The 71,733-nt window shown below is 39.7% G+C and overlaps 2 protein-coding genes and 1 long non-coding RNA gene across 7 annotated transcripts; 1 reads left to right on the top strand and 2 right to left on the bottom strand.

Annotated features, from left to right (window-relative positions):
* Nucleotides 1-12,355: 12,355 nt before the first annotated feature.
* sarm1.S (sterile alpha and TIR motif containing 1 S homeolog) lies at nt 12,356-42,029 on the bottom strand. Of its 2 annotated transcripts, XM_018248775.2 has the most exons (10): nt 41,695-42,029; nt 39,962-40,391; nt 29,328-29,946; nt 26,049-26,261; nt 21,675-21,766; nt 20,571-20,806; nt 20,344-20,446; nt 18,576-18,765; nt 17,691-17,812; nt 12,356-13,589 (listed from the first exon to the last, which is right to left on the bottom strand). In XM_018248775.2, the coding sequence occupies exons 2-10, from the start codon at nt 40,360-40,362 to the stop codon at nt 13,460-13,462; spliced, it is 2,106 nt and encodes a 701-aa protein (XP_018104264.1). In that variant the 5' UTR covers nt 40,363-40,391; nt 41,695-42,029; the 3' UTR covers nt 12,356-13,459. The 2 variants fall into 2 exon arrangements, with proteins under 2 accessions (XP_018104264.1, XP_018104263.1); XM_018248774.2 differs by lacking the exon at nt 41,695-42,029 and having other exon boundaries at nt 39,962-40,610.
* Nucleotides 42,030-46,413: 4,384 nt separating this feature from the next.
* On the bottom strand, nt 46,414-52,417 carry LOC108709165. The gene is made up of 2 exons (XR_001934586.2): nt 52,282-52,417; nt 46,414-46,690 (listed from the first exon to the last, which is right to left on the bottom strand). It is a non-coding gene; the product is annotated as an uncharacterized LOC108709165 (long non-coding RNA).
* Nucleotides 52,418-52,471: 54 nt separating this feature from the next.
* Nucleotides 52,472-69,694, top strand: poldip2.S (polymerase (DNA-directed), delta interacting protein 2 S homeolog). 4 transcript variants are annotated; one of them, XM_041582926.1, is made up of 11 exons: nt 52,472-52,653; nt 56,754-56,829; nt 58,939-59,036; nt 59,375-59,471; nt 61,392-61,467; nt 63,455-63,562; nt 63,642-63,778; nt 65,150-65,176; nt 65,808-65,933; nt 66,056-66,135; nt 69,016-69,694. In XM_041582926.1, exons 1-11 carry the CDS (start codon nt 52,493-52,495, stop codon nt 69,128-69,130), a joined length of 1,101 nt encoding a protein of 366 aa, XP_041438860.1. In that variant the 5' UTR covers nt 52,472-52,492; the 3' UTR covers nt 69,131-69,694. The 4 variants fall into 4 exon arrangements, with proteins under 4 accessions (XP_041438860.1, XP_041438859.1, XP_018103405.1 ...); XM_041582925.1 differs by having other exon boundaries at nt 56,748-56,829; XM_018247916.2 differs by having other exon boundaries at nt 52,472-52,701.
* Nucleotides 69,695-71,733: the final 2,039 nt, after the last annotated feature.

Below are 71,733 nucleotides of genomic sequence, written 5' to 3'. Positions count from 1 at the left end.
AAGGAAAGAAATACGGTTTCTTTTGACTTACCATTACTTTGAGGGTTTATTGGTGTATTTATATAGACCTTTCAAATAAAGCTTACTTACTTTTAACCTTTCCTTTTCCTTTAAGAATGAGTCACCAGTCACTGGCCACATTGCACAAGGTTAAATTGTCCAAAACAAATGTCATAATCCCTTGTTTTTCCCATGTACATTTTGTTTTTGGGGGCCACATCAATCTGTCAGCAGAAAGGAGCACTCGGCTCACTGGATACCAGAGTCAAGGGCCCACCATACTGCCCTGGCTCCCATTGCTCCGCTGGATACATGGACATATATATATAATTACTAATTGTTATTTTTTTTAATGATAGAAAACACGCAAATCGAATTGCTAATGGGAAATAAATGGTGGCTTTCCAGCTTGTATTGATTGTTCTTGCTCAGAATCTTACAGAGATAACGATCTTTCCGTAATTTGGATCTTCATGCCTTAAGTCTACTAGAAAATCATTTAAACATTAAATAAACCCAATAGGCTGGTTTTGCTTCCAATAAGGATTAATTATATCTTAGTTGGGATCAAGTACAAGCTACTGTTTTATTATTACAGAGAAAAAGGAAATCATTTTTAAAAATTTGGATTATTTGGATAAAATGGAGTCTATGGGAGACAGCCATTCCGTAATTTGGAGCTTTCTGGATATTGGGTTTCCGGATAAGGGATCCTATACCAAATTTCGATTTATCTGTTGCTCAAACAAGTGTGGCATCTGAAATAAGGGCACTATATAAGCTCAGCATTATTCTGGAGTTTCTTTCTAGGCAGAGAGTTTGTATAATGTTGTGGGGTGTCTTTAGGGGGCCCACCAGCTGTTCCCATAACTATACTTGCACCTCCTTTCACAACCCCATTGATAAAACAGACACAGGGAGGCACATTTATCAAGGGTCGAATTTCGAATGTTTTTTAAAACTCCCATGAACTCGAAATCTGACCAATGCAAATTTATCATAAAAATCGAAGTTTTTAAAAACCCGATTCAATTTTTTTTTCTCCAAAAAAAACTCAAATGTCAGGAAGGCTGCAAACAACTCCAAATTGATGCCTGGATGTCTTCCATGACTGAAACAGCAATTCGGCAGGTTTTAGGTAGAGAAAAGTCAAATTTGAGTTCTAAAATCTAATTGGAATAACTCTTTAGTCGAATTTCACAGTTTTGACCATAAAAAAACTCGAAAATTCTAATTTTCAATTCAACCCTTGATAAATCTGCCCCTTAGTCATAGATTTCCTCTTAATGGGGTGATTCATGTTATCATATTCATAAATCTATTTTCTTTTAACCCTTCTGTTCTAGACAACACTTATCACGGTGCATTATGTCCAATGCACTTACTGGACCCTGACTCTGGGAGGCCTCCATTCTGTCCCTTGAATTTTATATTTGTGATCTTGGTTATGTCTCATGATCTCCCTCAGGCAGCCATTAGAGTGAGCAGTATTCTGATTTATATACTGTTTTTGGGTCTTAGCAATAACTATAAATATAATAAATCCCTGCACAAAGATGTGGATCCTTTCTTTCCAAGCAGTGTGACCCAGGCAACCCAAGGCAAGTTGCTTTTCAACTTGTTTATTAATGACCTGGAGGTGGCCATTGAAAGTACTGTTTCTATTTGTGCAGATGAGACTAAATTGTGCAGAACTATAGGTTCCATGCAGGATGCTGACACTTTGCACAGTGATTTGTCTAAACTGGAAAACTGGGCAGCAAACTGGAAAATGAGGTTCAATGTTGATAAATGCAGGTTATGGACTTTGGCAAAAATAATATAAATGCAAGTTATACACTAAATGGCAATGTGTTGGGAGTTTCCTTAAATGAGAAGGATCTTGGGGTCTTTGTAGATAACACGTTGTCTAATTCTGGGCAGTGTCATTCTGTGGCTACTAAAGCAAATAAAGTTCTTGTATAAAAAAGGGCATTAACTCAAGGGATGAAACATAATTGTGTCTCTTTATAGGTCCCTGGTGAGGCCTCATCTGGAGTATGGGGGCAGTTTTGGACTCCAGTCCTTAAGAGGGATATAAATGAGCTGGAGAGAGTGCAGAGACTAAGTGCAACTAAACTGGTTAGAGGGAGGGAAGAGTTAAATTATGAGGGGAGACTGTTTATATAATATAAAAATATCTGGAATGGTCCAATTCCTAAGACGGACGAATGGCTAGTGTCAGAGGGTTGATAGTTGTCACCCCCACCCTCTATGACGCCATAACGCTATAAGGCCTAAGGCAGGATGGACTATTATGGCGAATGGTCTACTGTGGACAATGGTCAATCATATAGTTTATACTAGGCCATACAAATAAAAGATCATCACTCTGTTTCTTAAATTCCAGAGTATCAGCATAACGCCAGTCTGTCTGGTGTGGCCCCCTCCTGCAGACGTGCTGCTCGAATAACTGGAAATACCACAATGGCCTTGGTTAGCCATAGCTGATTGCGAGGCTGTGGACTGTTGGAGCTAGGCACAGTATGTTACAACATTCCTTTGATAACATGTAAGACTAAGTAAATCATTTAGACATTAATTGTACAAGGAGGAGACAGACTATGTATGGTATTTCCGTGAAACCCTTGTCACACTTATTGTAAAAGCCTTCTGAAAGCTATATAATGCCTGGACCAAGAGGTGTGTCTTTGGTAAGTCCTTGGGTGACATTCTGTGTGTTACTCCAACAGCTTACCCAGACACAACTGTTATGTGGTATTATGTAAGAATAAATTGCCTGACTATTTCTAAAGGTTTTCCTTTACTGAGTTTTGTCTTACACAAGGTCAAAAAATGGTACTACAAAAAATACCATCAAGACTGACAAGGTTGGGGTTGTTTTCTATGGAAAAAAGGCAGCTTGCATTTACTCATTTGTATGAATTGAAGGAATTCTGGGTAGGAAACCCAGTTTCGATCTGTTGTTGGGATCTGATTGGCAATAGTCCTGGCTGCTTAAAAACCCATTGGGTGAGCTCGAGCCAATAAAACAAGTCCTTACCAAGATTCCTTCTGCTTTGCTTGAGTTGAAATGATTTGTATAAGAGGTGCCCATAGAGAAAGACAGATGCTACAGAGCAATAGACTGTTCATCCTAGTACTTTGTATGCAATTGCAATTCACTTCAAGTATCTATTAGTACAAAATAATCACAGCAAACAACACCAAAAAGACATTATATTATATTAAACATACCACAAGGTAATTTCTTCCCTCGGTCAGCAACCTCATGCCGGCCTCTCCCTGCTGCTTATCCGCCCATTGGGATCTTCATCAGAGGAGCTGTGTATTGGGTCACATCCACATAGTTATTTCAATCCATTTTGCAGGGCTCCTTCCTTTATTACAATTGTTTTAAAGGGATACTGTCATGGGGAAAAATTTTTTTTTTCAAAATAAATCAGTTAATAGTGCTGCTCCAGCAGAATTCTGCACTGAAATCCATTTCTCAAAAGAGCAAACAGATTTTTTTATATTCAATTTTGAAATCTGACATGGGGCTAGACATATTGTCAATTTCCCAGCTGCTCCTGGTCATGTGACTTGTGCCTGCACTTTAGGAGAGAAATTCTTTCTAGCAGGCTGCTGTTTTTCCATCTCAATGTAACTGAATGTGTCTCAGTGAGACATGGGTTTTTACTATTGAGTGCTGTTCTTAGATCTACCAGGCAGCTGTTATCTTGTGTTAGTGAGCTGTTATCTGGTTACCTTCCCATTGTTCTGTTGTTTGGCTGCTGGGGGGGAAAAGGGAGGGGGTGATATCACTCCAACTTGCAGTACAGCAGTAAAGAGTGATTGAAGTTTATCAGAGCACAAGTCACATGACTTGGGGCAGCTGGGAAACTGACAATATGTCTAGCCCCATGTCAGATTTCAAAATTGAATATAAAAAATTCTGTTTGCTCTTTTGAGAAATGGATTTCAGTGCAGAATTCTGCTGGAACAGCACTATTAACTGATTCATTTTGAAAAAAACATTTTTTCTCATGACAGAATCCCTTTAACTATATCTCAATCTACATTGCAGGGTTCCTTATTTAATTACAATTGATTTAACTATATCCCTGGGTTACTTAATCAAATAATTATTCTTTCACCCTATGGCAGGGCCAAAATATCAAAAGCCACTTTGTTATTAAATGAATTGAGATATTAAAGGCAATTTAGAGCGTATACACATCATATCTAATTTATTTGACCCTTCTTATTTTTATATTTTATATCTTTTTAACCATCCAAAATACTGTATTATAAAAGGGATGCAAGATATTCCTTTTGGCCATTCTCCCATTGTTGATGGTACACGTCGGCTCTGCTAGAGCCCCCCCACCTGAAGTCAAGGTCCCAACTTCACAATGATTATTGTGTATGATGATTTTGCTGTAGACAAGGTTACAGGTGTCTTATGGTGGAAATAAAAAGGGCTCCTGGGGAATTATTAGCTGGAGTCGACTAGAGCCTAATGGGAGATCATGTGTCAGGCCAATGTGACCCTGGTACATTCTGCCTTCCCTTACTAGATTTATTGTTATTGTAAGACCTGAAAGTGTATATGAATCAGAAGATTGCTATCAAGGCAGACAAGTAACCTTGAGTGAAATGTGTTCTGTTTGCTTTGATATCCATTTCAGCCTTATCTTGCAACCTTTGATCCTCTGGTCATTGCTTACGTTGTTTTTTTGGACTCCTGCAATCTCTGGGAGCTAACAATCCAACTAAACGAATTAAAGAGATATCATACCATCCATGTACTTCAATTTGTTTTATTTTTTGATGCAGGAAGTTTTTTGCTTGGCTGCTACAGCTGGCCATACCCACCAATATCTTTTCCAGGTTTGCCGAAATAGTAGAAAGAGAAATCAGGACGAAACAACAATCAAATCACATGGGAAGCCTGCATGGGAATGTCACATATGGAGTTTATCTACAGACAAAAGCAGTCTGTGCCTACAGGCTTTCAATCCGTCTCAATGAAATATGTCTTGTTTTCTTGGACAAGCATAATATCCAAGGCTATTGTCATACAAAAGTCTACAATTAGTATAGAAATTGGTATATATATAGTTTATAAGAGTGTATGGAGGCTGTGTGTGTATGTGTGTATGTATGGACACTGAGTTTCATTTGGAGGGATTGAACTTGATGAACTTCAGTCTTTTTTCAACCCAACTTAACTATGTAAATATGTCACTGACAAATATCGGTCAGGGTGGGTATTTCGGGAACACGAACAGACCTATTGCCATAGTGACCAAATAAGCCCCAAACCCCTGTACCTGTTGTCTCTTACATGTTCCTGCAAATTCTAATGTGTACATAACCTTAAAGGCAAAAAAATAAAATCCCATTTCTTTAATGAAAAAGAAACCTATCTCCAATATACTTTAATTAAAAAATGTGTGCCGTTTTTATAAGAAACCCGACTGTATGCAGTGAAATTCTCCCTTCATTTACTGCTGTGGATAGGAATTGTCAGACGGTCCCTAACTGCTCTGCAGGGAAACAATCATACTTATGTACAGCAGGGGGAGCCCCCGCCTTACTTCCCAGCCATGCAGAACTCAAGCAGCTTTGTTTATGACGATCCCTAAGCAGCCCAGATCACACTGAGCATGTGCACAGTCTTAGTCTTGCAAAGATGTATAACAAAGTTACAAGATGGTGACCCCCTGTGGCCAACTTTGAAAGCATAAATCATTTGTTTGATTAGGCTTGTGGTGCAGTAAGTTCATGTTTATGTTTAGTATACAAAATACAGTATTTCTAGCCTTAGTCTATTTTAGACTTTACATGCCCTTTAAGCCCTAAACTTAAGGTTTACAGGATATTCTTAATTATAAATTCAAAGGTATGTCAGTTAAATGGAAATGTAGCTTATAAATAAGTTTTTTTGAAGATTTTCATTCATCCATGATATACAGCAACTAGTGATATAACTTCATGTCAATTCACACTTCCAGTCATGTACATTGAAAAATGAACACGTGCCTCAATGAGATCACGGTACCATTGTGGCTGGATCACACATTCACACCTCTGTGAGTTTCAGCTGATGTCTAACTGAATGAGTTCAAAGGAACAATTGTGATTGGATGTCTGGGACAGTACTGCCCTTAGGGAATTTCTTACCACTGAAGAAGTTGTTTGGATGAGTGATGACTTTTTTCTAGGCTTGACATTATAAAGCCAAAAGGAGCTGGACACTAATCGCTGACATCCAAACTGTTTCTGGAAGTACAATAATTATTCATAGGGTTAATTAACCCTCGATATTCGACCCTTGATGAATTTGCCCCTAAATGTTCTTTCAAAGGTGAACAAGCCCTTTAATTCTCCAGGATCCAAAATGCTGTAATCAGTGAAATAAGAGTGGAGACAAATGAGTTTCCATTACAGGGAAAGGTACTAAAACTATGTAAGTCAGATAAGATGTTGTAAGAATAGACTCAAGGTGGATAGTCTGATCTTTTCATTTGAAATTCGATTATTATTTTATTACTTTTCCTTATGAGGCCAGTGGCTGTTTGCCGACATTTAATCACACCAATAAGCACATTTGTAATTGGCATCAAAGTCAATTAGAGAGATAATAAGGAACTTGGCTCAGAGTTTGTTTTCTTGGGGGGTAACGTTTCCCCCATCCAAATAGAAATATATTCCTTTTTACAGATTACCATTTCCATTAGCAAGTTGCCCACCAGACGGCACTATTTCTTTCCTATTTCAATCCTTTTGGATGAGATGTAGGAGATAAATCCCCTCACTGACGCCTAACACTTATAACACAAGGAATTGATGCAGTTTTGCTGATATTACACTGTGATTAAACAATAAAAGAAGGGACATTGCGTTACTTAGATACTAAGAATTCACAGAAATGGATTTATTGCTTCCAGCAATTACTGCCTGGACAAAGAGCAAGGAGGTGGGGATACACAGAGTAGGCAGAATTCTCACTACAAAGAGATCTTGCTTTAGGCCCTAGAGCTGACATTTACTTACAGACAGTTAGGGTGCTTAAAGTTCTGACTTGTTATAGCTATGAAGAGGTTAACAGTGACAAGTATGAATATATCCAATCACAAACAAAAGCAAGCAAAGCACAGGAGCCAATGAAATCATGATCTAGTTTTATTACTTTCATTTCTCATTCTCATTCAAAATGACACAAATGCACAGAAATGTTAAATTTCTTAAAGTCAGTATATATATATATTCATACTTGCTTCAAACAGATGAATGAGAATCAATTCTGTTCAATTGACCTTTAACCACCGCTTCTGCCCAATGAAGCTTAATATTCACCAAGAAAATTGTGGTCAGTGATAGGTCAGACGCAAGTCATTGCTGCAAAAATGAAGGTGCTTTATTTGTAACATAACGTTTTGAGGTGAGCTCTTTATCAAGCTCTGAATATATATATATATATATATATATATATATATATATATATATATATATATAAATATATATATATATATACTGTTCAAATGACCAGCAACTCCACGGGTTTCAATGAAAAAGTTTTGTATTTAAATAAGTGCAGTTACAGCCAACGTGACGTTTCGGTCCACTCAGGGACCTTTCTCAAGGCAACTCCACCCTACACCCATAGGGGTATAAGTAGCCAATAGTGATAGATCAATTAAGGAAATTTTAAATTTTTTTTACCGTGCACCCGGGTATTTGATACGACACAGTGTGCCACCCAGACGAATATGGATATATATATATATATATATATATATATATATATATATATTCTGAGCATTTTTTTGCTGAATAAACACAATTTTTTCCGCTTGGATAAGACCTGTGAGTGCATGCCTTATTTGGGACAGTTATTGTTTGTATTTCGCACCCAGGCACACTTAACCTTTATACTGTGCCGGCTTCAAGCAAGTTTTCCAGTATATATATATATATATCTCTATATACATAGGATAATAAAGTTTTGTTGAGAAATAGCACAGTTGTTGTTCGAAATGTCTAAATTTTTCAATAAATCTTGATTTTTTCACAAGCATTCCCATTGAGTGCAGTACTATATTGTTTTATTTACCTTATTTACCAGCACCCGGGCAAGTTGCTAAACAAGTTTAGGGTGTACTCCTCCATGTTTTTCTACACACACACACACACACACACACATATATATATATATATATACATAACTAATACAAGAAGGTCCGCACTCTCAGGACTTATGAAAATCATAATATTTATTATAAATGACTTACGTTTCGGCTAGGTCCCTAGGGCCCACGATCGGATCAGCCCGATATTGCCCACCTCAAGGTGGGCATATCGGGGAGAGATCCGCTCATTTGACGACACCTCCAAACGAGCGGATCTCTCATTGTATGGCCACCTTAAGGCTGCTTGGCTACTGAGTCACAGCCCGCTGGACAAATACGAAGTCATATCATATTTCACCTGTATTGACTAAATCCTTGATTTGGATTTTGAGGCATCTGCTAATACCTTAAACCAGGGATCCCCAACCTTTTTTTTACCCTTTCAAATATAAGAAGAGTTGGGGAGCAACACAAGCATGAAAAAAAGTCATTGGGCATGGCAAATAAGGGCTGTGATTGGCTATTTGGTAGCCCCTATGTGGACTGGCAGCCTATAGGAGTCTCTGTTTGGCACAAACTGTGTGTTCACAATGTGGTGCTCATTATTGGGCTCATTTGCAAAGTAACAAAGGACAAAACATTTCTTTTTCATATAACATTCATAAAAAAAATTAGCAAATGTAAATCTTACTTATATATATATATAATACACAAAAGCCATGAATATCCTGTAAATGATATCCTTATAAACGGTGAGTTCTGATGTCATCAGTTATAAACGGTGAGTTCTGATATCATTTCTGTCACATGACTCACTGAAATTTGTGTATTATAATAAATAAAGTACCCCCGTTGCAAAATATGAGGATATTAGAAGTTACCTCGGAGTTCCATGACCTGTATAAAAACACTCGGCCTTCGGCCTCGTACTTTTATATGGTCATGAAACTCCTCGGTAACTTAGAATATCCTTATATTTTACAAGAGGGGGTACTTTATTCACTATATATATTATATATAAATAGGGCATGTTTTCCTTTGTAGAAACAGACAATGGTGCCAGAAAACAAAACACTGTTAGTTATGTTATGGAGCAGCAATACTTGGCTCCTGTGGTGTTTTCATGTGGTTACCTGAATTAAGTAGGGAACTTATTGAACACTTGCTTGAACCCCATTCTCTTGCAATATAGCTGTTACTTTTCCTCCCAAAACTGAAATAATGCTGAGAGTATGTGATACACATGGCCTAGCCAAATGTATTCTCCTGTACAGAAGCACATTACAGGCATAGCAAATCAAATCATATTTATTGTCATCTCTTCTGCATACATAATATACATAATATATATATATATATCACATATTGCTCATGCTGCTCATCTGTGTGGTGTTATTTCAGAGACATTAATAAACAAATTTATATATTATATATATATCTCCTTTTAGACAGTGTTCGGATGTATTTGCCAGTGATCCAGAGGTGCTGTACATATATATATATATATATATATATATATATATATATATATATAAATTGTTGGCTTTATTACGACGTTTCGGCTCCTAGACTCTAGCCGTCATCAGGCCGAAACGTTGGCTCGAGTCTAGGAGCCGAAACGTTGTAATAAAGCCAACAATTTTTGTTTTTCACTAAAAAGACCTGTGTGTGCGGTTCTTTTTTGCGTATAGATTACTGTTTATAACCAGCACCCAGGCATTAACATATGGTGACTGGTGCACCAGCTTTGAACTGTATATATATATATAAATGTATGCAGGTCAGGTAATGATAATATGGATTTTTAATGCTTATTTATTCAACTAACAGACCTTTGAGTTTCTGACATGCACACAGGGATACAAATTGGAATGTTTAACCGACAATAAGCAGAGCACTTTATATCTTATGGCATAGAACACTGTAAGCAAGGGTATCATTTATTTGGACAAAGCAATAGTACAGGTATGGGATCCGTTATCCGGAAACCCATTATCCAGAAAGCTACAAATGACAGAAAGGCTGTCTCCAATAGACTTTATTTAAAAATGTAAGATTTCCTTTTTCTGTGTAATAATAAAACAGTCGCATGTACTTGATCCCAACTAAGATATAATGAATCTTTATTGGAAGCAACACCAGCCTATTGGGTTTATTTATTGTTTACAGGTTTTTCTATTAGACCTAAGATATGGAGATCCATATTATGAAAATATCCATTATCCGGAAAGCCCCAGGTCCCGAGCATTCTGGATAACAGGTCCCATACCTGTATAGTATTCCCCTTGCTAGAACTGGCTGCCAGTCTGAACTCAACCCACTCATCCAACCACAATTACATCTGTAAACAGCTGATAACATTGGAATCATATGAATTCCCTTTATAGTGTTGAAATACAGTAGATTTGGCTAATATGTTAAGGCGATTGATTCATCATTGCCTTTACAGGACTACAAAACAAATCAGAGAAAGGCACTGTATATAGAAACGCAAATGCTAATATTTGCTGTATCATGGACAGACTGATACAATAAAGAGATACACATATATGGCTTTCTATATGAGGCTTAGATAGAAACAGACTTCGTACTCACTCACTAAATTGAATCATTCAACAAACCTGACTGGAGTAGGATGTTTAAAGGGATACTGTCATGGGAAAACATGTTTTTTTCAAAATGAATCAGTTAATAGTGCTGTTCTAGCAGAATTCTGCACTGAAATCTCTTTCTCAAAAGAGCAAACAGATTTTTTTATATTCAATTTTGAAATCTGACATGGGGCTAGACATATTGTCAATTTCCCAGCTGCCCCCAGTCATGTGACTTGTGCTCTGATAAACTTCAGTCACTCTTTACTGCTGTACTGCAAGTTGGAGTGATATCACCCCTCCCCCCCAGCAGCCAAACAAAAGAACAATGGGAAGGTAACCAGATAACAGCTCCCTAAAGCTGGCCATAGACTCAAAAGATCCGCTCGTTTGGCGGTCTTTCCCCGATATGCCACTAACGGCATGGCTATATCGGGGGTAATTCGAACGTTCGGCCTTCGGATGCATTTTGAAAAAAACATGTTTTCCCATGACAGTATCCCTTTAAGTAATTTAAAGTAGCGATTACAATAAATGTGTAACCTTACAGAGCATTTGTTTTTTAGATGGGTCAGTGACCCTGTTTGAAGGCTGGAAAGAGTCAAAAGAAGAAGGCAAATAATTAAAAGACTATAAAAAAAATAAACAATGAAGACCACCTGAAAGGTTGCTTAGAATTAGCCATTCTATAACATACTAAAAGTTGACTTAAAGATGAACCACCCCTTTAATTCAATAAACTCACTTGTAATGATACTATTATATCTAAGAATATCTAAGAATAGGCAGTATATCAAGAGCTCACTTATTTCTCTAATTTAGAAATCACGTATCTGCTTCCAAGTGATCAAGCCATTCACAGCCCATTGTTTGTTTCTCTTTCATGGGACATTTATAAACCCAATATGGCTGCCTCCAGAAGCTATGAAATAATACGTTAGGCTGCATTGAAGCTCGTGTATCCAAGAAAAGCCAGAGTTTCTGTGTAAGGCTGAACCACAGTAATACATTTGTATTTATTTATATATTCCATTTGCTCATTGTCTCGGGGGAATGTCTAGTACTGAAGACTTTTTTATCGCCTAATTACTTGTTCTCAGCACTCTATCTCAATAGTCATTATCGTACTTAAATTGACAACACTTTCAGTATAATTACTTCAGTGAATACTGGAAATCCTGATATAGAGTAATAATACCCAAATTAAGCATTTCAGCCCATTCTATCCAGATGTGCTATCCAGCAAGTTCAATTTCAACCACACGTTTGCACGCTGGATTACATTAAAGGCTGGACTTGCAGAGTCTTGGCCTGGAGAGTTGCACCTAGCCCCACGCCCTAGTAGGACAGCCTAGAACTACAGACAAAAGTGTCTGTAATGATGTCATTAAGTAAGGTCTAGAACCATTAAGAGAGTCCTCATCATCAGTGTCGGACTGGCCCACCGGGATACCAGGAAAACTCCCGGTGGGCCCAGGTGTCAGTGGCCCCTCATGCTGATAAACATTTGGCCTATTTCATGGCCATTCCCTATTTCTATGAGAACAAAGAGGCTAAATAGATGGAATAATAGATTATAGTATGTAAAGAAAAGGAGAATAGATGAGCGAGGAGGGGAAGAATAATAGTACTAAGAGTGGGCCCCTGGTCTAAGATTAATTGGTGGGCCCCTAGTCAAAGGTTTTTGGGTGGGCCCCTGGTGTCCCAGTCCGACACTACTCATCGTTTTCTAGGGCCACTGGCATAACATATAGGATCTAACACAATATTTATTTTTAATATATCTAAGTACTATTAGCAAGGATCTAAATGATTTACACTTCTTGTACTCTGTACTTGCATCACAGGGCTCCATAATTGAAAACATCGGTGAAAACACAGCTGGGAACCGTTACTGCAAGTATACTGTTGAGAATGGTTTTAAATGGTTTTATGGTTTTTATTTCAAGTCCCGTATTCCATATTCTGTCACATACATTCTCTCTTAGAGATCATTTAGAGAGCGAGTTCCACTTGATGTTGACTGGGTGGATTTCAGTAAACTGCTGCCATTCCGTCATGTGTTTGCTCCTTTCAGTGGCAGAGGTTCAGTTGTCGCTATACCTACTTGTAATATGATGAATCATGATCCTCAAACCAAAAACAAAGACCAAAGACTTATTGCTATGTGTTGTAGAATAAGCCCGGTTGTGATTATGCAATCTGGATTCCCTGGATAGATTGGATTTCATTGTTCAGTTTAGCATTCTGCGACATCTCACAGTTGCTTGGTGATGTAAGGTTCAATGTTCAGCAAGACAGCAAACGTAATATATGCTTTTAAGGTTACTTAAATATAGCAACCTTGAAAACTTCTCAGCCCATATTCATAGATGACAAAGTAAAGCTGTGGTTGTAGTTTGTATCCTTTCGCTGAACTCTTACGATAAAGTACTGTGTTAAACCCCTGTAGGCTGAATTTAGATTGCAAACAGCTATTCAGACTATATCAGATACGGGAACGTCCTCTCAGGCTTGTAAGCAATGTAACATAACCGATCAGAGTTATACTATCCTTACAGTAACCACTAAAAGCACAAAATAGCTTCCCTTTGATCTCCTGAGAAAGTTAAAGCTCTTAGGAAGGCAAAAAAAAGCCACAAGAATTATGAGATACTTCAGTGGGTTCATATCCATATGGCTAAAGAATAAAAAAGAAAGACAAAGGAAAAACCGCAAGCACAGCAGGTTCACACCAATGATATGCATTTATGTTTGGGCAAGAGATGATGTGCCATCCAGGCTATTTTCAGAGCCAGCTGAAGAATCCCGAGATGAGCGATCTTGGAGGAAGCGAATAATCTTCTCAATGGTAGCATCCTGATACTCATGGGACCATCTAATAGAAGAAAAAATGAGCGTATTATTTGGCAACATACCGTATATACTTGAGTATAAGTCGACCCGAGTATAAGCCAAACCTGAGTATAAGCCAACCCGAGTATAAGCTGAGGTACCTAATTTTACCTACGAAAACTTATTGACTCGAGTATAAGCCTAGACACAACTACAGCCCTGTCTCCCAGCAGCGCACATTCCGCCAAATCGACCCCCCAGCGATCAACCGGACTTCTTTGCAAAGTTGATGGTGACAGAGAATTGCCAAACGGATTACTGTGTGCATTGTCCCACTGTCCCACTACCATGTGCAGAGGGCGCTGTGTGATATTGCCATCACTGTTAATCTTTCGTATAACCAACAGAGGGCACTGTGTGATATTGCCATCACTGTTATTCTTTCATATAACCAACAGAGGGCACTGTGTGATATTGTAGTCACTGTTAATCTTTCGTATAACCAACAGAGGGCGCTGTGTGATATTGCCATCACTGTTATTCTTTCATATAACCAACAGAGGGCACTGTGTGATATTGCAGTCACTGTTAATCCTTCATATAACCAACAGAGGGCACTGTGTGATATTGCCATCACTGTTATTCTTTCGTATAACCAACAGAGGGTGCTGTGTGATATTGCAGTCACTGTTATTCTTTCATATAACCAACAGAGGGCGCACTGTTATTCTTTCATATAACCAACAGAGGGTGCTGTGTGATATTGTCATCACTGTTATTCTTTCATATAACCAACAGATGGCGCTGTTTGATATTGCAGTCACTGTTATTCTTTCATATAACCAACAGAGGGCGCTGTGTGATATTGCAGTCACTGTTATTCTTTCATATAACCAACAGATGGTGCTGTGTGATATTGCAGTCACTGTTATTCTTTCATATAACCAACAGAGGGCACTGTGTGATATTGCAGTAACTGTTAAATTTTCATATAACCAACAGAGGGCACTGTGTGATATTGCAGTCACTGTTAATCCTTCATATAACCAACAGAGGGGGCTGTGTGATATTGCAGTCACTGTTATTCTTTAATATAACCAACAGAGGGCGCACTGTTATTCTTTCATATAACCAACAGAGGGCACTGTGTGATATTGCCATCACTGTTATTCTTTCATATAACCAACAGATGGCGCTGTGTGATATTGCAGTCACTGTTATTCTTTCATATAACCAACAGATGGCGCTGTGTGATATTGCCATCACCGTTATTCTTTCATATAACCAACAGAGGGCGCTGTGTGATATTGCAGTCACTGTTATTCTTTCAAATAACCAACAGAGGGTGCTGTGTGATATTGCAGTCACTGTTATTCTTTCATATAACCAACAGATGGTACTGTGTGATATTGCCATCACTGTTAATCCTTCATATAACCAACAGATGGCGCTGTGTGATATTGCCATCACTGCTATTCTTTCATATAACCAACAGAGGGTGCTGTGTGATATTGCAGTCACTGTTATTCTTTCATATAACCAACAGAGGCCACACTGTTATTCTTTCATATAACCAACAGAGGGCACTGTGTGATATTGCAGTCACTGTTATTCTTTCATATAACCAACAGAGGGCGCTGTGTGATATTGCAGTCACTGTTATTCTTTCAAATAACCAACAGAGGCCACACTGTTATTCTTTCATATAACCATCAGAGGGCGCTGTGTGATATTGCAGTCACTGTTATTCTTTCATATAACCAACAGAGGGTGCTGTGTGATATTGTCATCACTGTTATTCTTTCATATAACCAACAGATGGCGCTGTTTGATATTGCAGTCACTGTTATTCTTTCATATAACCAACAGAGGGCGCTGTGTGATATTGCAGTCACTGTTATTCTTTCATATAACCAACAGATGGTGCTGTGTGATATTGCAGTCACTGTTATTCTTTCATATAACCAACAGAGGGCACTGTGTGATATTGCAGTAACTGTTAAATTTTCATATAACCAACAGAGGGCACTGTGTGATATTGCAGTCACTGTTAATCCTTCATATAACCAACAGAGGGGGCTGTGTGATATTGCAGTCACTGTTATTCTTTAATATAACCAACAGAGGGCGCACTGTTATTCTTTCATATAACCAACAGAGGGCACTGTGTGATATTGCCATCACTGTTATTCTTTCATATAACCAACAGATGGCGCTGTGTGATATTGCAGTCACTGTTATTCTTTCATATAACCAACAGATGGCGCTGTGTGATATTGCCATCACCGTTATTCTTTCATATAACCAACAGAGGGCGCTGTGTGATATTGCAGTCACTGTTATTCTTTCAAATAACCAACAGAGGGTGCTGTGTGATATTGCAGTCACTGTTATTCTTTCATATAACCAACAGATGGTACTGTGTGATATTGCCATCACTGTTAATCCTTCATATAACCAACAGATGGCGCTGTGTGATATTGCCATCACTGCTATTCTTTCATATAACCAACAGAGGGTTCTGTGTGATATTGCAGTCACTGTTATTCTTTCATATAACCAACAGAGGCCACACTGTTATTCTTTCATATAACCAACAGAGGGCACTGTGTGATATTGCAGTCACTGTTATTCTTTCATATAACCAACAGAGGGCGCTGTGTGATATTGCAGTCACTGTTATTCTTTCAAATAACCAACAGAGGCCACACTGTTATTCTTTCATATAACCATCAGAGGGCGCTGTGTGATATTGCAGTCTCTCCCCAAGCGAACTGTTGGTATAGGAATGATTAAAAGTGACTGCAATCTCAGCTACTGCCCGCTGACTCGAGTATAAGCTGAAGTAGACTTTTTCAGCACATTTTGGATGCTGAAAAACTCGCTTATACTCGAGTATATACGGTAATTAAATATTGTAAATATTGTAAATCCAGAGATTGGCAAACTTTGGCCCTCCAGATATAAAATTCCAATATTTTTCAAATTTATAGAGCTATCACCTATAGTCCTGTTCTTTTGAAAAGCCTTCATTTATGGAATTATTGAATACTGAAAATAAGTTTATTCCTATATGCTGATCTATATGCTGGGCCATATCAGGTTGATCCATTTGTTTGTTCCTCAGGCCAATTATTGGATCATAACAAAAGGCTGATGCAGGCCATTAGGAGAGGACCTAATTAATGTGTTGATGCAGTCTGCAAACCAATGGGATTTTCATAGACAGAAAGTGTCTGACTCAGGCCCTGTATAACCAGCTTTACTGTATATATCACTAAACAAATGGGGTGTTTCATGATATTTACATTTAAAGGATCAGTATACACCCTTGTTTAATATGCATACAATGAACAGCACTTGTTTTAAACATATTGTTTTGTTATTATTACTTTTTGAGCTAAACCACTGCCTCTTACTGTGCTTGTAGTGCCACTGTTTTCACTCTATATAATATACTTGAGGATCCTCTCTTACTGTAAAGTATTGGAGTGTCAGTGCCCCATATCTCACTGTGTATAATCTACTTGGTGTGTTTGTGTTCACTGCTCAGAACTGTATAAAATGTTCTTGGAATTCCAGTACTCACTGCCTCTTAGTGTGTATTATATACATTGGGATAACAATGCCAACTGCTTCTTACTTGGACTTGCCACTGTCAATGGGTTAGTTACTGTGTAATAAGATTGGTATACCAGTGACTTCTGCCTTTCAATGTTTAATGCCCTTTATTATGTATTAGAATGCTATACAATGACCTACTGCTCTCACTTTATGATGCTCTGAGAATAATTCTATCACCTATTGCTCTCACTTTATTATATGCTCTTAATAAATAATGTGCTGGGATTGGCATTACCCGGTGCTATTACAATGTATGATGGGGATGCCATGGGGATGGGGATGCTAGCATTAAAATACCATATCCTTGTTATAAATATATGTGTAAAATTGCTGGTAAATGACCGTCAATCTTTTTTAAAATTGCTGGTAGCCATCTTCTGCTTAGACAAGAAAATATTGGCATTAGTTTTAGTGGCTGAATAAAGTATTTGTTGCATTACCCCCAATCTAAAACACATTCTGCTCCCTATGAGGCATTGTCCAACGAAAATGATAAAGGAGATTCAAAAAATCAACTCACTTAATGCCATTAAATTTCAAGACTGCTCTCATGTCTTCTGGTAGGGTCATTGGGTCTGGCCATTCAAAGTGATCTGTGACCGGGATAATGTTCTTACTGTTGTCTAAAGCCGTGACGATTTCCTGGTAAGAGAATAAACTATTGTTAAACTTGTCTGCCAATTAATGGCAGGTAACCATCATACTAAAGAAGCATTATTGTGCACCAAGCTATAGAAGTAATATATTGAAAAACAGTTCATACACTTGTCTTGTCCTTTAGTTGGCCTAGAAATGTTCTACAAATTCCTCAACTAGCTGCTGGGAATTGAAAACATGACAGTAATGTATCTGATGCATGGATATCTACTACTCTTATCCAGCACAATCCCTTTTATTCCCACAAACACTGGTATTTTATCTATAGACACCCTGCCTCTGATTTGTATTGGCAGCTACAGATGAGAGACTGTGAATTTTAAAGCTGCACAGTTGTTGTATATACAAGAAATTATGAATATTTAGAGCAGCAAAAAACTTGTAAATGATTTACATGATAGAGATGTAACAGCCATGGCTCTTTTGTAAAGCTGAACCCTATAACAGAAAGACCTACTTATAGACTAAGGGTTATAATAGTTTATATAAATATGATCAAAAGTAATAATACTATTTAAATTGCCATTAAGAAGTCAAAGGAGCTCTGTGGAATTCTTTTATATTAGAAGTACCAAAATGTACAGTGATCAGATTAACTGGATCAATATTTGCATTTGATTTTTAACCCAAATTACTAGGTACAGTAAGTCTCTGTATTGCTGATTTGCTTGGTAGGATCTATAGCTCTAATGACATAATATAAGAATGATATCCCTGTCATAAATTATTGTGTATCGTGTCTTCTTACCTTGTGCACCCAATCCTTGAGGTCATTGTCCCCCATGCACTTGTCCAAAGCTCCAGCTGATAAGATCAAGACAAAATTTCTGGCACTGACCACACTATGGATCAATTTGTCCTCAAATTTTCCTGCCTCCAGTTTTTCCACATCGATAAATGTATTGAAGCCATGTAGATACAGATGCACTTTCAAAAGGCTGTAAAAATATATGTTAGTAGTGCTGTCCAACATAATTAGTAATATCAGTTCTACATGAGACTGAAATAATTTGAGCAATGGTTGACAATTCTTGCTTTGCTCTTGCTCATTGTGTACACTATTGACATCTACATGCCCTAATGTCTGTTCTGTTTATTCCCTCCAAATCTTGATAGCAACATTAATTGCAACTAACAACATATCTGAAAGATGGAACCTTAAGTTGAAGGATCTGGTGCAATGTACTAAGTATATAAAGATTCTTAAATCTTTGTAAAGGAAAAATATGTTGGCAAAGTTATTTGGCTGTATTTAGAAACTCCTATACTTCAATGTTCCCATACAACAGCTCATCCAGTCCAACAGGCATAGACTGCCAGAAAGGTTAAGTCTTAATTCATCAATGTGTGTGCCTAAAACCTGGCACGGTGAGTCAACTGGAAGTGTTGACAAGAGTGTTCCCATTCTGAAGTTGGAAATGACTGGAGATATGGCTTTGGTACATTGATGTTTCTTACATGATGGTTAAATAAACTCAAAGTGAGAATATGTGTAGTCATAAAAGGAAAAAGAAACCCCACCAATAGTTGTGATTATAAAGTTGACAAGAAAAATTCTAATACGTAATGCACCCTACTTATTTAATAACAATAATTCGTTAGAAAATGTACTCAAAAAAGAATTTAAAGTGCTAGTGCCGTTATAATAACATTGACTTTTCCTGAACACTTTGAAATGAAAACATTTGAAAGAACGAATCAATTCAATTGCTCTGTGAATTAATATTACTCCCTAAATTCATCCATAGATAGACAAAAAATTCATTATTTAAATAAAGTGCGGTGCAATAATTTAAAGTGTTAAACCTATAAAATTGATTGTCTAATCAAAAAGTAATTAAAAATGACCAAACATGGTAGTGGGTTAAAAAATGTAGTCACAATCCATAAAAATAGATAATAGAAATAGGAAAAAATATTACTCCCTAAATTCATCCATAGATAGACAAAAAATTCATTATTTAAATAACGTGCAGTGCAATAATTTAAAGTGTTAAACCTATAAAATTGATTGTCTAATTAAAAAGTAATTAAAAAATGACCAAACATGGTAGTGGGTTAAAAAATGTAGTCACAATCCATAAAAATAGATAATAGAAATAGGAAAAAATAGATGGTGGAGTTGTCCCGTAATCTAGCTACCTGATTTTTTTCTAGAACCTGGGACACCACAAAGGCAGGACAGGGTAACCGGGGCTGTGGCCTTGGTATTTAACTTGCCCTAGATATTTAGAGAGGCTAAGTAACCCTAAAAAGCCACAAACCGTCGGCCCCTTAGAATGGAAAGAAGATTATAAGAGGTTGTATAGAATAGCAAAGGATTTGACCCAATAATTCTTGCCCCCACTTCCGTTGAAAAAAGCAGAACCAGACTATTAAATGTGGATCGAATTTACAAAAAAGAATCAATTTGAGCAGAAGACAACGTACGTTTCGCTAAACAGCTTTGTCAAGGCGGAAATATATATATATATATATATATATGTATATATATGTGTGTAGTCTTCATCATTTACCTGGCCAGCTGTGATCCGGTGCTTCTTCTGTAACTGATAAAAACATCAGGTCCATCAGCACTAGATTTGCCCACACTGCAAGGCAGAGGAGAATGCAGCATCTCTGTTGTGGACAAACCAAATACATGAGCCATTTTGAAGCAACTAAACATATCATAGGAACTGGTTTGCTTTGTTGGTATCGCATGTAAACCAGAAGTTAGAAACTCTGGCAGATGAAGCTTTACCTCTTGCTGCAGAAAGGATCCGAACTCGGTGAAATCCTACTGATATATGACAGTCCTGTTCTAACTGCTGCTCTGTAACGTGGTGTAGGAAGTTACGGTCAATGCCGGAGGTGACTAAGTTGTATGTGTACTGCCTGAATCGAGGATCCACGCTGCCCAGCCAGTCTGCTAGATTGCTGCGATCACACATTGAGTAGTTGGCAAATGTCTTCAGTTCTACTAGCTCTCGCATAAACCTAGACAATGCAGAGATATCACTGGTCTTTAAGATGCAGAGATGTGAACATACGAAGGCAAACAATTGTTGTACAGGCTAAACATTTTGCCTCATATTAAAACAATCAGTTATAACTTCAAGTGTATGCATTACCAAACCTCCAAAACAAGCTCACACTTATTGTGTCTTTTTCCTTGTAGCTTTGCCCCTGTGGATATACAATATTAGAAGCATGTACCAGCTGTGTGCAATAACATTTACATCTGGAAAAGTTACACTAACTTTAAAATATTATTTATGTATTTATAAAAGCTCCAACATATTCTTCAGCACTGTACAATAGAAATAACACTGTCTATAATAAAATATAGCAACGGACTACATATATCTCCGAACAAAACATTCATATATGAATTCAGTGCTGCCCAACCAAGTACTGGGCCAGTTATTCATTGAGATGAGAGAATCAAAATCTTACAGGTGTTTTAGGCAGTCCTAATTTATAGAGCCTGCAAAGGCATTTAACAACCTCCTTATTTAATTTATTGTCGTAAATCTTGCAATTTTATGGCATTCAATTGGATCCACAATTTGGGTTTTTTCTTTGTGTACATTTTTGTCTATTTCTTTCATGTCTTTAATTTCTATTTTTCTGTGTTTGTGTAAGGAAAGATGTTAGATTCAGAAACAAGTTTTCAACAACCTAATAGTATATTCATACACACAAAACCCCACGGAAGCAAAACAACAATGTTCTTTTCAACTCAAGTTCCAAAAGAATCATATTCTCCTACTCAGTTGACGATTAATTGGCACTCTAGAGAAGGCCTCTACCTCTATTAGACCCTTTAGGAATTTAGATGCCTGGTATTCGACTAAGTACTCACCGTTTCCTGGTGATGCTGGAAATCATATTTATATCATCACTTAGCTCTGATTCTGTAAGTCTTAAGAGTAGATCACCATCAATCTGATTGTCCTATAAGGGAAAGGCTTGTTAGTTTGTTCTGATCTCTGGGAATGACAACCTGAATAGTTGACCATACTCTCCTCCTAGAAATTCTATACTCAGCTGTTCTTTCATGGTTTACTTCTTATTTGTCTGACCGTTCCTTTAAAGTTGCCTTCTCTAACTCTACTTCTACTACTTTCCCTCTCTTTGTCAGAGTTCCTCAAGGCTCTTTTCTAGGCCCTCTGCTGTTCTCGCTCTATACAACTTCACTAGGAAAACGTATTCAATCGTTTGGACTTCAGTATTACATTTATGCTGATGACACCCAACTCTGCTTGTCTACTCCTGATCTTTCTAATTCTGTCCTTTCCCAAGTCACAGACTGTCTCTCTGCTGTCTCCTCCTGGATGTCACAGCGCCACCTGAAACTGAACCTCTCAAAAACAGAACTCATTATTTTTCCTCCAAGATCTTCCCCTGTCCCTCAGATATCACTCACCGTAAACACCACCACCTTTTATTCCACCGCACAGGCATGCTGTCTAGGAGTTATCCTAGACTAGCATCTGTCTTTTTCACCACACATTCAAACACTTGCAAAATCTTGTCGTATTCAACTGCGCAACACTGCCCGAATACGACCATATCTCAGTTCAGAATCAACTAAAACACTGATTCAGTCTCTGATCATCATCTCCCGCCTTGATTACTGCAACTTACTCCTCACAGGTATTCCAACAAGTCACCTTTCACAACTCCAATCTGTTCTAAATGCAGCCGCTAGACTCATTGATCTATCTCACCGCTCAACATCAGCTGCTCCCTATATTTCATCTCTGATCTCCAAATGCACTTCTCACGCAACCTTCGCTCTGCTTCTGATCTTCGCCTCACTTCTCCTCTCATCACTTCTGCCCATTCTCACCTACAAGACTTCTCTTGGGCTTCTGCTTTTCTCTGGAACTCTCTGCCTCGAGCTGTCAGACTTTCTCCTTCTTTCTAAACTTTCAAGTGCTCCTTAAAGACCCTCCTGTTTAAAGAAGCTTATTCAATGTACCTTAATTAATTAATCATTGCTGTATCAAAAATCACAAATTGTTTCTAAAATCCTAATGTCTCAATTGTACCCTAACCTTTAGTTTGTAAACTATAATTTGTAGGGTCCTCTAATCCTATTGTACTCTGTAACCCTTGTTTGTTATCCTCCATTTATTCCCTGTTTGTTATAACTAAGGTAAAGCACTGCGTATCTTGTCAGCGCTATAAAAATAAATGATGATGATGATAGGGACTGAAGAGGAGCTATCACTCATCTTTATTCCTCATCTTCCAATGCACCATTAAAAGATAATGAAATGTATAATCAGGGGGTGCCAATTGTTTAGTTTGGCACCCACCAGTGATTATAATTACTTACCCCTGAAACCCTAGGCCTTCTTTTAGTAGAAAGCTGCACTGGCCCGGGGTACTTCTGAGCAAGCAACATGGAGCCTTTCTTCTGCCTGCTTCATTGCGTTGGTTGTGCATAAGCAGTAGATTGAAAAGTCAAACTTTAAGCAAAAAGCTGGCTTTGTCACTCTACTGCAAAGCCTGGGGCAACAAAAGAAAGACAAAGCAGAAGACAAAAGCTGTGGTGTGGTGCTGGCTCAGTAGTCCCCCAGGCCAGAGAATTTCTTTGCTAACAGGAGCCCTGACCCTGAGTATCAAGTAAGTGAGGGGGGTGCCTAACTCACCACCCCAGTGATTTTAAGTTTCCTCTCTTCTTTAACTCTCCAAGGGTCTGATGCACAGTATGGCCACCTCCCTACTGTTCTGATCATTGTTGCAAACCACACAAAAGATTGGAACAGCAGGAAGTAAGGAAGAGCTATGGATCCTCCTCTTCCCTCATCTGTCAATGCTCCATGAACTGGTAGATATTATGCATCGGCAGAGGAAATTTGCTTACCTGCTCAATTCTGTTAATTAGCAAGGTTCCTACAATCCAAACCTTTCTTAATTAGTAACCTGCTCAATTCATGAAAAAACCAATATCCATCCACAGTCCATGGATAACAGCAATAGCAGAATCGGCAAGTGCCATACACATAGGGGGTTATTTACTAAACTCCGAATGCCAAAAACCTGAAAAATTTTCGAGTTTTTCAGGATTTATTATACCCCGAGGATGGAAAAAGTCAGAATCCAAAAATCCGGCATCTCAGACCTGCCGAGGTTGCATATAAGTCAATGGGAGAAGTCCCAAAGGTATTTTTATCTGCGCTGGGTTTCGTGCAATAATCTGAAGATTCTGTAGTTTTAGGGCACAAATCTGAAAACTCTAGTTTTTCTTCACACATTTTTCGGGTTTTTTCCCAGAAACAAAATTTTCGGGAAAATGTATTGATACCAAAGGAGTAAAAACCCATATGGATTTGGTTGTTTTCAGAAAATATTGAGAGAAATTAGGACTTTGATAAATGGGCCTCTCTGTGTCGGACTGGGGTGTGTGGGGCCCACCACCTGTTCAAGTCACCCCAGACCCAAGCTCATGCAAAATCAACCTGCCATACCCTACTGTGTGTGCGCCCACCTGCCTGCACACTTTTTACCTGGAGAGAGTGGGCAGCCACGGAGAGCAGGCCTAGGTGTCCCACCAGCTCATCAGACCCTGCATACACATATCAATAATCATACAACACTGTAAATCATTTGTATGTGTATTGCCAACTGTCAATTACTCTTTGGCTGCAAAACATTTGTTGTTTCTACATGCCCAACGCATTTAGTCTCCAGTCACTGTTTTCATTTTAACATTAGATAATGGATTGTATGACCTGAGTCCAATGACCCTATAAAATAAAATCATTTAGATAAAAATATAATGCTTTCTAGACCTCACGAAGAATTTGCAGAAATGCAATCTAAGTGCACATTAAGCATAATTAGTATTTTCACTTTGTGCTGTTAATGGCCCTTTAAATCCAGTGATACACTTACATTCAGTCAGAACATGATGTCCATCTGTATTAAACCCAGTATTAATTTCTTTAATAAACTCTCATCTAAGCAAGAGTCATTTGTATTCAACCCTCCAGGCACCCCTTAGTATTAATCTTTATAATAAAGTCTCATTTATTTACTAGTATCTATTTGTACATTCAACTCTGCAATAAGCAGCCTACCTATGTAATATATAAAAATCCAGAGGGCAGAGAAAACTGACAGATGCCTGAGGACTTCCAAAGATCCTGGAGATGTGGCTCTTGGCTTGGTGCACTCTGTAGTATGAAGGCCCCTACCGAAACTCATCAGGCAGTGGTTTCTAATGTTTCATTTGACTTGTTATGTACTTACATAAAAACTAAAAATAATTTGGCAGATGTATCTTCACTTTGCCAACCAGTTATTTTCTCTGCAGTAAAAGCCAGACACCATGGGGCAAATTCACTAACTAGCGAAAATTCGCCAGCGCTGGCTTTGCGCACATCGCAACACTTCGCCAGGAGAAAAGCACCTGAATTGTCAGGCAACCCATTGTTTACTTACAGTATGAGAGCTTTGATACAAGTAGATGGGATGTTGTACCATTATAAGATGTTTACATTTTAGTTTCTTTGTGAGTAGTGATGTCCCGTTTGCTTTGCTGCAAAATATTTGAAAAAATTTGCAAAATGGCAAAACATTTTCTTTTCACTATAAACGCATTAAAGTCAGTGGCCGTTTTTTCTTATGGCAACTTTTTTTCTTCCTAATGCATTAAAGTCAATGAGTGTTATGGGTGTTTTTTCTCTGCAAATTGCAATCCATGGCTGGCGAATAAATTAGTTCATCCCTATTTGCAAGTTTGAATTCTGTTATATAAAATATATTGTGCAAATAGTTGCTGGGATAATGGATTTACTAAAATGAAAATTGGTTGCAGCCAGCAGGAATTTTGTAAAATACAGCACAAGTGCAAAACAAAAAACAATATGTTAAATTTGTTGTTGAAGGGGATATTAGAGGGACTGATGTAAAGTTATGCAGAGAAGAGCAATCAAGATGGCAAGCAGGCACAATGGGGGTCGGCTGGGTCGCCAATCTATACAGAGGAAGAGGGTAGTTTTATGTAAATTGAATTAAAGAAACTCCTTTGTACCTGACAGATTTATTTCTTGGGTAGGCAGGGGCTGTACCTTTTAAGAGAATGTGTTTAATAAAGTAAGATATAGTCAAAGGTAGGGATGTATCTTTAGGACAAGGTGTATATACTGTATAGTAAGGAAGCTGAAGAACAGTTGAAGAATGCCATGATAATTTATTAAGTATTGAATTAAATCAAACATACCATAAACTTCTCTGAATAGCTGCTAAATCCAATCTGCTGAAGCCAGTGTTGCACCTCAAGTGGTTTCCAGTTAGGGACTGAGCGTGCAATGCGACGAGGAACCTCTTCTCCCATCATGTGCAGGGCCTTTTTAGCCAGAGAAGATACTGTGCCATCTGTGCAGTAACATACTATCCTCCTTAGGCTTTGTGTTGCACCAATTTCATTGAACAGCTGCAGGCAAGACAAACATTTTAGCGCTTTTCATCTTTTTTAATATTAGGGTAGAACTACACGAGTGTTTTGAAATGCGATTCCGATGCGAGGAAGCGCAGGCTTCACGTCAGATGCACCGAATCTAAGGTAGGCATAAGGAATGTCGGATGCGATTGTCGGATGAAGATGCAATATGCAGCGTTCGCATCCGACAGTCGTGACATATGCACGCTGTGACAATGTCAGACTTTCCTATTACTTACCTTAGATTAGGCGCATTAGACGTGACACCTGCAATTCCACGCATCGCGTCGGAACGGACGTGTGGAATCCGTTCCGACGTGGCGCGTGGAATCGCAGGTGTTATTAGACGTGACACCTGCGATTCCACGCGTCGCGACGGAACGGAAGGTATTACATGTAAAAACGCCCGTGTAGTTCTACCCTAATCCTTTGGCTGATGTACAGCATCAGTAACCCCAGTTCTAGATAGCAAGTGCAAGTATATGTTTGTTACTATTTGTAATCTTGGCATTCTACTCATAAAAAAATTAAACCTATGTTAAAAATGGACTTTTTTTGTAAAAATAGAAATCATTTCAACATTTATATGATAAATTGACCTGCAGTGGGCATGGTTATAACAAAGTCTAAAGATTAAAGAATATTCAGCCCAAAACAAGCCTACAAGCTGACAGTTTTCTTTTGCACATGGATATGACCCTGGGGCAGTTGTGGGTCCTCCGGTACAGCACTTGACACTGCAGCAAATGTATTTGGCTTGTTTGGCAAGGTTGGAACATAATGGGGCTTAGGAAGACCCATCGCGAGAGGTCAACATCAACGAGCTGATGCAATGCTCAACTGATGCGATTGCAATCAACTGATTCTAATCTGCCCAATAGATATCTGGATGCTTCAGTCAGACGGGAAGTTGGGAAGACCTATACATGGGCCAGTATCTCTTCTCTCACCATGTATGGACAGCTTCAGGAAGAGATGTGCCCATTTATATGAATAAACAATCTACAGTATACAATCTAATAAGGCTCACTGTGAAGAATAATCTGTTATTATATGCCCATACGTATACAGTATGTCCTGGATACACAGACAAAGGCAATTTAAGTCTGTATAGGGTTGCCCATGGACATACAGAGAAAGCAGGAGGCCACTGGAGCACTGACTGAGTTTCAATTTATCTTTATAATAAATGTACTTTCTAAAAGTTTATGTGGCATAAAATGATTCTGGGGATGTAATACTTTGTGTTCCCTATGTCAGTGAGAACAATGTTTTAACTGCTCAGCCTGCTATTGCACATTAGTAATGATTGGGTCTCTGTGGCCTGAGAATAACTCCCAAAGAAACTAAAGGGGAGTTGTCTGCCTATTCATGTCTTAGACACTAACACAGAATTGTTTGTGGGCCCTATCCAACATTATATCTGAAAATATCCAACATTATATCTGAAAATATCCAACATTATATCTGAAAATATCCAACATTATATCTGAAAATATCCAACATTATATCTGAAAATATCCAACATTATATCTGAAAATATCCAACATTATATCTGAAAATTATATCTGAAATGACATTCACTACTCACCGTTTATAACTGATGACATCACTACTCACCGTTTATAACTGATGACATCAGAACTCACCGTTTATAAGGATATAATTTACAAGATATTCATGGCTTTTGTGTATTATATATGGTTTTTATATGGTCATGAAACTCCTCGGTAACTTATAATATCCTTATATTTTACAAGAGGGGGTACTTTATTCACTATATAATTTACAAGATATTCATGGCTTTTGTGTATTATAAGGATATAATTTATAAGATATTCATGGCTTTTGTGTATTATAAGGATATAATACACAAAAAAACTATGAATATCTTGTAAATTATATCCTTATAAACGGTGAGTTCTGATGTCATTTCTGTCACATGACTCACTGAAATTTGTGTATTATAATAAATAAAGTACCCCCAGTTGTAAAATATGAGGATATTAGAAGTTACCTCGGTGTTCCATGACCTGTATAAAAACACTCGGCCTTCGGCCTCGTGTTTTTATATGGTCATGAAACTCCTCAGTAACTGATAATATCCTTATATTTTACAAGAGGGGGTACTTTATTCACTATATAATTTACAAGATATGTTTTTGTATATTTGTGTATTGTATATATATATATATATATATATATATATATATATATATATATATATATATATATATATATATAAACAAGCTGCTGTGTAGCCGTGGGGGCAGCCATTCAAAGTTGAAAAAGGAGAATAGGCACAGGTTACACAGCAGATAACAGATACATTTTGTAGTATACAATGGGATTCTACAGAGCTTACTGTTTATTAACAATGTATCCTGTGCTTGAATGGCTGCCACCAACAATGCTGAACCAGGGTGGGTGAGCGTGAGCACTTGTGTGAATAGGTGCTTGTGCATGAAATTGTATTACAGGGAAGTAGAACACACATCAGGGACATGGGCCCGGACTTGTAGGTGACAGAGTAGGTACGCGCCTGGTGCCCTCCAACTTTGTGCCCTAAGCACTTGTCTCTTCTGCCTTCCCCTAGTTCTGGTCCTGACCACCATTGTTACACAGCAGCTTGTAAATACACACAATAGCAGTGTTTTTGTAGCTAACACACAGGTTTTATTAGGGCAGGGCAGCAGTACATTATATTTTCGATGTTACTTTTCCTTTAAGATCCAATGTTTGGCCAGAGCAAAAAATCCCACCAGCCCAATATCGGCCAATCAGAAAGTGGCCATATCGAGAAATAATCACCAAACAAGGGTATCTTAAGGTGTATGGCCACTTTCAGCCAGTGGCGTAATTAGATATTACTGGGCCCCACAGCAAATTATTTTTCAGGCCCCCAAAATGTTTAGAGGTTGACTTGTTTCTCCAATATTTATTGAAATTGTATATGAATTAGGGCCTCATGGGGCCCCTATACCTCCTGGGCCCCCCTGCAGCCGCAGGGTCTGCTTTCTCTATAGTTACGCCCCTGCTTTCAGCGCTGCTCATACTTACCTTTATGTTCTTCTGTTGACACTTTATTGATACTTCAACACACAAGTAAAATGCAGCAATGCACTGTGCCTCTAATCGAGAGCTGTCAAGCAAGGGCACAAGTCTCTGAAGATCATCACCCGTACGACCTTGAGTGTTATCACTACTATCCAGAAGGAAACGGGCGAATTCCTGGGGATCCAGAGAAGAGATGAATGGTTCTACTAATGCCAATGTGCCAGACCTTTCCACATCCTTTTCAATTTCTTTGTTTGTTGCCAACACAGTGATAGCAAGACAGGCGTGGAACCGGATCAGATCATCCTCCTTGGAAAAGGCCAGAGGGAAAAGCCATTCTGCTGCTCTCTTTTCAATCATGAGGTGCTGGTTACAGGGTCCACTATACATAGCACAGTTGGCCAAAGCCACAGCGCAGTGCCGCAACACCACTGGGTCAGTACAGCGGCACCAAAAGAGGATGTAGTCCAGGCCTCCATCATAAATAAGCTGGTTGCACGTCTCCTCTGTATGTTTGAACATGTGCTGCAGGATGCCAGAGAGGCTGCGCGCCAGTTGTGGGTCTTCCTTGTCTTGAGTCAGGTTCAGAATCACACCCAGTCCAACTCGGGCAATGCGATCTCTGGAAATGTAAATGACACAGACAAAATGAGAATGCTTAAAGGGATACTGTCATGGGAAAAAACATTTTTTTCAAAAGTAAATCAGCTAATAGTGCTGCTCCAGCAGAATTCTGCACTGAAATCCATTTCTCAAAAGAGCAAACAGATTTTTTTATATTCAATTTTGAAATCTGACATGAGGCTAGACATTTTGTCAATTTCCCAGCTGCCCCCAGTCATGTGACTTGTGCCTGTACTTTAGGAGAGAAATGCTTTCTGGCAGGCTGCTGTTTTTCCTTCTCAATGTAACTGAATGTGTCTCAGTGAGACCTGGATTTTACTATTGAGTGTTGTTCTTAGATCTACCAGGCAGCTGTTATCTTGTGTTAGGGAGCTGCTATCTGGTTACCTTCCCATTGTTCTTTTGTTTGGCTACTGAGGGGGAAAGGGAGGGGATGATATCAGTCCAACTTGCAGTACAGCAGTAAAGAGTGATTGAAGATTATCAGAGCACAAGTCACATGACTTGGGGCAGCTAGGAAATTGACAAAATGTCTAGCCCCATGTCAGATTTCAAAATTGAATATAAAAAAATCTGTTTGCTCTTTTGAGAAATGGATTTCAGTGCAGAATTCTGCTGGAGCAGCACTATTAACTGATTCATTTTGAAAAAAAAATTTTTTCCCATGACAGTATCCCTTTAATGTTATACCTACAACAGCGAATCTAAATCTTATACAAATATATATCTGCTGCAAAATAATAAGTCTGAGTTGACAACACCGGGCCTGAAAAAGTCTGAAAAAAAGCTACATTTACACAATTACTGGCACTGTAAACATAATATTTGCTAGTGCACCATTTGGACAGAATAACTGAAATTAAGCGATTCCTATAGCCTTTAGTTAATTTTCTACATCTTTCTATGGAAGGTTTTCTGCAACAGAGACCCAACCCAACTTTCAGACAATGGGATTAATAAGAAAAGGTTTTGCACAGGGCTGAATCCTACCCCTGGACCCCTGCCTTGAAATCATCTTTTGCCCCAACTCTATTTTATGATCTCTGCGTAATTCAAGATAAGATTTTGTATTTATTTCCAGCTTTTTAATGTTATTCTACTGCAAATAAAAAAATACATATGTGAATACCATATCATTCTCTACAATTTGCTACCAGAACTGGCACATTCCTTGCAAGGAATGGATATTTTTTGGGTGTTTGTGGTGCTACCCCCCTCCCATTCTTATCCACTCCCACTTAGCTATTGTTGGGAATGCATTTAGAAGAGCCAAATTTTCCATTTTAAAAAACTAAAACAAATTGGCACCTCTGATAACTGTGCACTCGCTGCCCTGCCATGACTGTATGTGGATCTCATATTGCTCCAGTCAAACATTGCCCCTGTTTGGCTGCATGGGCTGCACAAATAGTTTGTTAGTTTTGGACCTTGATTTCAGGAAAGCTAAAAAAAACAAAACAAGTAGTATGCTCCAACACCAAAGAAAGATATGTTGCAGTTGTGAACACAAAGCTAACTTGGAACACAAAGTCCTTTCGAGCATGCTGCATCCTAAGACACAAAAGCAAATCAATAGTGGAGGTTGCATAAAAATAATACATTTTTGCTTGCCCTTTGCTATGTTTGAATAACCTCTTAGTCTCTATTCTGCTCAAGTGACATAAAGATATAAATGTTTCTTCCATGACACAACAGTTAAGAATTGCAGCATTGATACATAAGGATTTGCTTGCGGTAACTTAGCATGACATCTTTTTATACTTCTCCCAAAGTTCTTAAGCTTCTTGTTATTAATAATAATTACATATATTGCCGCATTGTACAATAAATGGGTGTCTACAGATTACATACAAAAACAACCAATAACCAGTGCAAGAGGTAGAAAGCACCCTGCCCAAAAACAATATTACAATTGCCCACTATTATTACCAATATCCAGGTCTATATTCTATTATAAAAGACTGGAAGAGGACCCAACTCATAAATATACAAAGGAATTAAAATAAGTTATCAGTGGTCTCTCCCCCCCCCTCCCCGCAGACACACTTAATGGACTTGATATCAGTGAATCCCAGAATTGGTACCTTTTACATGTTACCCAAAATAAGGAAACCCAGGGCGACCCATCATCTCTGGTATTGGAACATTAACTGAGGGCATATCTGGCTGGGTAGAAAATATCCTGAAGCCAATTGTAAGAAAAACACCCAGCTTTATACAAGACACCACTGACCTTTTAAACAAACTGGCCAATATAGGTCCACTTCCAGAGGGCACCATCCTAGGTACCATGGAGGTGGAGTCTCTGTATCCCAACATCCCACATGAAGACGGTATTGCAGCCTGCCAGCACTTCCTAGAAATAAATCATATACCCATAGTACCAACTGTACAACTGATCAGGTTTATACTGACACACAACTACTTCTCTTTAGGGGATGCCATATACCTCCAACTGATGGGAAGTGCTATGGGAAGCAAAATGGCACCTCAGCATGCCAATCTGTTTATGGCCCAGCTAGAGGAAAATTACCTGGCTTCCTGCAACACCAGGCCCTTAATCTATTTACGGTATATAGATGACATACTTATCATATGGACAGCATGAAGAACTATTGGCATTCCACCAAAGATGTAACCAATTCCACCCACCATCAACCTTATCCTTAACCACTCTTACTCGCATCAACTTCTTGGATACAACCATCTACATCAAAAATGGAACTATACAAACATCCCTATACCAAAAACCAACAGGCCGTCCTGCATATCTTATGTGGGACAGTTTTCCTCCTCATCACATAAAAAAATCAATTGTGTTTAGCCAGGCTCTGAGATACAACCGGATTTGCTCAAACCTTGATGACAGAAATAAACATCTCCATTCCTTACGGAAAACTTTTGTTAATCAGGGATCCCATCCGAAGGTTATTGATGATCAACTCCACAGAGCAACTCAAATACCCAGAGACACACTCTTGGATTACAAAGAATTACTACCTATTGTAGTTATCTACAACCCACAACTGAACATTATTAGAAAAATAGCCCTTCAACCCAAGCTCCATACAGATACCCGACTAAAACAAAGATTCCCGGAACTACCTCTCTTGTCTTATAGACAACCACCCAATCTGAGGAAAATGATTGTCACAAGTCTCTTCCTAAAACAACTAAAGCAGCGACATTTCCTGCAACAGCAACAGATGTGAAACCTGCAAATCCATCCTGTGCAAAGATCAAGTTGCAATTCCCAATACACAAAAAGTCTACACATTCTGGACCACTATTCGTGTGCTTCATCCAATGTGGTCTATATGATTTCATGTACTGGGTGCTCTACAGGAGGCAGATACAAAAATTGTGCACAAGGATGAACCATCACAGACCAAATCAACAGCAAATCATGTGATACACCAATGGGGCAACATTTCTACAGTCTAAATCACAGTCTTCAGGTCTTAATTCTAAAAGGGAACTTAAAACTGAACGAGAAAGGAAGATTTAGGAATTCAAATTTATGTTATTTAACACATTAAGACAGGGCCTTAATTTAGGGTCAGGTTTCATGTGACACTATGTGACCTGACTGAATCCAGACTTCTGGACTATTTACAACCCACCCTAATTCATTGTATTATCTGTACAATTGATCTCTATCTGTAACTTCCTAATTTATTCCCCATGAATCCCTTTCACTGATCTAACAGAATATTTGCTGTGCCTTTCCAGCTTTCATTTGTATTTTGCCTGACGAAGGGGCCATGGTGCTCTTGCAATCTATTTTATTTTATTGTTAGCCAATATAGATATCACTTCTACAATACTATTTGTTATTTTTGTTTTGTGACAAATTTGTAAAAATTTCCCTCCCCACCCCTAATTTGCATATGCAAATTAGAATTCGGATTCGGTTCGGCCTGGCAGAAGGATTCGTCCGAATCCAAATCCTGCTGAAAAAGGCCGAATCCTGTCCGAATCCTGAAGCCCGAAGCCCCTGCATTGCTAACAACCAAAACTGGGTGTGCAGAGCTATAGGGTTCTATATCCATTATATTAGCATTTTAAGTGATTTAATCTAGATATAATAATACCTCCCAACATTTTGGAAATAGAAAGAGGGACAAAAAGATTTGCCACACTTAGCTTGGTGAAATATTTTTGATCACGCCCACTTTTGTGGCCACGTCCCCTAATTACCATGTTCATTTTACAAAATTTGGCAGATTATAAAAGTTTGAACACATTTCTTTGGTTGTTATGTGTTATTACAGTTTTGCTAATGAAGATGAATCGCCCTTTAAACTGCAAGTCACAGTTTACCCAAGAGACCTGCTTATCTTACATTCAGGGGCATAACTACAGAAGAAGCAGACCCGGTGGCTGCAGGGGGGCCCAAGAGGCATAGGGGGCCCCATAAGGCTCTAATTAATTAGGAATTTTAATATATATTGTTAATACAGGGCAACCATTTGATATTTCAGGAGCCCTAAAATTATTTTGCTGTGGGGCCCAGTAACATCTAGTTATGCCACTGCTTACATTGTTACAATTGCTTCTGTGCTTATCTTAAATTGTTGCTTCTTTGCTTATCTTAAATTGTTATAAAAGTATCTAAGTGCAGCTGGGGATCGTTGTGGGCTCTCTGCCAAAAGCCAATGTTTTTGAAACTTTGTATCTTTTTTTTGGTTGTTCAGTGCAGGAGATCAAAGAGAAAGTAGGGACATTTCAGTAATAATCCGGGACTGTGGGTTGAACTGTCAAAATCTGGAGGTAATTATAACCTCATTTTCACACAAACAAAAGATTACACATTATTTTCAATCACAAATACAAACTTTTTGACAGTGTGCCTTTAAGCTGCTGCAGGGAACGGAAATTGCTCTACATGTGCAGCTGCTTAGCAAAACCACACAAAGTTCCCATTGCAAACAGGAAAGTCAACTGCATAAGAGCATCACAATACATAATATATGTGCAGCTATCCTTCTAAGGGCAAGGGATTTATCAATGTAGAGGCCAAATACATCGCCGATATATTGATGAGCACAAAGTAAGGGTCTTATAAGTGCCCAGTCGGAGAAACAATAATTGCACAGAATGATTTATTTTGCCTTAGCAGTATCAGCTTCCTATAATAATCATAATTTTACCTTTGGTAGAAATATTACATTTGGGAAATTGTTTTTTCAATGCTTACATTTTAGCTCCTAAAGGGTTGGGAATGCAGCTTTACAGTGAATGAAAACATACCTGGCCAAATTTCAATTGTCAATTGACAATGAAATATCAACAGATTTTCTGTAAAATTTAGAACAGTGGTCCCCAACCAGTAGCTCTTGAGTAACATGTTGCTCTCCAGCCCCTTGGATGTTGCTCCCAGTGGCCTCAAAGCAGGTACTAATTTTTGAGTTCCTAGCTTGGTGGCAAGTTTTGGTTGTATAAAAACCAGATGTTCTGCCAAACAGAACCTCAATGTAGGGTGACAATCCACATAGGGGTTACCAAATGGCCAATCACACCACTTATTTGGCACCCCAAGAACATTTTTCATGCTAGTGTTGCTCCCCAACTCCTTTTACTTCTGAATGATGCTCGCGGGTTCAAAAGGTTGGGGATCCCTGATTTAGAAGATAAAGGGGTAGTTGGCCTTTAAATTAACTTTAATGCTAGTTTAGACCGTGATATATTGAGATATAGTTGGTCTTAAATTGTATTTCTTGTGGCTAATTTAATTATTTCATTGCTTGTTCAGCAGCTCTCCAGTTTGTTCTTTTTTAGCAGCTATTTGGTTGCTAGGGTCCAATTTACTAGGCCGTGGTTTGACTAAAAGCCTGGAATATGAATAGATAGAATTGAATAGAAATAGAAGGAATACAAAGTTACAATAACATTGTAGTCTCACAGAGCAATAGTTGTTTTGTTGCTGGGGTCCCTTTAATTTAAGAGCTGGAAAGAGGTAAAAGAGAAAGGATATAAAAAATTAAAAAATGAAGACCAGTCAAAAAGTTGTTTTAACATAATAAATGTTAACTTAAAGTTGAACTACCCCTTTAACTTGACACAATACAGTCATTTTCATCTAATCCGATGCCTGACAAAAAGTCCTATAAAACGAATGACAATTTAACTTGTAGTCTTGTATGGGAGGGTGGGGTTGTTTACTTTAACTAGAAAAGGCTTCTTGTAATGGGAGATACCGCAGTGTATTTATATATAGAATATATTTATGTATACAGTAATTAGGGATGCACCCAATCCACTATTTTGGATTTGGCCGAACCCCTGAATCCTTTGTGAAAGATTCGGCCGAATACCGGATCTAAATTTGCATTTGCAAATTAGGGGTGGGAATGCAAAAACATTTTTTACTTCCTTGTTTTGTGACAAAAAGTCACACGATTTACCTCCCCGACCCTAATTTGCATATGCAAATTAGGATTCGTATTTGGTTCAGCCGGGTAGAAGGATTCGGCCGAATCCAAATCCTGCTGAAAAAGGCCGAATCCTGGCCAAATCCTGAACCGAATCCTGGATTTGGTGCATCCCTAACAGTAATACATACATACATAAATGCATCGAAAGCACATAGGGTGATACAGATGAGGGCCCTTTAGCTACGAGCACAGAGATGCATTAAAGGGATCTCACCCACCTTTGCTTTTGTGTTATGGTCCGTTATTAGGGAACACTAAGGGGCAGATGTATGAAGGGTCGAATATCGAGGGTTAATTAACCCTCGATATTCGACTAGGAACTAAAATCGTTCGACTTCGAATATCGAAAATAGCGCAAATCCTGCGAGCGAATGATCGAAGGATTATTCGTTCGATCGAACGATTAAATCCTTCGAATCGAACGATTCGAAGGATTTTAATACAACGATCGAAGGAATATCCTTCGATCAAAAAATCTCAGGCAAGCCTATGGGGACCTTCCCCATAGGCTAACATTGACTTCGGTAGCTTTTAGCTGCCGAAGTAGGGGGTCGAAGTTTTTCTTAAAGAGACAGTACTTCGACTATCGAATGGTCGAATAGTCGAACGATTTTTACTTCGAATCGTTCGATTCGAAGTCGAAGTAGTAGTCGAAGGTCGAAGTAGCCCATTCGATGGTCGAAGTAGCCCAAAAAACACTTCGAAATTCGAAGTTTTTTTAATTCGAATCCTTCACTCGAGCTTCATGAATCGGCCCCTAAGAGGCATATATATATTTTTATATGTTTTTTGAAGTGTATTTTCAAATGGTAAACTGCTATCCATAGGAATGAATAAAAAGTACCGTATATACTCGTGTATAAGCCGACCCGTGTATAAGCCGAGGTACCTAATTTTACCTACAAAAACTGGGAAAACGTATTGACTTGCGTATAAGCCTAGGGTGAGAAATAAAGCTAAAGACTCTCTGTGTCTCACTTCTGTGTGCTGTGCTCACTGAAACAACACTTCAGTGACAGGTCTCAGAGTCACGTGACTCCCCTCCCCCTCCTCACCTGCAGGTCCTGTACAGAGATCTCCATGTTGGTGAGGTACAGGTAAGGGACTCCACTGCCGGCTCCCTTAAGTATGCTTAAGTATGCTTAAAGCGATTCTGACACGTTCCTATAAAAATCATAGGAACGTGTCAGTATGAAGAAAATGCTGCACATAAAATATTTCTGCAATATTATGCTGCACATACCGGTAAAATATTTCCTGCAAAGGCCCCCCCCGCAAATCCGCCCCCAGCCCTGCGCACCTTTCTCAGACGAATCGGTTCCTGCACTGACTGATCTTCCGGGTTGCTTCACTGACGCAGGGCTGGGGGCGGAGCGATCCTTCCATATAAGGATCGCTCCGCCCCCAGCCCTGCGTCAGTGAAGCAACCCGGAAGATCAGTCAGTGCAGGAACCGATTCGTCTGAGAAAGGTGCGCAGGGCTGGGGGCGGATTTGCGGGGGGGGCCTTTGCAGGAAATATTTTACCGGTATGTGCTCAGCCTATGGAAGGATCGCTCCGCCCCCAGCCCTGCGTCAGTGAAGCAACCCGGAAGATCAGTCAGTGCAGGAACCGATTCGGCTGAGAAAGGTGCGCAGGGCTGGGGGCGGATTTGCGGGGGGGGGGCCTTTGCAGGAAATATTTTACCGGTATGTGCAGCATAATATTGCAGAAATATTTTATGTGCAGCATTTTCTTCATACTGACACGTTCCTATGATTTTTATAGGAACGTGTCAGAATCGCTTTAAGCATACTTCCGGGGTTCTGCAGGTCAGAAGCTGCCGGTCGGAAGCACATCAGTAACTTACCCGCGTATAAGCCGAGGCAGCGTTTTTCAGCTTGTTTCGGCTTATACGCGAGTATATACGGTAGATGAGTTTTTCTTTGGTGAGCTCTAATTTCACACTTTGATAAGTATGTCCATAACAGTGTATACACCAGCTCCACATTCAAATAGGAGATGTTTATCCGAAGTATACAGAGGCAGAGTGCTAATAAATGCTGAAAAACTGGCCCGGATTTCCTTGTTTAGTTCCCCAAAGGCCATGCATGCGCCGGATCGCTGGGGAGTTGCAACTCCCCGGTACTCTCTATAATGCGGCTGGGCGCCATGCCGCTCCTGAAATTTTGCTGCCCTAGGTCCGGCCCATTGTGGCCTCACCACAAATCTGGACCTGCTGAAAAATATAGCAGTAGTGATGGGTAATGGGTAAATCTATTTTTTTTACAATTACAAAAAAAATAAAGATGTGAAATTCACTCAGGTAGCTTGGAAAAGACAATAACATTCATAACAATTTAGGCACATTTAATATATTTGTGATAACAAAAAAAACATTGTGTACAGTAGTCCTAAGAGCGGCATAGAACAAAATTACAGCTAAAGGTCACAAAATTAATTTATTTTTGCCTGCAAAACTGCTGTTTCATTAAAGGGATACTGTCATGGAAAAAAATTTTTTTTTCTAAATGAATCAGTTAATAGTGCTACTCCAGCAGAATTCTGCACTGAAATCCATTTCTCAAAAGAGCAAACAGATTTTTTTATATTCAATTTTGAAATCTGACATGGGGCTAGACATTTTGTCAATTTCCCAGCTGCCCCTGGTCATGTGACTTGTGCCTGCACTTTAGGAGAGAAATGCTTTCTGGCAGGCTGCGGTTTTTTCCTTCTCAATGTAACTGAATGTGTCTCAGTGGGACCTGGATTTTACTATTGAGTGCTGTTCTTAGATCTACCAGGCAGTTGTTATCTTGTGTTAGGGAGCTGTTATCTGGTTACCTTCCCATTGTTCTTTTGTTTGGCTGCTGGGGGGAAAAGGGAGGGGGGTGATATCACTCCAACTTGCAGTACAGCAGTAAAGAGTGACTGAAGTTTATCAGAGCACAAGTCACATGACTTGGGGCAGCTGGGAAATTGACAATATGTCTAGCCCCATGTCAGATTTCAAAATGGAATATAAAAAAATCTGTTTGCTCTTTTGAGAAATGGATTTCAGTGCAGAATTCTGCTGGAGCAGCACTATTAATGGATTAATGTTTTTTGCCATGACAGTATCCCTTTAAGTATGCTGTTTGTTTTTGCACACCGTTTTCCAACTCAAGCACCACAAATCACAAGTTAAGTGTACGGGATAAACAGAAGTTTTCCATGTGGGGCTGCACATCAGAACTATTGCAATGGGGCCCTGCACTTAATACATGTTCCTGGGCAAGCAGTGTATACAGAATTCCTCTTCACGTGCATGCTGTTTGCAATTGCATTGTCAGTGTATATACAAGATTTATTAGCCTGACTGCGAGGACCCAAGCCAAATGAGTTCATGTAGCTGCAGCTAAACCTGCTAAACTGCATCACCAGTTGGCCTTTCATTTGATCAGATATAAAGACTTGCCCAGGTGAGCTCACACTCACAGCCCTACAGCTGTTGATGAGATTCAGCAGGAAGACGGCAGGTAAAACATAACTCACAGGAGAAGGGCAGCGGAATTGATTCTTTTTGTTTGTACACAAAATATTTTTTAGCAAAAATTACCTGTTTTCTGCCACAAGAACCTGTTCGAGGAGCTGACAAGCCTGATATCTCACTGATGCCTCTGAAGACTGAAGAAGTGAGAGGAGCCGGTCCAATGCCCCCTCCAGCCTTATGGTTTCACACAAGCCCTGAGCAACTTCTCTGCCAACTGCCGGCATCACCCAAGCCTCCTCAACCATTTGGAAAATATCTGCCATATTGTTGCGAATACTCTGATCATCCACCGCCTGCTTCAGGTTGGAAATGGTGAGATGGAGGTCAGGTAGGACTTTATCCAATGATGTCTGTGCATCCTCACTGATCCCTGGGGATACATCGTTTGTGCCCGTTCCCCCCGACGTCTGCCACCAGCACATGCTATTCACATAGCTCGGAACTGCAAGGCGATCGCTCTTAAACATGGTTAGACACCGGACGATTTTATTATAGGCTGAAAGAAGAAGGGTGAGGACCATGAATCCTTTATGGAAGCAGCGACTGGACTGTAACAGCCTAATTGGGGACCATTTAATTCGCTCAGGAAAATATATAGTCAGTAAAGATTTGGGTTATTTCATAAAGTGGCAGCAGCAAAAGAGGAAACTAAACTCACACAGTGACAACAAAGGGAAGAAAGAGGTAATGAAACAAAGGAGACGGCACCAGGCGATCATCCTATAGATTCCACACACAGATACAATGTAATGGCTCCTCTCTGTATAACAATATTGTGCAGCCTCAGTCCCCTCTGTATAACAATATTGTGCAGCCTCAGTCCCCTCTGTATAACAATATTGTGGTGCCTCAGTCCCCTCTGTATAACAATATTGTGGTGCCTCAGTCCCCTCTGTATAACAACATTGTGCAGCCTCAGTCCCCTCTGTATAACAACATTGTGCAGCCTCAGTCCCCTCTGTATAACAATATTGTGGTGCCTCAGTCCCCTCTGTATAACAATATTTTGCAGCCTCAGTCCCCTCTGTATAACAATATTTTGCAGCCTCAGTCCCCTCTGTATAACAATATTTTGCAGCCTCAGTCCCCTCTGTATAACAATATTTTGCAGCCTCAGTCCCCTCTGTATAACAATATTTTGCAGCCTCAGTCCCCTCTGTATAACAATATTGTGGTGCCTCAGTCCCCTCTGTATAACAATATTTTGCAGCCTCAGTCCCCTCTGTATAACAATATTTTGCAGCCTCAGTCCCCTCTGTATAACAATATTGTGGTGCCTCAGTCCCCTCTGTATAACAATATTGTGGTGCCTCAGTCCCCTCTGTATAACAATATTGTGGTGCCTCAGTCCCCTCTGTATAACAACATTGTGCAGCCTCAGTCTCCTCTGTATAACAACATTGTGCAGCCTCAGTCCCCTCTGTATAACAATATTGTGGTGCCTCAGTCCCCTCTGTATAACAATATTGTGGTGCCTCAGTCCCCTCTGTATAACAATATTGTGCAGCCTCAGTCTCCTCTGTATAACAACATTGTGCAGCCTCAGTCCCCTCTGTATAACAATATTGTGGTGCCTCAGTCCCCTCTGTATAACAATATTTTGCAGCCTCAGTCCCCTCTGTATAACAATATTTTGCAGCCTCAGTCCCCTCTGTATAACAATATTGTGCAGCCTCAGTCCCCTCTGTATAACAATATTGTGGTGCCTCAGTCCCCTCTGTATAACAATATTGTGGTGCCTCAGTGAAGGTTATTGGAGCCTGGCAGATGAATGAGAGTAAAGAGAAGTCACAATGTACCAGTATGAGACACTATGACTGGAATGAGTTGAAGCAGAGACACAGCCGAGAAGCTGCAGAAGAGTCAGAGTTTAGAGAAGTCCATTTGTGGGAGTCGGGCGTTGACTCAGCTTCCTGTCCTGGTTGCTGTTCCCTTTCATGACAGTTGTTTGTTCTGCCGGCTCTGAAGTTTTCTCTGTCCTCCTCCTCCTCCTCCTCCTCCTGTGTCTGACTCTTTCCTCCTGCTTCTGTCCCCGGTGTGGGAGCCTCAATACGACAGTAAACTGCAGGGTCACATCATGTTCCTCGGCCCCACCTCTTGTCTACAGTCGCATCTCGTCTCTGTGGCAACAACATCCTCTCTCAGATGATTGACAGAAGGAGGCAAAGACTGCGTCCAATGAGTGAGCGAGTTTCTTGAGGAGACGCCGTTATTGGTTGTAGGGAGGTCTGTCAGCTTGTGTGTTTTGTTTCTGTCAGACCTGTCACATGATGGAAGTTTTCTTTCCAGGAGCAGCAACTTTATATTCACAGATCCGCACACACAAGTTTTTTCTGCAGTGGGGAAACTACCCCTTCTTTTTATTTGTTTACACCACCAATATCAACGTTTCTGGGGGTACGACCTCCCTTCATCAGGATATAAATGTGAAAAAACACCTTTATAGGCATAACCCCGCCTCTTCCCTCCATCACATGTGACCCTTGTCTCAATTAACCCTTATTGCCCATACAGTATTACCAAGAACCCCAATTTAATAGTGAATAAACAGTGAATCAATTATTTAAAAGTCCATTATTACAAATACTATTGTTTCCTTATCCCTGCCTACATGTATTACATCACAAACAGTTACCGACTGATCAAACATAATAAACATAACTTGCGACATTGTGGCAATAAGGGTTAATTGAGACAAGGGTCACATGTGATGGAGGGAAGAGGCGGGGTTATGCCTATAAAGGTGTTTTTTCACATTTATATCCTGATGAAGGGAGGTTGTACCCCCAGAAACGTTGATATTGGTGGTGTAAACAAATAAAAAGAAGGGGTAGTTTCCCCACTGCAGAAAAAACTTGTGTGTGCGGATCTGTGAATATAAAGTTGCTGGGGGGCCGGGTCGACGGATGACCAGCGCCAGTACTGCAGAGCGAGTGACTAAATCCCGGGTGTGCGGTGTATCTATTACATTTCAGTCTTCTTTCCAGCTCTCACCCAGGGCCGGATTTACATAGCGAGCGCAATAGGCCACTGCCGTTTGTCACCCCTGTCCTTTATTGGTGCAAATTTTCATCATCGGGAGCAGAGCAATGGGGATTGGCGACATGTGGTTGGGCAGCATGTCGCCCCCTAAAATCCTTCCACCCTAGGCCCGGGCCTTGGTGGTCTATCCACAAATCCAGGCCTGCTCTCAATTCACCTCACAAGTCTCCACTCTATATAGTCACTGCTTATTCAGGGCAGCGTCGAGCATTTTAATGTACCAACTTTAACTTCTGAGGTCGCAGCCCAGTCTGACGCTGAGCGTGGGGCAATTTAATGTATAATACACCCCAGTCTTAACAGCAAGATGATGGCAGGGGCAATTCAATGTATAATAGCCCCTAGAACTCACAGCAGGATGGAGGCAGGGGCAATTCTATGTATAATCCCCTCCCCCCCAAACACACAGCAGACTGTGTGCAGGTACAATTCCATGTATAAATAACCCCAGAATTCACAGTAGGATGAAGGCAGGGTCTATTGCATGTATATTACTCCCCAGCTGGCTGGACAAAGGGGCAATTCCATTCATAATACAACCCCATATCAAACAGCAGGATGAATGCGGGGTAATTCCATGTATAATATCCCCCAGAACTCACAGCATTCCTCCCAAAACTCATAACAGTGACAGATTCATGGGTAGAACCCCCTGAATCCAGTGTAAGTCTAACATTGCCATTTTGTCTGTACAATAACCTCAGCACATAATCAAAGTAAACTTTATTGTCATCTCAGCAGTATACGAATATACAGTGAGACGAGACAACGGGTATATTGCCTGGGTGTTATAGCGAGGCTCTGTATCACATTTATGTCTATTTCTGGCCAGGTGTGAGTTCACATTTTACTCACATTTTAGGTTTTGTCTCCATTGCGGCTACTTAGGGCGCGCGCGCCCGCGTCTCGTTGGTTATATTGACGCGGGCGTGCTGGCGTGATGCAAGCATTGGCGCGAGTTTCAAATGGGTATTTAAGGGAGCTCAGTTATTCTATCATTGCCAGTTATAGGAGTTTGTTCCTGGTGATATTCGAGCTTTGTGCTATTCTGTTTTGAACCTGTTTGATTCCTGTTGTGACCCCTGCCTGGCTTTTGACTATTCTGACCTCTGGTTCCTGACCCTTGTCTGTATACCGACTACCTCTTCTGCTAAATCCCTTCTGATTGATCTTCCGGTTTGACCCTTGCCTACCTAACTTCGCTTATTTTCTGCCTGCATCGACCCGGCCTGTCTACGATTCTGTCTTAAACCTTGTACCACGACCTTCTACCCAAAAGTCTTTGCTTACAGTTGTGCCCCTTCGCTTGTTTAGGACCTTTTTGCCTTGCACCTCTCATTTTAAGACCTGGCAGCATCTGAGTAGTTGAGGGCTCCTCCCGAGGCCAAAGGCGTCTGCTACAGGCAGAAGCACGAGCCGAGACAAGGGTGCTTGGCATTGGTTCTAGATTCAGGGTGCCAACCGTTACAGTAACCGTGGCAAAAAAAAACTACAATCCACAATACCTGTAGTTTGCACATGAGAAATAGTAGTTCACAAGGGATCACTGCAACATATTGGTAATAATATTAGGGTAATAATATAAAGATATTAGAGGTCACTTGACATTTCATGACGTAATGAGTAGGGATGCACCGAATCCACTTTTTTGGATTCACGAAGGATTCGGCCGAATACCGAACCGAATCCGAACCCTAATTTGCATATGCAAATTAGGGGTGGGAAGGGGAAAACATTTTTTACTTCCTTGTTTTCTGACAAAAAGTCACGCAATTTCCCTCCCTGCCCCTAATTTGCATATGCAAATTAGGATTCGGATTCGGTGCGGCCGGGCAGAAGGATTCGGCCAAATCCGAATCCTGCTGAAAAAGGCCGAATCCTGGCCGAATCCCGAACCGAATCCTGGATTCGGTGCATCCCTAGTAATGAGTAATGAAAAGTAACAACACATTTGTAGCCTTACAGAGGATTTATTTTTACATGGGTCAATGACCCCCATTTGAAAGATGGAACGATTTATAAGAAGATGGCAAATATTTAAAAAAAAAAAAAACTATAAAAAAAACTATTAAAAATAAATAATGAAGGCCAATTGAAAAGTTGCTTAGAATTAGCCACGCTATAAAATACATATATATTGCCTTTAAGGCAAATATGAATCAGCACATTTTTGCAATGTACAATATTTTTTTCAGGGATTTAGTTACCCTTAAATCATCTGATGACAAAGCCTTTGGCTGATGAAAGTCATTTTCCTCAAATGCAGTGTGTGTGTCTTGGGGCTATAAATATAATGGGGAGCATCTGACGATAGAACCCCAGAGATCTCACTGTTTATTTTATAGCTGAGAAAGGCTCAGAAAAAGGAATCCCCACTTGCCCTCTAACAGTTCCTTTCCCATCTAATCCTCTTCTGGGTAATAGTACTACAGGCAGCAAAAAGAAAAAAATATCATCTGGAGGCTGCAATCCATAATGTTTGGAACAGAGCTTTGGCTTGTAAGGGCAATAACAATTATAGTATATAAATTATTAACGGGAAGAAGTTTTTTGAGTGTTTTTATTATGGTTAATGACACTAACTCCAAAGAGAGAACCTTCCAGTGTCAGTATGAAAATGTGGGTGGGCACATGAGTTGTGAACATATCAGCCAAACAATTAAAATAAAACCATATAATAAAACAATTAAAATAAAACCATATAATAAACAATTATAATAAAATCCTTATATGATTTATATACATTATGGTTACATTGCCTTCTTGTTTCATACCAAATAAAGGCAAAGCTGCTGTCCGATGGATTCTCAGTCAGAATCCATACTACGGTATGTATGAGCTACAGATGCAGCTACAATGATCTACTTCTATTTGGAATATTCATTGTTACTGGAACATTACACATATGCTCCTGGAAATGACACCATCATCAATAATCCATACTCATAATATCATTCTTTCACATATGTACAAGTGATATGTGGAGTATTAAATAAAAAAGATCATACAGTCATGTGAAAAAGTTTGGGAACCCCTCCTAATTCTTTGGAGTTTTCTTTATCATTGGCTGAGCTTTCAAAGTAGCAACTTCATTTTAATATATAACATGCCTTATGGAAGCATTAGTATTTCAGCAGTGACATAAAGTTTATTGGATTAACAGAAAATATGCAATATGCATCATAACAAGATTATACAGGTGCTTAGTTTGTTCCTCTCCCCTCCCCTACCTGCTGTAATCTGAACCCAGAGCGATGAGTGATGTCACAGCAAGCTAATATGGCATCTGCTATCCTAAACAAACAGAGACAGTGTTTAGAGCCGTTTACTCAGGTATGGTAAAGCATTCTGCAGAATAAATACAACATTCTAGCTTGCATTACTGTAGCTAAACTATTGGCAATAAATTGTCTCTTCTCCTTTAAGTTAAGTTAGAGTTAGGTCCCCTTTAAAGATACAAATAAAAACTTTCAACATATTTTACAATAATCAGTGCAACGTGTTCAGGCACAGTAAAGCTATATAATATGTACAAACAAATTCCAAAGGAACTAGGTTTGCTGCAGGTCAGAAACAAATATCTATGTAGCAAATCATGTACATTTTATAGGCATACGTTGAGGGTACATCAAACAGATCAGTTTATCACTTATACAGCTATAACTCTCCAAGTTCTCCTTCCATTGTCCAAAGCAGCCTGTACAACTCTGCCAAACCCACCAAGGAAGCCACAATGACAGAAGACAGCACTCTCTGAAATAGAAGGGGGAAGAGAGAAAAAAAAAAGAAAAGAATGTCAAAATCGCACAGATTATCTTCCAGTTCTACAACTACAAAATATGCAGGCATAGGAGTTACATAAAATATGAAAATCTAAATTCTAACAAGTACATTAGTGAGAATAGTTGATTTAATTTAAATTGAGAAGTTGGCCTTGGCGAGCAGTTCATCAAATGGGTGGGAATGCTATATGAATCACCAAAAGCAAGAGTCAATGTCAATGGCTATCTATCTCCAGAATTTCCTTTATTCTGAAGTACCTGACAAGGCTGCTCATTACCATCCCTCCTATCCACACTGGATATAGAGCCCCTTGTCATCTTAATCAGATACACCCCAGCTGTCACAGGTCTCAAATTGAGGGCTGTGAAGGAGGAATGTATATCCCTTTACACGGACAGTGTTCTGCTATACCTGGACTCTCCTTGTGCTTCACTCCAGGTGGTTCTGCATATAATTGAACACTTTGGAAACAACTCTGGTTTGAGGATCAATTGGGACAAAACTAGCACATTCACCATACACCCAAATATTGACACAAACTTGCCTCCCCTTTGCAGTGGATACTTGAGCATCAATATCTGGAAGGAGCTAAGCGCTTTTATCCTGACAAATCTGCTTTCTAGCCCCACAGGTTTATTATGTCCAGTGGTAGTTCTGTCCCGATACCACCAACCCAAACTTTCCCCTACAGGCAACTTAGCCAGTACAGTGGAGTAACTGAAATACATCCCATTTCATAAACCACCAGAAATTCTAACCGGCTACCCGATAATTGACACCTTACAAAGCATGGCAGATAGTACTGAACTTGTATAAACTGAAGCCTCCAATCCTATCCCCGAGTTTGCCACTATGGGGTAACTCTAGGGCAGGGATCCCCAACCTTTTGAACCCGTGAGCAACATTCAGAAGTAATATGAGTTGGGGAGCAACACAAGTATGAAAAATGTTCTTGGGGTAACAAATAAGGGCTGTGATTGGCCATTTGGTATTGTGGATTGTCAATCTACATTGAGACTCTGTTTGGCAGTACACCTAGTTTTTATACAACCAAAACTTGCCTCCAAGCCTGGAATTCAAAAATAAGCTCCTGCTTTGAGGCCACTAGGAGCAACATCCAAGGGGTTGGAGAGCAACAAGTTACTCATGAGTCACACGTTGGGGATCACTGCTCTAGGGTAACGCTGGCGTCTTTTCCTTTTTTCAGAGTGATAGCCTGCAAAGGTCCTTAAAGATTTTTTTGGGTAGCTGGGTTCCCTACATACTTTTTCTAACATATGGAACATAAACTATACAGTGGGCTCATGTGTAGGGCAATATAACAACTCTATTGTCTTTATTAAGGTTCCCTGGGCTTGTGTAGTGTAATGTATTTGCTGCAACATATATGTCCATTCAACTATATAATTTCCCGCCGTATGCAAATCAGGCAACAGTAGTGCAACTTCGCTTTGATTGGCGAAGTAACGCTAGTGAAAATTTGCCGCATCTTCGCACTTTAGTGAATTAGCGTTGTCCTGGAGAATTTACACCTGGCGAAGTGTTGCGATGGCTGCATAGCCGTCGCTGGCAAATTTTGTTGGTTAGGGAATTTGCCCCATAATGTTTTTCTTCCCCGCACAAAGCCAAGAAGAAATTAGAGTGAACATTGAATTGGAGTGATTTTAGTCCCACTCTCACACACATTAATTGTAGGTATATGAAGATATAGAATAAGCTCCTGCAGCCCTTTCTGAGCAGTCTACACTTTAAAGGTAAGGCCAGACGAGGAGATTTGGGGAGATTTTGTTGCCTGGCTACTTATCGCCACGTCTTTTGCGCGACTATCTCCCGGAACTGCCTCAGCGTCTTTTCCGCATAGGCTACAGCGCAAAATCGCCTGCGCTAATGCACACGCGGCGATGCGTTTTCAATAGTCGCCCAAAGTTGCCTCGCCAGGCGACAAAATCTACCCGAATCTCCTCGTCTGGCCTTACCCTTAAGCTGGCCACAGACGAAAGATGGATTGATACATTGATTCATACGATCGGACTTTCCCATCTCCCAACCTGCCACTAACCATTCAGATCGAAGTCTTACCATTCCGACCAAATAAAAGTTGGTCGTACGATAGACAAATCTGGTGACAGTCTCCCTCTGAAAATCGTACGATCGGCAATACACGCAGAGATATTATCAGCAGCCGACAGAAATTTTCTAACCTGTCCCATCGACCAAACGACTGATCTCCACCGGACGAAAAATAACGGGACCCTCCACACACGTTCTGAAAATCGTACGAATCCCTGATTTGCATGATGAGATCTTTGCGTCTATGGCCAGCTTAAGGCACAGTAAATTAAAGATTCATAAAGATATCGTTGTACTAGGAGGGAGCCTGGCATTACTTAAATCATCAAAATCATCCCACAACGACATGTTGAATAACAGTTGACTATGACAGCTTTATATGGGAACAAAATTATAATTTTATCTATATAGTGTCGACACATTTATGCAGCGCTTAAAGGACAATCAAACCCAAAAGTTAAAAAAAAACCCTACCCTACATAGACCTCCCTCCTCCTCCCCCAGCCTAAGTGTTACCCCGGGCAAATGCCCCTAACGTTTCACTTACCCCTCAGTGCAGATTCAGGCATTGGAGTTCACAAGAGCCATCTTCAGCCACTTCGGTAAACTTCGGAATGAGACCGGCGATTCAGCAATTTTCGTGAGTTTCGGCGCATGTGCAGTTGACACTAAACAGAAATTGCTCCAACTGCGCATGCGCCACCGGTCTCATTCCGAAGAGAAGATGCTGCATGTGAACTGCGCTGAACAGAATCTGCACAGAGGGGTAAGTAAAGAGTTAGGGGCATTTGCCCGGGTTACACTTAGGCTGGGGGGAGGAGGAGGGAGGTCTATGTAGGGTAGGGGTTTTTTAACTTTTGGGTTTGCTTCTCCTTTAACACAGCTTATAAGTCATTCACATCAGTCCCTGCCCGATGGGATTTACATTCTAAGGTCCCCAACACATTCACACACATTAGGGTCAATTTTATCTGACGTTATTTAACCTGTTTGTATGTTTTTAGTGTGCGGGAGGAAACCAGAATACCCAGAAAAAAAACCCAGAAAAGACCCCACACAGATACCGGGAGAAGATACAAATGCCTTGTAGATAATAATACCTAAGCTGGGGTTGAACTCAGGAACGCTGTATTGCAAGGCAGAAATGCTACTCACTAAGCAAGCATGCTGCAACAGCCCTACCCATGCAGTCATTCAGTAGTACACTTCATATACAGGTATAGGATCCCTTATCCGGAAACCCGATATCCAGAAAGCTCCGAATTATGGAATGGCTGTCTCTCATAGACTCCATTTTATCCAAATAATCCAAATTTTTAATTTTTTTTTCCTTTTTCTCTGTAATAATAAAACAGTAGCTTGTACTTGATCCCAACTAAGATATAATTAATCCTTATTGGAGGCAAAACCAGCCTAATGGGTTTATTTAATGTTTAAATTAATTTCTAGTAGACTTAAGGCATGAAGATCCAAATTACGGAAAGATCCGTTATCCGGAAAACCCCAGGTCCTGAGCATTCTGGATAACAGGTCCCATACCTGTATAACACTTACAGCACAATGCAACCCTAATCCAGAAAGAACAATTTTCATTCCTACGATACAATTTACTGATGTGGACTGTAAACTGTACTGGGTCCCAATGTAGGTCCAGGCAAATTGAAAATTTGAATATTTTTTTTTTTTTTTGAAAATAGTTTTTAATTTCCATCGCATGTTATATACTTCTTGGACCTTCTATATGTCCAGTTAATGGTACATAGAGATTATCGTTGTCGAAATAACAAGCATTTAGCGAGGAGGAGTAAAGAAATAGAAACATTTTTAATTTTAAGATTTTTTTATAGTGAAAATGATCAAATTTGACTAGGGAGTTATTCAAATTCGATCAGCGTTTTTTTTTAAATTTTAATTAGATTTTTGAGATTTATCATACTCTGGCCCTTCAAGAACTCAAATTCGACTATTCGCCACCAAATTGCTGTTTGAGTCAATGGGACAGGTCCAGGGATCAATTCTGACATTCAAGGTTTTTTCAGAGGAAAGACTCGAATCGCGTTTTTAACATTCAAATCGAATTCGATTCGAATTTTCAGGTCGAATCTATTCATCCAAGTTTAAAAGTTTTGATTTCATTAATCACAAAACAAAAACGGTGGTACCGTGTTAGCCTGTAGCTAGATATCACTTCTACAATACTTTTTGTATTTGTTTGTTTTTTTATTGGTGATTTTATTAAGGAATTTCAATTGGTTGAAATTATGGGAGATTAGGGGAGTTTTAAAAAATGCACATGGATTAGAAATTCAACCTTTAATAAATGTACCTCGCAGTGTTAAAGGGCTTTGTTAAAATCTAATAAACAAGCAGTAGCGGGTTTCACCAACTTAATGAAAAGATTACTATTACCGTATATACTCGAGTATAAGCCGAATTTTCCAGCCCCCAAAATATGCTGAAAAACTCTACCTCGGCTTATACTCTGGTCAAGCGCAAAAACGTTCGCCGGCGCCTAAGAATAGTCACCGGCGTCCAAGAATAGTCGCCGGCATCCAAAAACGAGAATAGTCTCCAAGAATATTCGCCGGCGTCCAAGAATGGTCGCCGGCATCCAAAAAACGAGACGCCGGCACCTCCAATGGGAGCAGAAACCCTCAATTTTTTGATTGAAACTTACCAGAAGCTGCTGCATTTCTCACCCTAGGCTTATACTCGAGTCAATAAGCTTTCCCAGTTTTTGGAGGTAAAATTAGGTACCTCGGCTTATACCCGGGACGGCTTATACTCGAGTATATACAGTATTATTGAGAAGGGCTAAAAGGAGCCCAACAGCCCTCCACAATGAAGATGCAGTGAAATCCTTCTGGAAACAGATGGTATTCTCATACCTTATGCTACATACATAGCACTGCCTTCATACTAAATGAGAGGTTTTACTTAAAGGGAAACTGTCATGGGAAAAAATGTTTTTTTCAGTTAATAGTGCTGCTCCAGCAGAATTCTGCACTGAAATCCGTTTCTCAAAAGAGCAAACTGATTTTTTTTATATTTCAATTTGAAATCTGACATGGGGCTAGAAATGTTGTCAATTTCCCAGTTGCCCCCAGTCTTGTGACTTGTGCTCTGATAAACTTCAGTCACTCTTTACTGCTGTACTGAAAGTTGCATTGATATCACCCCCAGCAGCCAAACAAAAGAACAATGGGAAGGTAACCAGATAACAGCTCCCTAACACAAGATAACAGCTGCCTGGTAGATCTAAGAACAACACTCAATAGTAAAATCCAGGTCCCACTGAGACACATTCAGTTACATTGAGAAGGAAAAACAACAGGCTGCCAGAAAGCAGTTCCATTCTAAAGTGCTGGCTCTTTCTGAAATCACATGACCAGGCAAAATGACCTGAGATGCACCTACACACCAATATTACAACTAAATACACTTGCTGCTTCAGGAATGACATTTTTATTGTAGAGAGAATTATTTCCCACCTTTCAGGCGCAATATCGCCGCACACCAGTGAATGACAGCACAGCCCCGTGACTCAGAACTTGTGCTAGTGCCAGTCTGGAGTCTGCTTTAAAGCTGCTCGCTTGTTCCCCCAGAGCTTTCAGCAGCCTCTCACCTGCCCCATATGCTTTAGCCATAGACCATCCCCCAAAGTCAGCTGATGAAAGCGGAGCATTATGGGAAGAAGGTCAGATGGTTCTTGAGACGCGTGCGTATGACGTAGAGGTTCTTCACAAGAGTATGGCGGCCTGTGTGGCGCGGAGGTGTTTATCGGTTTTGGGCCGATATCGTCGCGGGGCGGTCCAATCAAGCGTTGCCTTTGACGTGCGCCCGGCCGAGCGTGTTGCTCCGCGGTGTGTGTGTGTTTGCTGCGTGCAACAGAAGCGGACTCTCACTTCCCGGTAACGGGGTCAGACAGGGGGGACAGCCGGTGAAATAAAGAGTCAATAACTGCTCGTGTGACGCAGATATAGTGGTTGTAGGAGGAGAGCGACGAATGTTAAACCCTTTGAGTTGCGCACAAGCAACTGACTCACTGTCCTGGGGGACTTCTTATTAAAACTCATGCAGCGGCTCTACCTCTGTGTTTGTTTAATAACTCACGTCAGTAATGTCTAATCCTACTGTCCTTACTCACTAGTTTGTTACACACTAATACACATTAGATACTCACTAGTTTGGTACACACTATTTACTTACACATTAGTTAAACACTACTCACTAGTTACACACTAGCTACTTGCTACTTGCACCCTAGTTAGTTTCACACTAGTTACACACTAGTTGGTTACACACTAGTTACACATTAATTACACACTATTTAGTTACACATTAGTTTCACACTACTCACTAGTTACACACTAGTTAGATGCACACTAGTTAGTTTCACGCTAGTTGCCCACTAGTTACACACTTGTTGGTTACATGCTAGTTACACACTTGTTGGTTACATGCTAGTTACACACTTGTTACTCGCTTGTTACACACTAGTTACATGCTTGTTACTCACTAGTTACACACTTGGTTACATGCTAGTTACACACTTGGTTACATGCTAGTTACACACTTGATACTCACTAGTTGGTTACATGCTAGTTACACACTTGTTACTCACTAGTTACACACTTGTTACTCACTAGCTACACACTAGATAGATGCACGCTAGTTGGTTACACAATAGTTACACACTAGTTACATAATTATTAGTTTCACGCTTGTTACACTAGTTACACACTCATTGGTTACATGCTAGTTAAACACTTGTTACTTGCTTGTTACACACTAGTTACACGCTTGTTACTCACTAGTTACACACTTGTTTACATGCTAGTTACACACTTGTTACTCACTAGTTACACACTAGTTGGTTACTCGCTAGTTACACACTTGTTACTCACTAGTTACACACTTGTTACTCACTAGCTACACACTAGATAGATGCATGCTAGTTGGTTACACAATAGTTACATAGTAGTTATTAGTTACACGCTTGTTACACACTAGTTACTCACTAGTTACACACTAGTTGGTTACATGCTAGTTACACACTTGTTACTCACTAGTTACACACTTGTTACTCACTAGCTACACACTAGATAGATGCACGCTAGTTGGTTACACAATAGTTATGCACTAGTTACATAGTAGTTATTAGTTACACGCTTGTTACACACTAGTTACTCACTAGTTACACACTAGTTGGTTACATGCTAGTTACACACTTGTTACTCACTAGTTACACACTTGTTACTCACTAGCTACACACTAGATAGATGCACGCTAGTTGGTTACACAATAGTTATGCACTAGTTACATAGTAGTTATTAGTTACACGCTTGTTAGGCACTAGTTACTCACTAGTTACATGCTAGTTACACACTTGTTACTCACTAGTTACACACTAGATAGTTGCACACTAGTTACACGCTAGTTGCCTCATGAGGAAACTTTGGATGACTTCGAAAAAACAAGTCGATCCAAGTGGCATCCCATCAGAGATTTATATTGTAGCTGAGGGGAGGCAGTTCGGGGGGATTCAAAGAAGAGCAGATTTGTTGCCAAGCGACTAAATCTCCCAGAATGTGAGAGTCTCTGTCCTTATGTGATTAGCAAATATTTTCCAACAAGGGGTACTATGTATATATTTATTATAATACACAAGGTTTAGTGAGTCATGTGACAAAAATGACATCACTAAGCTCTGCTGACATCACTAACAGCTGTTTATAAGGAATTAATTTACAGGATATTCATGGCTTGTGTGTATTATAAATCTATAAACAATCCTCTCTGTTCCCTGTTTGTTGCTTATAGATATGTAGGAGTCTGTTAGTCACAGTGGTGATCGATTATCTACTTTCTCCTCGACAAATGCTCAGAAGTCTCAGGAAGATGGAGACACAGAAAATATAGTTTTTTCTCTGCAAAATCTGTGATCAAAAGAAGATATTGTAAGAACAGAACACTTCCTGCTTTTCAGCTCTCTAACTCTGAGTTAGTCAGTGACTATAAGGGGGGCCACATGGGACATAACTGTTCAGTGAGTTTGCATTCAAAGGCAAACAAGTCACTGATTGGTTACCAGACAGTAATAGAGAATCCAATAGAGCTAAAAAGCAGGAAGTAGAGTTCTGGCTATTATTCTACACACCCAGTCACTCCAGCATTTATACATTACACTTTTGGCTAATTAACTATATTAGATACATTTTTTATTTTGCACAGACTATTTACCCAGTTTTTATTCACACTGAACTGTTCCTTTAATGCTGTCATTTCTGGCTGAAAGCAAACAATGGTGCCTGGTGGTATTTATTAAAGGGATACTGTCATGGGTTTTTTGTTTTTTTTTTCAAAACACATCAGTTAATAGTGCCGCTCCAGCAGAATTCTGAACTGAAATCCATTTCTCAAAAGAGCAAACAGATTTTTTTATATTCAATTTTGGAATCTGACATGGGGCTAGACATTTTGTCAATTTCCCAGCTGCCCCTGGTCATGTGACTTGTGCCTGCACTTTAGGATGGAATTACTTTCTGTCAGGCTGCTGTTTTTCCTTCTCAATGTAACTGAATAGAACACAGTGGGACATGGGTTTTTACTATTGAGTTTTGTTCTTAGATCTACCAGGCAGCTGTTATCTTGTGTTAGGGAGCTGCTATCTGGTTACCTTCCCATTGTTCTGTTGTTAGGCTTCTGGGGAGGGGGCAATATCACTCCAACTTGCAGTACAGCAGTAAATAGTAATTTAAAGGGATACTGTCATGGGAAAAAACAAATTTTTCAAAATGAATCAGTTAATAGTGCTGCTCCAGCAGAATTCTGCACTGAAATCCATTTCTCAAAAGAGCAAACAGATTATTTTATATTCAATTTTGAAATCTGACATGGGGCTAGACATATTGTCAATTTCCCAGCTGCCCCAAGTCATGTGACTTGTGCTCTGATAAACTTCAATCACTCTTTACTGCTGTACTGCAAGTTGGAGTGATATCACCCCCCTCCATTTTCCCCCCAGAAGCCAAACAAAAGAACAATGGGAAGGTAACCAGATAGCAGCTCCCTAACACAAGATAACAGCTGCCTGGTAGATCTAAGAACAACACTCAATAGTAAAATCCCATGTCTCACTGAGACACATTCAGTTACATTGAGAAAGAAAAACAGCAGCCTGCCAGAAAGCATTTCTCTCCTAAAGTGCAGGCACTAGTCACATGACTTGGGGCAGCTGGGAAATTGACAATATGTCTAGCCCCATGTCAGATTTTAAAATTGAATATAAAAAAATCTGTTTGCTCTTTTGAGAAATGGATTTCAGTGCAGAATTCTGCTGGAGTAGCACTATTAACTGATTCATTTTGAAAACATTTTTTTTCCCATGACAGTATCCCTTTACGTTAATCAGAGCACAAGTCACATGACTTGGGGCAGCTGGGAAATTGACAAAATGTCTAGCCCCATGTCAGATTTCAAAATTGAATATAAAAAAATCTGTTTGCTCTTTTGAGAAATGGATTTCAGTGCAGAATTCTGCTGGAGCAGCACTATTAACTGATGTGTTTTGAAAAAAACATTTTTTCCCATAACAGTATCTCTTTGAATTCTCTGAGGTTTGGGCATGTTTCTGCCTTCCGTAAATCTCCTAAAGGAAGAGAAAAGTGTGGCTGAGCCAGGCAAGCACAAGCCAGTGGACCAGTAAAATAGACCGTACCAAAATAATGTAGGATTTGGATTAATGTTCCCTCTAATTCCTTCTCAGCAATGTATGGGGAAAATTCTTTGGTGTGCATACAACCAGTAAACGTTGGTCTGGATATCTTGTGCTAAAAAATTAGTAAACGATTAGCTTCTCTATTAATAGCTAATAACCCTTTTATATAAATAAAATGTAGTTCTAAAAAGGGAGCAGTAATGTGTCCGTGTCCTTAACAGACTTTCATTCCGCCAGAAACAGACCCGAAGGTAAAGTTTTGGAACCCGTTGGAGTGTTTGAAGTGCCAAAGCAACAAGGGAAATATGAGACAGGCCAGGTAAGACTTCAGCCAGTTCTCATGTTTTGATGAATTCATTTTATAATATTCATTTTATAATATTTGTGGGGTTTTTTGTACAAAGGCCAATGAAGTAAATCTTCAATGTTTCAGTGGGTGCTTAAAGTGGTCATTTACATTGAAACAAACTTTCACTGCGGTGTAGACAGTGACAAGGAAACCATAAACAGTTGGTCTTCCTTTTTATAGCTTTGTGTTTGGTTTAGCAGTGCCCTCGACCGAAATTTCAGCAGCTGTCTAGTAGCAAGGGTCCAGTTTATCCTAGTAACAAGGCAGTGTATGAATGAGGGACTGGCGTATTAATAAAAGTTTGAATGAAAGTACAGGTATGGGACCTGTTGCTCCGGACCTGAGGTTTTCCGGAAAACTAATTTTTCTGTAATTTGGATCTTCATACCTTAAAGGAGAAGGAAACCCCCAGGGCGCTAAACCCCTCCCCCCCTCCCCTGTGCTGCCCCCCCTCCCTCCTCCCCCCTGGCCTACCTGTCCCCCTGGGCAAATGCCCCTAACTTTTTACTCACCCCTCTGTGCAGGTCCTGTCCACGGAGTACGCAGTCGCCATCTTCTCCCACGCGCGTCTTCTTCCTGCTCTGATCGGCGTTTTCTGGCGCATGCGCAGTAGGAACAGGTACCGGTACGGCTCTACTGCGCATGCGCCGAATGTCACGAAGTGAAATCGGAAAACTTCGTGACATTCGGCGCATGCGCAGTAGAGCCGTACCGGTACCTGTTCCTACTGCGCATGCGCCAGAAAACGCCGATCAGAGCAGGAAGAAGACGCGCGTGGGAGAAGATGGCGACTGCGTACTCCGTGGACAGGACCTGCGCAGAGGGGTGAGTAAAAAGTTAGGGGCATTTGCCCAGGGGGACAGGTAGGCCAGGGGGGAGGAGGGAGGGGGGCAGCACAGGGGAGGGGGGAGGGGTTTAGCGCCCTGGGGGTTTCCTTCTCCTTTAAAGGGATACTGTCATGGGAAAAAAACAATTTTCAAAATGAATCAATTAATAGTGCTGCTCCAGCAGAATTCTGCACTGAAATCCATTTCTCAAAAGAGCAAACAGATTTTTTTATATTCAGTTTTGAAATCTGACATGGGGCTAGACATTTTGTCAATTTCCCAGCTGCCCCCAGTCATGTGACATGTGCCTGCACTTTAGGAGAGAAATGCTTTCTCGCAGGCTGCTGTTTTTCCTTCTCAATGTAACTGAATGTGTCTCAGTGGGACCTGGATTTTACTATTGAGTGCTGTTCTTAGATCTACCAGGCAGCTGTTATCTTTTGTTAGAGAGCTGTTATCTGGTTACCTTCCCTTGTTTTGCTGCTGGGAGGGGGGGAAGGGAGGGGGTGATATCACTCCAACTTGCAGTAAAGGGTGATTGAAGTTTATCAGAGCACAAGTCACATGACTTGGGGCAGCTGGGAAATTGACAAAATGTCTAGCCCCGTGTCAGATTTCAAAATTGAATATAAAAAAATCTGTTTGCTCTTTTGAGAAATGGATTTCAGTGCAGAATTCTGCTGGAGCAGCACTATTAACTGATTCATTTTGAAAAAATTTTTTTTTCCCATGACAGTATCCCTTTAAGGGTTAATTGTCATTTTATTTTGGTAGCACGACCTGTTTTCTTGGGGTGTCCATATGTTTGCAGCTACCGAATACAAGTCCTGACTATTGACTAAATTGGCAAAAAATAAAATTAATACAGTTGTCTTATCAGTTCACCTTGAATGTTGAATCAGCCTGTGAGGAATCTGGCAAAATGTTTTATAGAAAGCAAAGCAGACAGAACCAAAACCCTTGTATTTTATACAATTTATAGCACCTCTGGTGTACACATTACTTTACAATTAGGAAACCTGTTAGTTGATATCGTTTAATGAAAGGTTATTTACAATAAATTACCAATAATAAAATGATTTAAGAATAAAATCCAGAGGTCCTATTAGGTGCCTGTATGTAATGAAAATGCAGTTATTCTGCACAATCTTTGGGTTTGTGTATATTACATGTGCTAACTGAATCATCCTCTAATTATCTGAGCTGTAAAACTTATAACGTAGACTTACCATTGCTCTCGTGTTTTCTGCAGCTGTTTCTTCACAGTGTGTTTGGCTATAGAGGCATCGTGCTGTTCCCATGGCAGGCCAGACTGTATGACAGAGATGTTGCTTTCCCTGTCTCAGAAAAGTGAGTCGTTTTTGCATTTGCATATGCAAATCAGGGAGGGGGAAATACTTCCTTGTTTTGTGACAAAGTCACATGATTTAAAGGATTCAGCTTAATTTCGGCCAAGAACAAGAATTTGGCCAAATCATGCTGATAATGACTGAATACCAAACCTGGGTTCGGTGCATCCCCTGCTAATGAATAATGTCCAGTGATGTGTGTTGGGAATAATAAAATAAACACTTTTGTGCTTCATGTGCACTGGGCAAACTATTCATTGCTCTATTTGTTTATTTGAACTTTATCCTAACTTTATTAACAATGAATAAGACTCAATGAATAAATCTTCTGATTTTCAGGGTAGACCCATCAGCTGCTCAAGGCGCCAAAGAGGTTAAAGGCAAAACACACACATACTATCAAGTTCTCATAGATGCGAGAGACTGTCCTCATATAGTAAGTACGGCCGTTCATATTAACAATGTAGGCTTAAATATATTGAATATAATATATAATACACAAAAGCCATGAATATCTTGTAAATTATATCCTTATAAACGGTGAGTAGTGATGTCATCGTTTATAAACGGTGAGTTCTGATGTAATTTCAGTCACATGACTTTGTATTATAATAAATAAAGTACTCCTAGTTGTAAAATATGAGGATATTAGAAGTTACCTCGGCGTTCCATGACCTGGCCTTTGGCCTCGTGTTTTTATATGGTCATGAAACTTCTCGGTAACTTGTAATATCCTTATATTTTACAAGAGGGGGTGCTTTATTCACTATATGATATAATGATTTCATTCTGCTACTGTGATATATTATTAGAAGTGACATCTATAAGACTGTAGGCTGAGATCTTCTGTACAGATCACAGGACTCAGTGATGTCTTCTGCTATTTCATATGTTCAGCTTTGTTATTCTGCACTAGAAGTTCAGAAATATAAGTTCAGAGATGTACAGTGCATAAAAGTACAATATATACCGTATATACTCGAGTATAAGCCGAGTTTTTCAGCCCCCAAAATATGCTGAAAAACTCTACCTCGGCTTATACTCTGGTCAAGCGCAAAATGGTCGCCGGCGTCCAAGAATGGTCACCGGCGTCCAAAAACGAGACGCCGGCACCTCCAATGAGAGCAGAAACCCTCAATTTTTTGATTGAAACTTACCAGAAGCTGCTGCATTTCTCACCCTAGGCTTATACTCGAGTCAATAAGCTTTCCCGGTTTTTGGAGGTAAAATTAGGTACCTCGGCTTATACTCGAGTATATACGGTATATAAAATCATACATGGGGGGAGACAAGTCACATAATAAATATATACCAAATCATATCAAATAAACGTATGTCTTTTTATTAGGGATGCACCGAACCCCCGAATCCTTTGTGAAAGATTCGGCCGAATACCGAATAGAATCCGAACCCTAATTTGCATATGCAAATTAGGGGTGGGAAGGGGAAAACCATTTTTACTTCCTTGTTTTCTGACAAAAAGTCACGTGATTTCGCTCCCCGTCCCTAATTTGCTTATGCAAATTAGGGTTCGGGTTTGGTTTGGCCAGGTAGAAGGATTCGTCCGAAAACTACTGAAAAAGGCAGAATCCTGGCCGAATCCCGAACTGATTCCTGGATTTGGTGCATCCCTACTATTTATGTGTAGTTAATTCTGCATTTTGAGTTTAGTCATTGTTCTCCTGTGTTTGTTGTTTTATTTAGGGATGTGAGACCATTTAGTCTGTCAGAATATATTCCCGAAATTTGCTGACAAATACTTATTTACATTTAAAGGAATTGTTCATTGTAACACAAGGCAATTTCGAGCGACTTTGAAAAACGTGTCGCCGCGTGTGAATAGGCGCAGGCGACTTTATTGCTAGCGGGTGCAAGATACCAGCAAGCCATTCAAGGAGATTAGACACGGCGATTAGTCGCCAGGCGAGAATAGAAAGTAATTGGGAAAAAAAGTCTTTATTTCTGGTGAACTATCTGAAACCAAGTAGATGTTTGAAGGTGAACAACCTTTAAGTCTACTAGAAAATCATATAAACATGAAATAAACCCAATAGGTTGGTTTTGCTTCTAATAAAGATTAATTATATCTTAGTTGGGATCAAGTACAAGCGACTGTTTTATTATTGCAGTGAAAACGGGAATGTTTAGAAATATGGATTGTTTGATTATAATGGAGTCAATGAGAGGCAGCCTTTCTATAATTCAGATTTCTGGATAACGAATCCCATACCTGTATTGATTTTATACCCAGACAAACGGGCATCCTAACCAGCTTATACATTTTAACGGTTGTATGTGCTGTGGTTCTTTATAATTTTGTGGATTACTGTATGTGAATTCTCTTTCTCCTCTCTAGTCGCAGAGGTCACAAACTGAAGCTGTGACGTTCCTTGCAAATCATGATGACAGTCGAGCACTATATGCAATTCCAGGTAGGTGACAAGTCTGTATCATGCAAACAGGGAAGTCGCTAAAATTAGTAAGGGGCAGATTTATCAAGGGTCGAAGTGAATTCGAGCGAATTTTCGAAGTAAAAAAATTCTAAATTCAAAGTAAATTTTTGGGTAGTTAGACCATCGAATAGGATACTACGACTTCGAAGTAAAATCGTTTGAATATTTGACCATACGATAATCGAAGAACTGTCTCTTCATAAAAACGTAAACTTCAATACTCAGCCGAATTAAACCTGCCTAAGTGCTATGTTAGCCCATGGGGACCTCCTAGTGCATTTTTCTAATTCTCTTGAAGTCGAAGTAAATTCGTACGATAAAATCGTTCGATTTGAAGGATTTAATCGTTCGATCGAACGATTTTACTACGACTGCAAAACAGTGAAATTCAGTAAAAAAACAAAAACCTTCGACTTCGATATTCAAAGTCGAAGTAAAGCCATTCGATGGTCGAATTTCGAAGTATATTTCACTTCGAAATTTGACCTTTGATAAATCTGCCCCCAAGTGTAAGCTTTGCTACTGTCTCAGAAAACAGGAATGCTTTAAGTAAATTTGCTGGGCAAATGTAAAATACAAACTGTATGAAACACATACTTGGCAAATTGCTGCCAAAGTAGTTGACACTATGCTAAGTAGCAAAAACCATCTTAACTGGGCAGTGAAAAGCTAAAGAGAGTGATTAAATAGTCAGCTGAACCCTGCAATAATCATATACTAAATTTAAAGGGATACTGTCATGGGAAAAAAACATTTTTTCAAAATGAATCAGTTAATAGTGCAGAATTCTGCACTGAAATCCATTTCTCAAAAGAGCAAACTGATTTTTTTATATTCGATTTTGAAATCTGACATGGGGCTAGACATATTGTCAATTTCCCAGCTGCCCATGGTTATGTGACTTGTGCCTGCACTTTAGGAGAGAAATGCTTTCTGGCAGGCTGCTATTTTTCCTTCTCAATGTAACTGAATGTGTCTCAGTGGGACCTGGATTTTACTATTGAGTGTTGTTCTTAGATCTACCAGGCAGCTGTTATCTTGTGTTAGGGAGCTGCTATCTGGTTACCTTCCCATTGTTCTGTTGTTAGGCTGCTGGGGGGGAAAAAGGGAGGGGGGTGATATCACTCCAACTTGCAGTACAGCAGTAAAGAGTGATTGAAGTTTATCAGAGCACAAGTCACATGACTTGGGGCAGCTGGGAAATTGACAATATGTCTAGCCCCATGTCAGATTTCAAAATTGAATATAAAAAAATCTGTTTGCTCTTTTGAGAAATGGATTTCAGTGCAGAATTCTGCTGGAGCAGCACTATTAACTGATTCATTTTGAATTTTTTTTTCCCATGACAGTATCCCTTTAATGTTCCATTTAATGTTATCCACAGGTATTGTATGCCTTCAAATCATATAATTTTCTTTTTTCCCCACAAATTTGCATTGTTAGCAATTCTGAGCCCTCCCACCCGATCAGCATAAGTTGGTTACCAACTATAGTGTAAACTAGGGATGCACCAAATCCAGGATTCTGCCTTTTTCAGCAGGATTCATATTCGGCTGAATCCTTCTGCACAGCTGAACCAAATCCTCATTTGCATATGCAAATTAGGGGCGGGAGGGAAATCACATGCCTTTGTCACAAAACAAGGAAAAATGTTTTCCCCTTTCCACCCCTAATTTGCATATGAAAATTAATATTCGGTTCGGTATTCTGCCAAATCTTTTGCGAAAGGATTCTGGGGTTCACCCAAAATCGAAAATTCTACTGTACTTTACTACTGTAAAAGTAGAATGGTATAGCATAGAAACCCCAATAACAGAAAAGGGAAAATGTAAGAAGTGGCATACAAAGTGGCACACCCTTGTATCTAAAATATGGAAGCATTTTAAATTATTGTGAGGGGCATTGCTTAATTCTACATTCTTGAATTTAGTTGTGGCAAATATATGTGCCCTTTGTTTTATTAAAGGTTTAGACTATGTGAGTCATGAAGACATCCTTCCATACAACTCTACAGACCAGGTGCCCATCCAGCACGAGCTGTTTGAAAGGTTTCTCAGTTATGATCAGACTAAAGGTAACACACACAATACTTCATCAAGTTAAAACACACATTTTAATTCCCATTCAACTAATGTGTCCCCCCTGCTCAACAGTGCCACCCTTTCTTGCACGGGAAACATTATGCGCATGGCAGGAGAAGAATCACCCGTGGCTAGAGCTGTCTGATGTGCACCGAGAGACCACAGAGAATATCAGAGTCACCGTCATCCCTTTCTACATGGGAATGAGGGTCTGTATTGCAGCTGCAGGACTTTGTGTGGATTTCTGTTTCTACTGACAATATGTCTAGCCCCATGTTAGATTTCAAAATTATATATAAAACATCTATTTGCTCTTTTGAAAAACGGATTTCAGTGCAGAATTCTGCTGGAGCAGCAATATTAACTGATGTGTTTTCAAAAAAAAAAACGTTTTACCTTTATTAATGGACGACCAATTCTGTTAAAGGGATCCTGTCATCTGAAAACGTTTTTTTCAAAACACATCAGTTAATAGCGCTGCTCCAGCAGAATTCTGCACTGAAATCCATTTCTCAAAAGAGCAAACAGATTTTTTTATATTCAATTTTGAAATCTGACATGGGGCTAGACATTTTGTCAATTTCCCAGCTGCCCCTGGTCATGTGACTAGTGCCTGCATTTTAGGAGAGAAATGCTTTCTGACAGGCTGCTGTTTTTCTTACTCAATGTAACTGAATGTGTCTCAGTGGGACATGGGTTTTCACTATTGAGTGTTGTTCTCAGATCTACCAGGCAGCTGTTATCTTGTGTTAGGGAGCTGCTATCTGGTTACCTTCCCATTGTTCTGTTGTTATGGTGGCCATACACGGGCAGATAAAGCTGCCGATATCGGTCGTTTGGATCAATTTGACAGCTTATCTGCCCGTGTATGGGGGCTTCCGACGGGTCTCCCGATCGATATCTGGCCACGATATCGATCGCGAAGGTTGGATTTTTACCCGACCAACCCGTCGGAGCCGCTTGGTGCATCGTAATTCGATCGTTCAGCCATACGGCCGAATGTTCGAATTACCCCCGATATAGCCATGCAGTTTAGTGGCATATCGGGGAAAGATCCGCTCTTTTGGCGACCTTTGAGTCTATGGCCACCTTTAGGCTGCTGGGGGGGAAAAGGGAGGGGGGTGATGTCACTCCAACTTGCAGTACAGCAGTAAAGAGTGACTGAAGTTTATCAGAGCACAAGTCACATGACTTGGGGCAGCTGGGAAATTGACATATCTAGCCCCATGTTAGATTTCAAAATTAAATATAAAAAAAAATCTGTTTGCTCTTTTGAGAAATGGATTTCAGTGCAGAATTCTGCTGGAGCAGCACTATTAACTGATGTGTTTTCAAAAAAAAACATGTTTTCCCATGACAGTACTCCTTTATAAATGGACGACCAATTCTGTTAATGTAGTGATGTCTACATTTCAGATGAATCAATTTTATCTGCCCTCGTATTAATAGAATTGCTGCATGAGTAGTAATTGAGTCAGTGAGACATTGATTACATTTGACATTTGTTTACTTCTTGGGTTAATATTGAGAACAGTAAAAAAAAAAAATTCTGACGCCAATATGTATTTTCTCCTTTTTAGGAGGCTCAGAATTCTCACGTATACTGGGTAAGTCGACTTTTTCTATTTTGGCTCTAGATGTAACATGCTATTGAGGTGCTGACAAGACTCAAATATGTCAAAAAGAGAGCCGGTATCCACTGAATGTGCTAAACAGGGAACCCCAACCTTTAGAACCTGTGAGCAACATTCAGAAGTAAAAGGAGTTGGGGAGCAACACTAGCATGAAAAATGTTCTTGGGGTGCAAATAAGGGCTGTGATTGGCCATTTAGTAGCCCCTATGTGGATTGTCAACCTACATTAAGGCTCTGTTTGGCAGTACAACTGGTTTTTATACAACTAAAACTTGCCTCCAAGCCTGGAATTCCAAAATAATCACCTGCTTTGAGGCCACTGGGAGCAACATCCAAGGGGTTGGAGAGAAACATGTTACTCACGAGCTACTGGTTGGGGATCACTGTGCTAATATTATACTTGGACATAGAAACACATAAACTGTCATTGTGGTTGGCATGTGGATACCAATATAAGAAACCCTGTATGAATAAGAACAGGTCACATATTTAAATAGAAATAATTTTTTTGGTTTAGTTTTCTTTGATAACATAGATGCTGTCCAGGTGAGAATGCTATAGCCAAGTCATACATATTGATTTTTTCCCCTTTGTGTCTATACAGTGGCGGTACTGCATTCGTTTGGAGAATCTTGGTACTGATGTAGTTCAACTGCGGGAAAGACACTGGAGAATTTTTAGCCTATCAGGAACTTTGGAAACTGTGAGGGGCCGTGGAGTCGTAGGCAGGGTAAGAGTTGTCTGTTTATATTGGTTTCAGTTGTTACCTTGGCAAGGAGCTATTGCCAGTATATAATGTATTTGAGTAATTGTATATTTTTAGGAATTGTCTTTTTATCTGAATCTTTACAGGAACCAGTACTATCTAAGGAGCAGCCAGCATTTCAGTACAGCAGCCATGTCTCTCTGCAGGCTTCCAGTGGTCATATGTGGTGAGAAATGTTTACTCCCTGAATGTTTACAAGTATTTTTTATCAATGGGACTGATTATGAATTCACAAATTATCAACATATTTGAGCATAGCAAGTTACTTACTATACAACTATTTATAGGGGTTAAAGGAGTGGTTCTCCTTCAAACAACTAGTTGTTTTTAGATAGATCACCAGAAATAACGACTTTTTCCAATGACTTTCTATATACAATGTTTCACCATTTTTCTAATATTGAAGTGTAAAGTGTCACTTTTCACCTTCGGAAGCAGCCCTGTGAGGGGGTGGTCGCCGACCCCGTAAACTGTTCTAAATGGATACATTTCTTATATTTGTCTCTGGGTTTCATTACAGGCAGCTGTTAGAATTGAAACAATAATAATAATGCTAATACTGAGAAATGGATCAACATAAATGTTACAAAATTGGAACAATTACAGTCTGCACCTGAATTACTGAACTGCCAGAGACACAAACATTCAACTTTAAAACTAAATAATGGAAAGTATTTGAAAAAAAAGTCTTTATTTCTGGGGAATAATCTAAAAACAACTGAATTGAAAAAAAGTGTTTGGAAGGTGAACCACCCCTTTAATCAAATCACTTTGTCTTTTAAATACATTTTCTTTACACACAGTTGTTGGGTAATTGTCTGGAAATGAAATGGTGCAGCAAACTCCTGCAGTAACAGGTCTTCCATTGTCAGTAAATTGCTCCAGGATCAGACTTACTTTCATCGAAATGCATAGAATCATTACCCGTCTTCTAATACTGCCTGAGGCAGCAAAGCAGGGGGAGGAATGGGGCAAAATGGAGTCAGGGCCAGGGTGTAACAGGCACATCCAAGATGCCCCAGGATCACTTTGGATTGAGGTTGGCATCTTTGATGCATAGGGACAACCAAGTTCCTGACAGTTGGCTTCTACTGCACATGCTCTTGACTAACTCAAGGGAGTAGAAGTGAAGCCGCTGACACCTTCAACCCCACTGCACAACTGTTTTAGGAAGATGTGGGAGAGAGGTTCTGGAGGGGGTCCTGTACCGTGGGGCCTTATGTTGGTTCACTTTTTCCAGTAACATCAAAAATGTTTTTTAAAAAATTTGTTGGAAAACATCGGGGAATAAACCCCCCACTAAGACAAATTAAACTTTCAAATCACAAAGAAATAACTTACCGAAACTCCGCTTGCGCTCCTCTTCAGAAAAGGCAACACTACGACGATCGATTTATCCTCCCTGGCTATCTCCTAAGGATGGCAGGGAGGAGAAATCGAGCACCGCACAATGGATCGCCCGCTCAATTTCTAAAGAGGAGTGGAAGCGGAGTTTCGTTAAGTTGACGATTGATTTCTCCTCCCTGGCTATCTCCTATAAGGACGGCAGGGAGGAGAAATCGAGCAATGCGCGATGGATAGTCCGCTCGCTTCCTGAAGAGGAGTGAAAGCAGAGTTTCGGTAAGTTATTTCTTAATAAAGACTTTGCGATTTGAAAGTTTAATTTGTCTTAGTGTTTTTTGTTTTTTTTTCAATGTATGCTAATGAATATTTCAAAATTATTTTTTGATGTTACTGGTCCTTTAAGGTGATTCTACATGGCAGTCAGTTACATTTTGCTCTTCATATAGGTCACTGCACTCCTCACATTCCCCCCTCCTTCCTCACACTATTTGATTGTGTAGCCTTGGCATGGGTCCCCCCTCCCCCCCATTCTGGTGCATAAACAACAGTGTCTACAAAATGGCTGCTGCCTGTCTACTGTGTTTGTGAATTCCAAGACTGAAGGAAACAAGATTTAAATAATTTATTATTTAAGGGATACTGTCATCAGTTAATAGTGCTGCTCCAGCAGAATTCTGCACTGAAATCCATTTTTCAGAAAAGCAAACAGATTTTTTTGTATTCAATTTTGAAATCTGACATGGGGCTAGACATATTGTCAATTTCCCAGCTGCCCCTGGTCATGTGACTTGTGCCTGCACTTTAGGATGGAACTGCTTTCTGGCAGGCTGTTGTTTCTCCTACTCAATGTAACTGAATGTGTCTCAGTGGGACCTGGATTTTACTATTGAGTGCTGTTCTTAGATCTACCAGGCAGCTGTTATCTTGTGTTAGGGAGCTGCTATCTGGTTACCTTCCCATTGTTCTGTTGTTAGGCTGCTGGGGGGGGAAAGGGAGGGGGGTGATATGACTCCAACTTGCAGTACAGTAGTAAAGAGTGATTGAAGTTTATCAGAGCACAAGTCACTTGGGGCAGCTGGGAAATTGACAATATGTACTTTTGAGAAAAGGATTTCAGTGCAGAATTCTGCTGGAGCAGCACTATTAACTGATTCATTTTGAAAAAAAAATTTTTTCCCATGACAGTATCCCTTTAGGGTAACGGGTCTAAGTGCATTGGCAATCAAAAACTAAAAACTATGCACGGAGCCACTGTTGCTGCAGTTGCAGATTTCATTGGGCAGAAATCCTTAGTTAACAAAACTGTAATATATCATACACTATTAAAAAAAAAGGTAACACAAAAACATAATATCTTACTGCAAATCCATTTTACAGCTCCCATGTTTTTTCCAAGACTAGAAAATAAAGAATTGTTTGTATTATATCCCTCTGGAATCCTAAACACTTTCTGGCCTGCTCTTCCTTTTATATATTAAATATTTGCAGTTACAGTAATAATTGTAATCATTTCAATTAGACACGGACTGGTGTTTCAGTTTAGCAAATAATACCACCCTAACATAATTATAAGTGACCCACCTGCCTGGATAGGGAAAAAATTACTTATGCTCAATAAACTGTGAATTTCCACAACCTTTTATAGGAGAATCATAGAGAGAGGCATAAAAGTGCAATACTCACCGTCTGTTTATCTTTTCAGGGGTACATTTCGTTGTGAAAGGCCTGATGGCTCACACTTTGATGTTCGAATTCCTCCATTTTCTTTGGAGAGCAATAAGGATGAGAAGACGCCCCCTTCTGGTCTCCATTGGTAGTGCCGCAACATATGCCGCCTTCACTGGTCAGCACTTTGTAGAACTATTACCCCCAAAAACCTGCTCTTATAAGAAGAAAACTGTTTGTTTTATTTGCTTTCCGGGAGCCATCTTGTCTAGTGTCTGGGAAAAGACCTTCGTATCAAGTTGTGTCTTCACAGGACAGAAGCTGCTGCAATTAAGTAATTCCCACAATGATGAGCCTTGTAAAAATCACGTCGTTCTAAAGCCTTTTGGGAATTTCAGTTTTATTGAATAAAGGAATCGTGTTTCTTGGAGCCTGTTTGGGCTCTGACATTAATTTTTCTTAAATGATGTGAAGTAGAAAAGACATTTGCTGTAGCAGTAAAGCAGTAAAGCACAGATGGAACTCAGAGGGGTCAGTTCAGTGGAGGCACCAAAAAAAAAAAAAGATTGTGAAGGTTTGGGTTAGTGGCAGGTGCTGGATAGGGAATGACTGACATACGCATTGCTGAGAGCAGTTACCTGGAATGTTGATACTATTTATTAGTAGGGTTTCATTTGTCTTTTTTCTATCAGTGATTAAAGCATATTGGCCTTGTTTTTTACGTGTGTTTATTGAGCTGCCATATTGTTGCTCATCAAAACAACCCGTTGATTGTTTCCAATGAAATCGTAACCTTTTTTGTGAGTTTTGAAGGAATATCTGTGTATGGGACTCATCGTTACTCCACAGAAGGAAAGCTATTTGTTTGGCAACTTTCAGAAAGAGAGCCATATTTATCCAGTTCAGTAATCAGGGGGATTTAAAAAGTGTAGAAAAAGGATTTTGGCCTAATTTGCAAAGGACTTTTATTATACAACTTTTTTATCTGTAGGTGACGCTTTAATGTTTCTGAAACAAGACAGACAACCCGCCTGCTGCAGCATTCAATGCTTTCTATAAGTCTACAGTACCTGCTGCTTTCACATATAGTATCAGAATTGTATGCGTTCTGTATAAAGGTTTAGCTTTGCTTTAGTCTTTTAGATGTTTAGCTATAAAATACACAACTATACACCTTCGTAGTGTTGTGGCAACACACAACATTGATTAAAGAGCTGCCCACTGACAAGCAAAGGGTTAAACATTTTTAGTTTGAAAAATTATGTGAACCTCTAGAAAGTCACCCTTGCCAAAGCCATGGTCGTCCCTAAAGCCAGTTCCCCGTGGTGCTAAGCAGCTCTACCGCCGCCATCTTGGTGAAAAAGTAAAACAATTCTAAATAAAACTGTTGAATGAAACAAAAGGCAAACAAATAAAAATGACAGTGTAACAATGTAAATACTGTACATTCATAGATCAGCCTCAAGGAGGGCTGAAAGGCAATACATAGATTGAATATTTTTAAGTCTTATCAATGACTAAATTGCAGAAAGTGAGAGGGGCTAGCCAATGTAAAGCAATGACCCAGCAGGTAGATGTCAGCAATTGAAAAACAAGTTTGCATTGTTGTAGTGTGAGTTTAGGATAAGGTAAAGCTAATAATACTGATTGGACAGTGGGCTCAATGGTTACCCCTATAATCTGAGAAGCCCAGAGAGCTGAAACAATAGGACAGTGCCCCCAAGTGTAGCTTCCTCTAACAGAGCACCCCTAAATCATGGAGATAGAGAAATCGGATTGATGGAAGTAATACAGCAATGAAACATCACTTTGGTCTTTCTTTGACTCCAACATTGGGGAAGAGTTTCCTGATAGATAACCAAGTTTTTGCCCAGGTTTCAGGCAGAATGGGAGAACTCAGATCAGCCTCCCCATGCCGCCATATACTTGGGAGAAGTGGCTGGATCTATTTCACTTAACTGAGCGTAAATGAATGAGATTATATCAAATAATAAGCCTTCTAATATTGCTTGATGGGGAGACTGAGAGCCTTAAAGGGGAAGGAAACCTAGTTGGCGCAAAAAACCCTCCCCCCCCCTCCCGTGTGTTGCCCACCCTCCCTCCTCCCCCCTGGCCTACCTGTCCCTCTGGGCAAATGCCCCTAACTTGTTACTTACCCTTCTGCGCAGGTCCAGTCCAGGGAGTTCACAAACGACATCTTCTTCCACGCCATCTTCTTCCTGCTTTGAACAGCGTTTTGGGGCAGGAGGGAGGGGGGAGGGCTTTTGCGCCAACTAGGTTTCCTTCCCCTTTAAACATGAGAAAGCAGACTATGACAAAATATCTCAGTACAGGTAAGGGACCTGTTATCCAGAATGCTCGGGACCCAGGGTTTTCAGGATAAGTGATCTTTCCAAATCTTCATAGATTAAGTCTGCTAGAAAATCATATAAACATTAAAGGGATACTGTCATGGGAATTTTTTTTTTTTTCAAAATGAATCAGTTAATAGTGCTACTCCAGCAGAATTCTGCACTGAAATCCATTTCTCAAAAGAGCAAACAGATTTTTTTATATTCAATTTTGAAATCTGACATGGGGCTAGACATATTGTCAGTTTCCCAGCTGCCCCTAGTCATGTGACTTGTGCTCTGATAAACTTCAATCACTCTTTACTGCTGTACTGCAAGTTGGAGTGATATAACCCCCTCCCTTTCCCCCCCAGCAGCCAAACAACAGAACAATGGGAAGGTAACCAGATAGCAGCTCTCTAACA

Source organism: Xenopus laevis, chromosome 2S (genome assembly GCF_017654675.1).
Source record: "Xenopus laevis strain J_2021 chromosome 2S, Xenopus_laevis_v10.1, whole genome shotgun sequence".
NCBI lineage: Eukaryota > Metazoa > Chordata > Amphibia > Anura > Pipidae > Xenopus > Xenopus laevis.
Note: the sequence above shows the minus strand (reverse complement) of the source record. Positions and strands in the feature narration are given on the sequence as shown.

Bases quoted from the DNA above. Each gene is read 5' to 3' on its own strand.
- sarm1.S (XM_018248774.2), bottom strand. From the start codon at position 40,416: ATGGTCCTCACCCTTCTTCTTTCAGCCTATAATAAAATCGTCCGGTGT. The intron at 17,813-18,575 runs GTAAGAAGACAC...TTCTCTTACCAG, and splicing joins TCAAGGATTGGGTGCACAAG to GAAATCGTCACGGCTTTAGA. The intron at 13,590-17,690 runs GTGAGTTGATTT...TTCTTCTATTAG, and splicing joins TTGAAATTTAATGGCATTAA to ATGGTCCCATGAGTATCAGG.
- poldip2.S (XM_018247916.2), top strand. From the start codon at position 52,493: ATGGTTCTTGAGACGCGTGCGTATGACGTAGAGGTTCTTCACAAGAGT. The intron at 59,037-59,374 runs GTGAGTCGTTTT...TCTGATTTTCAG, and splicing joins GCTTTCCCTGTCTCAGAAAA to GGTAGACCCATCAGCTGCTC. The intron at 63,563-63,641 runs GTAACACACACA...CCTGCTCAACAG, and splicing joins CAGTTATGATCAGACTAAAG to TGCCACCCTTTCTTGCACGG.